We start from the raw sequence: 72,089 nt of genomic DNA, 5'->3' as shown, positions 1-72,089 counted from the left end.
TATGTAATCGGTCTAGTGGAAAAGCTTAAACCTCCAGTTGAGCAAAAACACAAGACTGTCATTTCAAATGTCAATGAGTCTAAACAATGCAAAAAGACTTCAAGGAAGTCTTTCTGTAAGAAAGTTCTTACTGAAGAAGAAGGAAGGGAACTTAGAACTTCCATAGGGGGTAAAATGGACACTCTATTTTGTGCTTAACCATCACTAAAGTGTAATATGTAAGTTCTACAATCTTTTTTACTTGCAAATATTTCGTTGCACCCTGGGACTTCTTTGCCCTTCAAATCCTAACCTAGGGTGGGAATGGGAGGATCTTTCTTAAAGTGGGAACTCAAGTGAGTAGATGAGGTTTGGGGGCAAAAAATAAAGTATACAGTCCCTCGGTTTGTTTGTCTAGGCCTTCAGAGCAAATGCATGAATAACGGCTCCAGGATAGAAATAAATTAAGCAGCAGGACTTGGGTTAGACACTTGACACTAATTAAATAGCAACATCACGAAAGACCTCAGTATTTCCATTTCACAGATGAGGAAACACGCAGGCATATTTACTTTCCTCACAACCAAATTCTAGGATTAGAAATTGCGTCTCGCAGGTTTACACAAAGTCCCCCCTCCCCTGGGACCCCCTACACCTCTTTCTTTCACTACAATTTGCTCTACACTCAGTACAGACAGCAGGTGGGAGACCAAGCGTTCCTAAGCGCTGAGTACAATCTGGGTTGAGAGTTCCGCACTTAACCACGGGAAAGGAGCGCTGAGCACCCCCAAGGGACCCCAAACCAGCGCTGGAGTCTGCACTGCGCCCATTTACCGCGTGTTTCAGTGCAGGGCACATCCCTGCCTCCCCGCGCCTCCCTGTGGCTCACCTAAAGTAGATGGCGCCAAGGACAGCAGCAGGACCGCCAGCTGGACTCTGCCTCGGCAGAAAGCTACAAGGCGTCCCACAGTGCCCAGAAGCTCTGAGATCCAAGAAACCTTCATTTTCTTCACACGGGTCTCAAGCGCTGTAGAACTGCAGAGCAGAGAAGGCAACCCCGCCCAGGGTGCGGGAAATGGCGCTGAGTTCCGGAATAAAGGTTTTGACCACAGCTTCCCCTTGTTGGGCGGGGTCTTGTTTACGACTTGTTCCTGGGATTTCTGTGGAATTTCTCCTGGGAGATCGCTTCAGGGATGCAGGCACAGAACTAAAAACCTAGCAAGTCAGTTCCAGGATGTTCTCTTTGTATGAACTTTGGTTCCAAAGAAAACAAAGCATTATGGGAACGTGGGTTGAATAAAACCCGGCCTTGCCGCACCACCACCCCTCCCCGCCTTTTTTTTCTTTCAGAAATCGAAAGGGTGGAGCCTAATCAAGGGTGGAGCCTAATCAAGGGTGAGCCAGTAGTTGCAGGCCCTGTGTAGTATACAGTAAGAACTTACCTCCTTGTGATGAATTCAGATGTAACGTGCCACAGAAACAAAAATTAAAGCAATGAGCTAACCAAATATAAAATTTATACATATATGAACGCAAAACCCACAATTCTCATCTTAAAGGGAATAAGAGTTTATTCTGGAGTCATTTTGATTGAGCATGTCCCTGGAACAATCATTTAGGTTACCCCCAATTCCATGTCCCAACGTGGAAGCAGTTCCACAAAGTTTTTATGGTTTTACAGAGCAGAGAAAGTCTTAAATCAAGTTTAAAATACATTGGTGAGTACATCATAGAAGGGGGTACATTAATGTGCTTTCCCGTAGGCTCAAGATGCTATCTGACGGCACCCTTATTAGCTTTTGGATTGGTAGAAGATAGTTGCCTGCTAAGTTAATAGATTCTAAAAGATTATTTATTGTTTGCTTGCTTGCTTTGGGTTTTTTGTTTGTTTTGTTTTGTTTAATCTATTGTCGCAAATGTTAGTTCTGACACAGGGGGCAAAGAATGGCTATTTCAGAAGTCCAAAACAAGATAAGGTAATTAACCTCTGGACTTCAACGTTGCAATCCCTCTACAATATTGAAATTACAATTAGCCAATCAGTCTCTGCAAACACAGATACCTTTGAGGAGTTTTCTTTCACAGCCAGATGCAGTTTCTTTTCAGAAGATTTTGTTCACAAATATAATGTCAATGCTATTCAGCCTACATTAAGACTGCAGTAATGAATGGGGGAGATCAGGCCTTGCCATCATCCAAGTGAGATTTGATGACGGGTGAACAATTAATAAGATCCGATCCCAGAAATGGAATAAACAGGGTTTGCACTGGATTTCAGTTCCTTTCTTAATAATGAGGAGGAGGAAAGGAAAGGAAGAAAAAGAAGGAAGGGAGGGAGGGAGGGAGGGAGGGAGGGAGGGAGGGAGGAAGGAAGGAAGGAAGGAAGGAAGGAAGGAAGGAAGCAAGAAATAGCCCCCTAATTAGAGATGGATGGTGGTACTTATTGAAATAACAAATGTAGAAGGCCAAGTTTAGGGAACAGGATTAAGAATTCAAAGATTACAAGATAGAGCATGTGAACAAAAATGTCCACATTCTGTTTCCAGAACCTGTGGTACTTTGTATGGCAGAAAGACTTTGCTGATTAAATTAAACCAAGAATGTTGAAATGGGGAGGTAATCCTGACTATCAAGATGGGTTTGACAATCCCAAGGATCCTTATAAGAAGAGGTGCTAGATCAGAGATGGAGAATAGTGAGAACAGAGATCAGAGTTTTTAGCTGTGTGGTCGCTACACGAGTATGTGGGTTCACAGGGATCCGTGGAATGAAGACACAGAGGCATCTTAAGAATGAATCTAGCCTATTATGGCTGCAGGGGGGTCCAGCCTCGAAGGACTGAAGCACTAACCCTTTGCCTTGGGCATATTTATTTACTCCATTTTACAGTTTAGATAGTTAATCTCTGTACCTTCAAAGCAACCCAAAAGGAGTTTCCAGAGACCAAATGCCAGGTGCAAATTACTTGATTTCTCAGGTACCTCGGTTTTCCGGGTTTCCTGGACCAAGTTTTGCATAGGCCTTTGATCCTTGGGGGACTCTCTGATCCTTGACTCTCAAACAAGATTCACATAGGGTGACAAGAGAAACAAAAGGCAAGAGAAACAAAAGATGTGGCTAAACAAAGGAAGGATTAGGGCTAGGTGCTGCTCACTGGAGCCAAGCCAGGAGCTCAGCAGGAATGCCACTACAGATGCCCCTTTTATTTAAAACAATAAAAAAATAAAAAAAATTAACTATCTTGAAGGTTATGTAGCCTTACAGTAAATATAGCCTTCTTTTTATCTATTTGTCTTATAATCTTACACAAGTATACCAAAACACATTTTAAAGCCAATAAGGTTACTATCGCTAAAACAAGGGCAACACTTGTCAGGATAAGAAATCTATTAAAGTGATTCGTAGGATTGAATGAGGCTATAGTATCTGTTAGATTTTCCATAATATCCATTTCTGTTGTATTAGGTAACTTTTTTGTAAATCAAAAACCAATTTGAGAAGAATTAGGGTGAGCCAACAAATGTATTTTAAGCTTTTTAAATCATATTTGTTCTCATTAAATCTTTTTTTTTTTTTTTTCCCGGTTTTTCGAGACAGGGTTTCTCTGTGTAGCTTTGCGCCTTTCCTGGATCTTGCTCCGTAGACCAGGCTGGCCTCGAACTCACAAAGATCCGCCTGCCCCTGCCTCCCGAGTGCTGGGATTAAAGGCGTGCGCCACCACCACCCCGCGCTCATTAAATCTTAAGGATGTGATACAATAACAAGAAACATTCCAATCACATTTTAATTTTAACTGTTCCTTTAAAATCTCTAACTGATCACCTAACAATACAATAGCTTGTCTTAGTTTAGCTAACTCATTTACTATCTCACTATCAATTTTATTTCGTTCAGTCCAAAGTTCTTCTGAATGTCTATGTCAGTCTCTAATGAATTCAGCGGTTTGGATTTCTTTATGAAGCACTACTCCAGCCGTCGCTGCCGTAGCTGTCAATGCAATGATTCCCATAACTGTAACCACCAGTCCAGCCATACGACGTTTTTTTTTTTTTTTTAATATTCTTTTAACGAGCTTCTGTACCAGGATCATCACAGGAAAGTCTTGCCATGGCCTCGACAACTTTACCGGTATCTAGATTGCTGGCCTTGTTCTAAGAATATATAAACTTTCAAAGGTCAAATTTAAAAACATACTAGAATTAACACGGGTATGAAGGGTACACCGTTCATAAGTGATGCTGTAATTATTTTGGTGTCATTGTACAGGCCCCTTTAATAGCAAGTAAGGTAATGGTATACATGCCATAATAGGATGGCTTTGATTTAGTCTAAAAACCGGTGTATTTATTATCCTTAATGTATAATTTTTTCCCCATGCCTTAAGAGGGTGGAAGCTAATTTCTACAAGTTAGTCTGAATTGAATCGCCAAATTGTAGGAAAGGATTTGCCATTCCAACTCCATGTCATCGAATAGGTTTATTAATAGAAGCACTGATTTCCACAGTTCCATTTATATTATACTATTTCCATCTTAACTCTGAGTGAGAATATTTTTCTTGAGGTGAGCCATAAGGGCTCCAATTAATGACGTCTCCATTGGAGATATTAATTAGCATTCAAGGTTTTTTACTCTTTCACTGTTGCCAATGTACCCAGTCAGATTCCTTGTTGGTAACCCTTATCTCATAGAACAGTAGATTTATGGAACTAGTAGCATTAATCTCTTGTCCTTTAAAACCTGACATATGAAGACTATAAAACTTATTATGATAATCTTGGGTAATATTGACTATGGATAGCCATACTTGAGAGCTAATTTTTAGGCATTGAATTCCATTTCTCAATCAAATAGGAATTCCTTGTGTTCTAACAGTGTAATTGTCAATCATTTTACCCTCCTCCATTGGCTGAGCAGGACCTCAGTTGTCATAAGGACCAGGTAGCCAAGAAGATTTATTAACCATTACAGGGATATTCTTATCTCCCCAACTTACTGTTATGTTAATTGGAGAATTGGGGATTTAAGCCCATAATCATGATCCATCCCTTTTACCTGTACCATTACCACAGAAAGCATGGCAAGAAATAAGTTTGTAGCATTTAGCGGTTTGTATTTGTGATTTATGTGAAGTATCATCTCTCCTTTGTCACATAAACTCTTAAACTGTCCCCAGGTGGAAGGATTAGTTGTTGTAAAGGTCTCCTGTGGAAACATAAGCATAACCTTGACCCTAATTTAACACTTTCCCTGGACTATTTAGATGTTAAAATATTTATAATGCATGGACTGACTCAATTCAGCAACTCTTTTTATAACTCAATTTTGTTCCTGTTTCATTAGTGTTTAAAAAATTTTTAAATTAGTAGGTTATTATTCGGTCTGTCTGGGGGGGGGGGCTCCTATCCCCCTTCTGTTTAACAAGCATCTCTTTATAAGGTCTAATCTATCCATATAAGTATTTTGTAATTTATGTTCTACCAAGAATAATTATTTTTTAGCCTCAGCTGTAAACTGTCTTGGATTGTTTAAATCTGAGTCACCTTGTAGAATTTGAAACAATTAATTAATTTTTGAGTAGACAATCCTATTGTAGGCTGCAACCAGTTAATATCATCCAATAATTTTTGAAAACCATTAAGAGCAAGCAGTTTGTCTCTCCCAATCTATACTTTCCAAAGCTGAATTGTCAGTTTACTTAATTTATAGTCTAAATAGCTAAGAGAATCTCCTCTTTGTATTTTTTCAGGAGATATTTGTAATCTGCAACAGGATAATTTTTTTCTGTACTATATTAAACATTTTCTAAGATATTTGTATCAGAAGCAGCCAATGAAATATCATTCATATAATGACAAATAATAGATTGAGGAAATTATTTATGTATAATTTTTAGTGGCTGATTTAGAAAATATTGACATAATGTTGGGCTACTGGCAGTGTCCCCTACTCTAAATTTGGATAGCCAAATTTTATTTTACCTTGTCTTTGTATAACCTTTATTTATCCTTGTAATTTTTTTCAATGCTCTCTCCAGGAATATATCCCAATTTAAACATCAATTTACGAGCTATTTTTGAAATTGTAAGAATATTAATTTGAGGTCTCCATTGTTGTAACAAATCTCTTTTTTATAAATTTATGGCTATATCAGCCATATAAGGCTTTAACATTTTTATTTGTTCTTAGGCTCTATACATTTAATCCATTCTACATTGATTTATTTGAGATAAGTTTTAAATGTCTACAAATAGAGTGGAGACTTCTTGTAGAGGCCAGTTGAGATCCCAGGATTCTTGTGAAATTATAGATACACCCAGCACCAGAATCTAACAATCCTTCAATGTCAATCTTATTTAATTTTACCTTAATTTAGGCCATTTATCATTGATAACTGTTTGTCAAAACATCTTTTTTTCTTGTACTTTTAAAGCCTTCAGTTCTACATATAGGCACCATTTTGTGTTTAAGATGTCACTAGCTTCTATTTTCATGGTCTTTTTTACATATGTCATCTATAAAGGCATTAAATACAATCTCTATAGGATTTGAAGAAGTAATTTCAGGTAATTACTCTTTAGGTAAATATAGAGTATTTTTATAAAATCTTAAAAAGAGGATCCTTTTTTTGTAGATCCCAAGTAACACATTAATGCAAATCGCCAATTATTAACAATGTGGATCAAAAAATTTATCTGTATTTTATTTACTGGAAAAATAATTTTGTAACCTCTTTATCAGTAAGAGATTATTTTCTATGGGTTTTTCTCCTAGCAATCACATTGTTTAATAAGCTAACAACCCAGTCTGTTTTAGGTGTTATATTTTTATAGAATTAAACCAAGAATTTTTAGAAAGCAACTTAAAGAGCAGAGCCAATTTTTCAGTAATGATCAACAGACAAGAGCATAACCCAATATATAGTTGAAAATTATGAATCCTGTTCCTTTAGTTTATCTACCATGAAAATCAAACATTCATCCAACATTTATTAGACAACCAAAAGAAGAGAACATCCTCTATACATTGAATGATTAATATCTCTGGAAATTTAAACAACGTTGACCTGGCATTCCATGTCTTGACTGTAACCCTTCTTTACCAGAGGTTGGACCTTTTAAAACTTCCTCTTTCTCCCATGAAGGGACTATACTAATAATGAGTTATTCCCACCATAAGGGAAAAACAGAAAACATTTCCCATGAAGGGATCTTTAATATTGAGTTATTCCCACTCTAAGGGAAAAATAAAGAACATTCAAAACAAAGTTAAGCAAACAGACAACAAAATTTTAAGCTTTGGGCTTGCTTGCTAGTTCAGCCAGGAACAGTGAGGCCCACCTGCTGACTCTTTGTAATTCAGATACTGCCACTCTGTGCTTCCAGGCTGAAAGAGCTCATAGTTTTAGCTACCCTGAAATATTTATATCAGAAAGAGCCTTTTTTTCCTCTATTACTACTGGGAAGAGGCTTTTTTCTTCCCTTTATTTCTCTTTTACGGGGCCTTAAAATCTTTAGGCCTAGTTTCAATATTTTTCCCCTTTTTACTGGGAAAATCCTTTTTTCTTGATTAAAATTTTTTCCCTTTCGACCAGGAAATTTCCTTTCCTTCCTTCTTCTCTGTTGGGAAGATTTCCTTTTTTTATTTCCTTTCTTTCCCTTTTCTCTGTTGAAAAAGGTCTTTTTTATTATTATTATTTCCTGTCTCAGGAGCCATTCTATTTTTATGTTTAAAAATTGTGCAGTTACTGCTTTTTATTTTGACAAGCATTAAGCAACTGTACTTTTTGTTGCTACTGAGATGGGGAGTTTAAATTCCCCATGACCCTGCCAATCCTGGAGTCCTCTTACCTTGAGAGTACTCCCTCCAGTTCCTAAGATGACTGGCTCCTCTGTCCTTCTTCTGTGGATCCTTTTCCTTCTTCACACCCCACATTGGGCACCAAATGTAGCTGTGTGGTTGCTACACGAGTGTCTTCATTCCACGGATCTGCATAAACCCACACACTCGTGTAGCGACCACACAGCTACAAGAGTTACTGCCTCCAGAGAGCAAATGCCAGCAGCCTCTATAAGGTTGAAGAAATAAAAAGATTCTCTTCTGGAGCTTTCAGATGGAACCAGTCCTGGAAGTGCTTTGGATTCTAAGTAAGACTTACTTAGAATTTAAGTTATTCTCAAAAGAGTATGGAAGAAGAAGATATAGTGCAGTTAAATGGATTCAGTTCCTCAACTTCCTTACACCGAATACTATCAGAGTAGGCTCCTCACTCCCACATGGTTTGGGGCTTCCCTCTTAGCACCAGCTTTCTTCCCCCAGTCCTTGATGGGTTTAGCTCCTGGCTGACATTCACTTCCACCAATGCTCCTCTTATGTTAGTCCTCACCGACTTCAAAGGTCATAGAAACGTTTTTGTTTTGTTTTGTTTCTTCACATACTTGGCCTCATAGTTTCTTATCTTTGCCTATGATCTTGTCCTCCACTCTACTATGCCACCAATGCCCATAGAATATCCCGGAGCTGTCACTGTAACTGTATCCTCTCCATAAGCTCAACTATTCCACTTAACCACAAGTCCTACCTTTCTAGTTCACCCCCAGTGTCTTGTCTCTCACAATCTGTATCTCACAGTACCTATAAATCCATAGGCCTGCCACAACTGGTCTCTTGCTAGGTTAGATTTGTGCTCCATTGTAAAAGTCACCATTTTGTATACACCTTCACTTACAGTATTTATTGGACAAAACCAACATAAAATTCAATTCTCTATTATTTTGCCTACATTACTATAAAACTGAATGTGACTAGAAGAAAATAATTGATGATGACTAGTCTTACTTTAATGACAACTCATTTCATTTAAATGTTTGTGTTAGGGTGACAACAAAGGCCCATTAAGGGACAACTCTCTCTGGTCAAGAAAATATAATACCTGGCCTGGATGGACATCTCATATTCCAGTTGGGCAAAGTCAACCACCTTGCCAAGAGACCAGCTCTAGGAACATGGGCTCACCTTAAGCCATGCTAAAGAGATAGGTAGAATAATCACCTTAATGAGATACTTTGCCTTTTCTTCCCCAAATTCCCACCCCCTATTGTAGTCTTTTGCAGCTATGTTGCTTTCTAAGTCACCGACATTTCTGAAACACACAGAAAAGGGTAGCTTCATCTTTCTTCTTCTTCTCCTTTTTCTTTTCTTTCTTTTTTCTTTTGTTTCTACATCTTTCCCTTTTTATTCATTTGCTTTTATGTGTACGGGTGCTTTTTGCCTGTATGCATGTTTTTGTGTGTACTACTTGTGTGCAGTGCCCACAGGGCCAGAGGAGGGATTCAGATCTGCAATTGGAGTTACAGAAAGTTGTTAGCGTCATGTGAGTGCTGGAAATTGAAATCCTCTGGTGCCAAAAGATCCGGCTTTTGGCAGGTTAGAGAAATTAGAAAAGAGATGTGGAGTCATAGAGGGCACACACACACACACACACACACACACACACACACATACACACACACACAGACCTTTTCTGAGGGGCAAAGCTTAATTCTTCCTTTTATTCTGCTACTTGTTACATACTTTATTTTTCTCTTATCCCCTTTATACCATCCAAGACAAAAGCTTCTATGTAAGAAAGAAATCACCTTACAACCACAAGTTACGTATTTTCCAAAAACAATTAAAATCTTTTTTTTTTTAACAATTTTCTTTCTTTTTTTTTTTTTTTTTTTTTTTTTAAAGATTTATTTATTTACTTATACAGCATGTATGACTGCAGGCCAGAAGAGGGCACCAGATCTCATTACAGATGGTAGTGAGCCACTTTATATGAGCCAGGCGGTGGTGGTGCGCGCCTTTAATCCCAGCACTTGGGAGGCAGAGCCAGGCGGATCTCTGTGAGTTCGAGGCCAGCCTGGGCTACAAAGTGAGTTCCAGGAAAGGCGCAAAGCTACACAGAAAAACTGTCTCGAAAAACCAAAACAAACAAACAAAAAATCTTTATGCAAGAAGAAATCACATTAGGATCAAAAGTTACATGTTTTCCTTAGAAGCCCATAAGTACTTAAATATTTTCCTTTGTATTAATTTCCCCACCATAACATCTTCACCCCAAAGCAGTGATTTCTTTCTTACTGATTAATAAATTTTGTGTGTGTGTGTTTTCAAGACAGAATTTCTCTGTGTAACAGCCTTGGCTATTCTAGAACTGGCTGTGCAGAGCAGGCTGGCTTTGAACTTGCAGAGATCCACCAGCTTCTGCCTGCCGAGTACTGGGATTAAATGCTGGTACCATCACAATTAATAAAAGTTTAAGCAAGGCAAGTATATTTCAGTAAGCTCCTTTTGAACTGCAGGCAGCTGTTTGCAGTTTCAGTGTAGCAGATTTCCATCTTATTTCTACTCTACAAAAAGTTTGGACAAGTGGTCAGCTAACCACGTATTTTTCTTTACACATAGTAGGGTAATATAATTTACTTTCACAAATTTGGTTTTTCAAGGTGCATACCAAAATCTGTGGTTAATTCTGTAAGCTACTTGACCAAGGAACTCAGGCCTAACCTTGAGTGCAGGGACGTAATTGCTTTTTTTGATCATCAGCCTGTTTTTCACAGACAGAATCCATGGGACTATAATGCATAAAATTTCCATGTTCTTATTTTTCATCCTCTGCAAATCTCATATCTAACAGAGGGGAAGATGACGTCTAGCCTATTTTATCTTTTTTTTTTTTTTTTTGTATCTCTTATTGGAGCAACTGGCAAGCAACCTAAACCATTTCCCTAATCACCTTTACTGTCTTAACCACTTGTATCTCTTAGACTAACTCAGAAAGTTTAGTTAAATCATTGATTCAAGTAAGCATCATTGCTCTTATAAAAATCATCTTCATTGTGATCTGCAAGTAAATTGCACGTTGAATAGTGGGATTTTTCCATGAAATAATCACACTATACTAGATACAGTGGGATCCTTTCACATAGAAATCACACCATGCCTAAAAAAAAAACAAGAACACGGCAATAACAAGCAGGTGAAGGCACAGCAGAAGAAGGGGCATTCTGGGAACAATGCTCCTGGAACCTTGCCTTTCCAGGATTTACTCATCATAGCTTTGTTATCTGGTGGGTTGTATTCCATAAGTTCCATTGCTGACTGCAGTTCTTCTGACATGGACACCAGTACTCTGGAAGAAACAGTCAGTACTTCCCCCAGTAAGCCATCTTGAAGCTCTAGCCCACTGGCACATGGCACTGGCAGGCCTTGCCCTTCTCTCCCATTCCCTCTGCCTTGCTAAAAACTGCTAGGTTACATTCCTAAAGCTAGTCACCTAGGACTATTCTCTTATTTGGCCACTTCCTCCTCCTGAGGCTGACTACCAAAGTCCAGCAATCAACAGCACCCTGTAGTTCACCTAAAGAACATGCCCAGTTAAAATTAAACACCTCATCCTAACACAGAGTATCCCATTTTATCTTTATAAACCAACATTTTTCTATGTGCCACATCTGTCTCCCCTGTATTCAGAGGCAGTCCTTTGTCCCTGCAGGACAAATATCCCTGTCACCTTTCCCTTGTTTCTTTCCCTTCTTCCCTTGTCCCCTATCTCCTTTACCACCTCATCCTAGCCCATTCTAACACAGACCTCCCCATTTTCTCCTCTTAAAAATTATTCCTGTAAGGTCATTTGCTGCTGTTTTTCTGCCTGAGTCAGCAAGCATCCACTTTAACTTTTCTTTCCTGCTTAATAAAGGATCTCTCTGTGACAACAAGTGTTTGGGTGTGGTTTGTGCCTAATCTGGGATCTGGGAGGGAGCCCCTGCTGTTCAGGAGTCCCCATCACATCTCTCCAGCCCTCTTTCCACCTCTTTTTTAAGCATACTTCCCCTAAACCTTCAGGCTTCCCAAACACTGTGATTTACTCTTTTCCTAGAGTCTTCCTTCCCACCATGTGACTGCCTGCCACCACATGGCTGACCTCCATGCTGCTTTAACTCCAGTGGCATGGACTTTTTTCTTCTCTTCTCCAATTTCCTTCCCTGAGCAACTGCTGAGGTTTACAGCTCAGAAGCCCTGGTGTTTTGCTGTGGGATGTTCTGTATGTCAAATATGTTGCTCTGATTGGTTAATAAATAAAACACCGATTGGCCAGTAGCCAGGCAGGAAGTATAGGTGGGACAAGCAAGAAGAGAATTCGGGAAAGTGGAAGGCTGAGTCAAGAGACACTGCCAGCCATCGCCATGGCAAGAAAGATGTAAAGTACCGGTAAGCCACAAGCCACGTGGCAAAGTATAGATTAATAGAAATGGGTTAATTTAAGATATAAGAACAGTTAACAAGAAGCTTGAGCCATTAGGCCAAACAGTTTAAATAATATAAGCGTCTGTGTGTTTATTTTATAAGTGGGCTGTCAGACTGCCGGGGCTTGGTGGGACTTGGCGAGGAAACTCCAGCTACAGTGTTTTTTTTGTGAAAGTCTAGTAAAATTGTCATTGTGCTTCTGTTTTATTCCATTCTTAAATTATTTTTTAAGTGTAGGGGACCATCCCCAACTTTTACAACCAGGGTACTTTTTAGCAGGGGGAAGTGAGGAATGTTTAGATAGAAGAGATTCCTAGACAGAAACACAGGATAGCTTTGGGAGGCCGTGGTCAAAACCCACTAGCTCAGAACTTTATTTAAAGGGCTTTTTATAACAATGCCAAGGGGAGGGGAAAAAGACCTCCCCCTTGCTAGATACAGCCAAATGCAGACCCTTCCAAATACCTGATATCCAGGCCTGTGGCCCATCATCCTCTTATGCAGTCCTGCTAGGTAAAGCCACTAGGAAACCTAGGTTGGCTCCAATAATTAATGAAACTAAGAACTCAAAGAGGAAACCTCAGTTTCCCCAGTATTATTTGGTGATCACTGTTATGTTTATCTAAGCTGTTCTATTACCGATAAAGACTCAGGAGTCAGATATTAGGGTGAAAACCTGATAGATCAAAAAAATGGTGGAGCAGTGATCATTTGACCATCTCTCCACACTTCCCTGATTGAAGAGACAGTGAAATCACTAAATCCCTCTCTATTCCTTCCTGTACATCTTCTCTATCCATATTTCTGGCTTCTCTATGGCTAATTCTGGTCAACTAGTCACTGACTCTGTTTCCTGATTCAAATTTAACTCTGTTAACACAGTCTTGGGGTGTCACAGAGTGACAAATATCCCATGATATTTTTCCCTTTTTGTCTAAATAAAAAGGAAAGGTTATAACCCTAACACAGTAAAACTATACACAGTAAGAACAATTATCAGGTAAGAATTACATTCACTATGTTCAGTCCATTTGTATTTGTCAAATTTGGAGAAAATACTCTATATCTATCTTATCTTGGTGAGTTCAAAGTTTTATTCCTAAACCTCTTTCTGTCAGAACTTGTATTACCAACCTAAAAATATCTTTTTAGATGTTAAAACATTTTCTTAGATAAACATTAGCTTTTATGTCTCTCAACCTTTATAAACTTTACTTCACTCTTGTAAGTTTCTTTTCTGAATTTGGTAACAAAGAAAATGATATAACTATCTAGTCTTCAGCCCATATCAGAGGCCCAAGAAAGATAAACTATTACCTGAGTAAACAGGAAGTGCAGAGCAAACAACTTCCAAAACTATATAAATGACAGAGACATCTGGCTGCCTGGACAGTAACCTAAGGTTCCTCTGCAACAATTGGGCCTCCATCTTAAGGCTATGGGCGTAGAATATCTGACAGACTTTTCTGTAAAGTAGGCAGTTTGTTCTACCTTGTCTTGGCAAAGTTCAGCAGTCACCTTTTGTGTCCTGCTTGTCCAATTTGGACAGCATACAGTCAACAGTCAAGGCAAGGGCAGTTTCTTGCCCAGTGGCTAACTTTGTCACAGTGAAATTAAACTCCATATGAAGGTTCTTCCATTCCCATCATCTTCTCTGGAGTAGAGTGGTGCTGCCAGGAGCAGATATGTCTCAATGTTATGAAAAGCCTTATGTTATTAATACATCTTAAGTGTCATATTCTGTGGTTCTCTGAACTGTTTGAAAACCACCTATTTATCTACAATATATATTTGACCTTGAAAGCATACCTTACTACAAGTTTGATTGTTATAGATGTCTATTAACCTGCATTTAATTATTCTAAATAGTTTGTAATAATAGCTTTCAAGGACTAGAACTTCACATTTTTAAAGGAGCTGCATAGGTATAATACTTTATATTTGTACCAATATACAAAAATATCTTAAACAAGAGTAGAAACATATGTATAGTATGTTATAACAAAATAACCTTAAATTTGTGTCAAAATACAAAAATGTATACCAATGTCAGATATTTGAGATTAGTAGTTGCTTTTTAGTTTAGATTTAATAATGTACCTTTTATCCTATCATTCTTATATCCCCCCTTTTTCTTTTCAGAAAGAGATCCCTGAATCTAACCTCCTTTGCTTAGTTTTTCCCATGACCATGTCCAATAATAATTTGCAACCAAACCCCCTAAATGATGACAAACACCTATAACCCACTAAATGAACAAAACCCACACACCCCACCCACCTTTTGGGAATGTGGATGTCATCTTCTTAAAATTACTTCCTGTTTTCTGAGAGTGATGACATCTTTAAGGGACCCTAAGAAATTTGAGCTAATGGTTTATTCCTGGGAAAGGTAGCTGTTGTCTGGTCTCATTGTGATAGGAAAATGGAGAGCTTATCTGAAATCCTGGCTGGAGTAGTCTATGAGGCTGGACTATCTTAGCTAACTGCTTTTATGTTGTCCTGAGCAGTTTGCAGCCCAAAGTGTTTGTCAATTTAATGGCGTTATCACAGTCCAGTTGGATTGGTCATTGCAGGGCCCCATCATCTTCTTGAAGACCTCAAATGTCACTGGCAGGTATTGTCATAGTTCACTGGAGAAAGCTTAAACATTTCCAATGTCATATGCAGCAGGTATCTAAGAAGTTAAAGGACCACAATCTGTTGAATACATCTCGGGCACACAAACTTAATTCCTAGTTACCTGCTTCAGACTCAAACCCAAAAACATGTACAGGAAGCTAGATGAAGCTTACTTCTGGAATTAATTAGTACTCTATATGATCACCAATATCATAACAGAAAGTTTATGTATATAGTGAAGTTATGAATTTTTGAGATAATACTTATATGACCCGTCCAGCAGGTCAGGTTATTTGAGGGTCTCGAGGAGGGAACCACCTGAAAGCCAATGGGGACGAGAGAAGAAGGAGACCAGGCACATAAAGAAAGACAGAGTCAGTCTGAGTCGCATCAAGGTCTCCTTTATTGGCAGGATGTTGCAGCTTATAAGCAGGATTTCAGGCAGGGAAGGGGAGCAGGGAGAGTGGAAAATTTTTCTTGAGAAGAAGTCAGGGTGGTCAGGGTAGAGTGTTTCTTTGGTCCCAGGCTTCTGCAGCTGGCTAATTACAGTTTATGCCAAGTGGTTTATCTAAACGTACATTTGGTGGTTAGGCCAAGGACGCCCTGTTTTTGCAAGACTCCACGAAGCAGAAAACTCAAGACACAACAGTCCTGGGTCAAACAGTCCTGGGTCAGTCTCCAACACTTATACCTTAAGAAAAGTTTTTGTTTTTGTTTTAAATTTTTTTTCAAGTCAGGGTTTCTCTGTGTTGTTTTGGTGCCTGTCTTGGATCTCGCTCTGTAGGCCAGGCTGGCATAAAAGTCACAGAGAATCACCCAGCTCTGTTTCCCGAGTGCTGGGATTAAAGTCGTGTACCACCACCACCTGGGTCTTAAAAAAGTTTTAAAGAATCAAATGGAAAGCAAAGGATTATGAAATTAGTGGCAACAGACTATTCCCTTAATTTTGGTTTTTCTTCTGTCCCATACAAGATAGCTCTTCTGACATGAGACACGGATTTTAGATTTTTTTTTTTTTTTATGGTGCATGGGTTTAGAGAAAGAGAAAGCCATGATCAAAGCCAGCTTTAACTTTTAATTGAGTTGGGACCATAAAAAGACCATTTGCCTCATATGTCTGTAGAGAATAGCAGAAACAAACATTTGGGAAGATTTATGAAGATCTACCCTATTGGAGATGTGTTATACAATTAGGCCAATTTACTCTTTTTCTTGGGATATTTTCTTTTGATGATTGTAGCTAGAGTTTTCCTGCCTGGCCCACAGTCAGGGCAAATCTCTCTCACCCACCAGTCCCACAGCTTCTCAGACCCGACCAAGTAAACACAGAGACTTATATTGGTTACAAACTGTATGGCCATGGCAGGCTTCTTGCTAACTGTTCTTATATCTTAAATTAATCCATTTCCATTAATCTACATCTTGCCACATGGCTTATGGCTTACCGGTACTTTACATCTTCCTTGTCCTGATGGCGGCTGGCAGTGTCTCTCTCACTCAGCCTTCCACTTCCCAGAATTCTTCTCTTTGTCCGGCCTATACTTCCTGCCTAGCCAATGGCCAATCAATGATTTATTTACTGACCAATCAGCAACACACTTGACATACAGACCATCCCACAGCAGATGATTTGTCCTCTTCTTCTGATGTCTCATTTTTCAGTGGTCTTCAGATTCCTTAGTTGGATGCTTTTATTCACCTGGAAAGACAAAACAAAACCCTGCCCCAACCCTAACTTTGGGGAGTTCCTTTTTTGGCAGATTATATATTTCTTAAGGCAAAATAGTTTTATGGCAACATAAAAAGTATTATCATACACACACACACACACACACACACACACACACACACACACACACACACACACACATATATATATATATATATATATATATATATATATATATATATATATATATATATATATATATGATACCTGTCAACTGAAAGGCATTTGTTAGTCTTATAAGTTAGTTTGGATAGTATGACCACACTGTTTGATAACTATCCCCCCCCAATCAAGAGATCTCTCCTGTTCAAATCTAATCTTTATCAATCTTGATGACATCCATAGCTTTTCTTCTCTTGTGGAAATAAAAGCAAAACCTATTCCCCAATGTAACACATATCCTGATTTCCATTCTGAGGTCAACACATCTTTAAATTATACAGGCTGATTTAATTCAATAGTTTTTTTTTTCTACTGTCTAATGTCTTTACGCAGCTGTCGTTCCTTTCTCATTAGCATTTAAAAATTTAAAGTTAATAAAGCACTGTGTAACCTATTTCTGGGGGGTCTTTATTACCTCTTTCTGTTTATTAAGCCCATCTTTTAAAGTGCTCTTTGGTCTTTCTAAGGCTACTTGTTCTAGAAGATTGTATGTTATACCTCTGATATGCTTTATGTTGTAATATGTAAAAAACTGTTCCATTTTACTAGAGACATATGTTGGAGCATTTTCAGTCTTAATTTGTACAGGTATACTCATGATGGCCATAACTTCTAATACATGTGTAATTACAAAATCAGTCTTTTCAGAACTTAAATCAGTTGCCCATTGAAATTCTGAATATGTATCTATGGTATGGTGCACATATTTTAATTTTCCAAAATCTGCAAAATGAAACACATCCATTGCAAAATTTCATTACTTTCAGTATACTTTGGGCTACTTACTGCTGGTAATGGAGTTTGATTATACAGAGAACAAGTAGGATATTTCCTTATAACTTCTTTGGCTTGTTGCCAAGTGATAGAAAAATCTTTCTTAAAACCTTTGCTATTAATATGGTGTTTCTTAGAAATTTTGAAACTTCTAGCACGTTTCCTAGCAACAGCTGATTAATTTCATCATTGCCTTGTGCTAGAGGGCCTGTAGATATGTATTGGATCTGATATGTGTTATATACAATGGATGGTTTTTATTTCTCACTACTTGTTGTAGCTGAATAAATAACAAAGTTAATTCTGAATCATCTGGAATAATTTCAGTGGTGTCAGTATGTAAAACAACTGTTTTTGCATATTGAGAATCAGTAACTATATTAAGAGGCTCTGAAATATCTCATAGTTATTCTGATTTTTGAAGTGAATCATAAGGGCTTTGAGCCACTTTATTATTTTTCCTGACTTATAACCCTGATTTTTTTTTTTTATTTATTTGCATCAGTATAGAATGTAGGGGCTCCAGAAATTGACATTCCCTTTTTTATATGAAGGAGAATCCAATAAGTTCTTTTATAAACAGAAGTCTCTTCCTTTGGGCATATTTATTGCTAATCTCTTCCAAAAAAATTACTGCAAACTCTTTGCATTATTATTATCATTCTCTGCCCACAATGATGCAATTTCAGCATTAGTAAAAGGCACCACAATTTCTACAATTTCTGTTTGATCTATTCCTGCCAATTGCTGAAATCTGTTTTTCTTTCAGAATCAATCCAGAAACCTTTTCTACATAGGTCTTTAATTTTTAACTCTGTTTGTGTGGTAAAAATATCCATTCTAAGAATCTATCTTTTCTCTGCATAAGAATTCCTATAGGGGAATGAGTGGTTTGATTAGGATACAATCAAGCTATGGATCCAAGTGATCCACATGTGCATCCTGAAATTTCTGTTCTACGAAAGCCAATTCTCTCTCAGCCTCAGATGATAATTTTCTTGTACTATTTAAGTCCTTATCACCTTGTAAGATTTGAAATAATATTGCCCAGAAAATTTTGAAAATCACTAAGGGTTGGTAATTGATCTCTCCTGTTTTGTACTTTATGTGGTTGAATTTTCTGTAAACTTATCTTGTAGCCTAGGTAATTAATAGCATCTCTTCTTTATATTTTTTCAGGAGCAATTTATAGTCCCAAACATGGGAAAATTCTCTTTACTTCATCAAACATTTTTCTAAGGTATCTGTATCTGAATCAGCTAGTAACTGCAATCCATATTACTATAAATTATAGATTGTGTTAACTGTTTACAAATGACTTCTAATGACTGTTGTACAAAATATTGACACAAGGTGGGGCTGTTTAATATACCTTATGGCAAGACCCTCCACTTCTATTTTCTAACAGGTTGAGAACTATTGTAAGTGGGCACCTTTTTTCATAAGAAGGCAATTTTTTTATCCTGTTCTTGTAAAGGTATAGTAAAAAATCAGTATTTGAAGTTAATCACTATACTAGACCATCCATTTGGTAATAAGGAAGGCAAGGGAATTCCAGGCTCTAAAGAGCCCATTGGCTGGATCACCTTTTTTATAGCTTTCAGGTATGTTACCATTCTCCACTTTTCAGTTTTTTTTAATGACAAATATAGGAGAATTCTTATATTGAAGAATGACCTATAGGTCAATTATTCAATATGTTGAACATTTAGCTTCTCCTGTACCAGCTATTCTAAGACCTATAATTTTTCTGATGTCAAAGGCCACTTTCCACCCACACAGGTTTGTCAGTTAACCATTTTAAAGGTAGGGCTGTTGGTACCTTTGAAAGACCAACAACTGTTTTGTCATACTTATGTACAACCTGAACGGTTGGTTATTGTTTTTGATAATACCTTTTAATATTTCTCTAAGAAACATTCTTTATTTTATGGTTTGTTCTGAGATTGCAGAAATATTAATCTGTATTTTCCATTCCTGCAACAAATCACATCCCCATAAATTCATTGCTATGTTAGCCACATATGGCTTTAATTTTCCTATCTGTCCTTCTGATCCTATACACTGGATCCACCTTGCACTTTGCTTTACATGAGATAAATTTCCAATCCCTAGAAGCTGAATATTTAATTCTGGAAGAGGCCAATCTGGATGCCAAGATTTTGGGGAAATTATTGTTTCATCTGTGCTCATGTCTAACAATCTTCAATTACAATGCCATTTATTTGTATCTTTAGCTTTGATATTTAATCATTTATAGAAGTCTGCCAAAATATTTGTGTTATGGTCTCTCTTGAATTTTTTTGTTTTATCTACTGGAGCTGTTCTGTCCTTGATCACTTCCAAAGCAGTATGGTTTTTAACAACAGGCATTAAGTCTTTTAATTGTTCTATGAATGAATTTCTCCAATGCTGATGAAATTATTGAACCAAATTTGATATTGGGGCCTGGGGAAGGCCACCTAAGGCATTTCTCGATGGCAAAGGGTTACCTTGCCTGTCCCTTGTTGACCTGTACTCATTAGTCCAATTCTGGACTTTGCCATACCTTCGGCATACTCCAGAAATCTGGGGCCTTCTATTTAGATTATCCCTAGAAAAAACATTGTTTCTAGGAATGTTTTGCCTACAATTCCTTTTCAGATGATCTTGTTTATCACAATTAGAATATCTGACATTTTTATTTTTCTTAAAATTTTCAGAAATCACTTCTCCTATCAAAGTAGCATCATAGGTATAAGATCCAATATCAGCTGTATTTCTAGTCCAGACATGTATTGGTGCTGATCTTCCCTTTAAAGGCCTAATCCTCCATTTGCTAAGTTAGCATTTTCAAAAGCTAAAGATTCAATTAATATTTGTCTGACTTCTGGATCTAATACTATTCTATTTACAGCTAAAGTCAATCTTTGCAAAAAAAATCAGTGAAGGTTCCTTTTTGGCCTTGTATAATTTTAGTAAATGACTCAGACCTCTTTCCTGATTCTTCAACCTTGTCATATGCATTCAAAGCTACTAGATGACATAGGGCCAAGGTGTGATCATCAAATCCAAACTGTCTTTGCAAATCAGCATATTGGTCTTCACCAAGACACTGTTCTTGGGAAATATCAATACATCTAGTCCTATTTTGTTGTTCTATAGCCCTAGCTTCCTCTTTCCACCAAGTTTTCCATTGTAACTGAGGACTGGCTTCCGATATTGCTGAAACTAAGTCTTACCAGTTTGGGGGATAAATCTGTTGTGAGTTGCCCATGAATTTAACATCTGCTTCACATAGGATGAATGCATATCATATGAAAAGACTACTCCCTTAAATCTCCCCAAATCTAACATTTCTATAGGATTCCATTTAACTTCTGCATAACCTTGATGTTGCTTATTGTCTGCTTGTCATTCTTGTATAGTATCTTGATAAATTAAGGTTGGTTTTCTAATAATCTTGGTTTGCTCCTCTTCTATTTCATCATGTAGTGGTGCAGTAGTTTGTGGTCTAAATTCCTCTGACTGTGTCTGAATTTTTTTTTTTTAAATTTTCATTAGTAGGTCTTTCTAAGGCTTGTATCTTATCAGTCAATTTTTCATATTTGACACCGATATCAAACCCCCTTTAAGGATAAAATATGATATACCAAATTGACAGTAATTATAATTGACATTATGTCAATCCCAGCTAAGTCAGTTATCCCTTCATTTATTTATTTTTTTTATTTTCCAGCCATCTATTGTGGCACTATACAGAGTCCTAATTCCAAGCATGGTGATATCACCCATTCTTAATATGGGAAAGATTTTTCTTTGGACTTCCCAGGTGTCTTACCAAATCTGTTGATTTTTCAGGTTGTTCATAGCAGCAGTGGCTGCCAGGCAGCCTGGACACTGCAGAGTATGGGCAGCAGGGGCATGGTAGGAGGCAAGGGTATGGTGGATGCTGACATGAGGGTACTTGGATGACAAAGCAGGAAATGGCTGGCTAAGTTGTGGTATCTCATGTGCATATGTGGAGCAGCAGAAGCCTGAGTGGGCATTGTAGCAGGAATGGGTGTCATGTGGTGTTGGCTCTAGGAAGAGACACAGGAGAGCTGTGAAGGACAAAACCCCTAATCTGTGGTGAAGGTTTGGGGGTCAGTGGTGGGAGAAGTAAGCAGAGGATTGGCTGTGGTTGTGGGAAGAACTAGCAACTTTAGAAGCTACCATGTGACCTTGTGCCACACACTAGACATTGGTTATTGTGTTTAGCTAAGTTGCTCTATTATCAATAAAGACTCAGGAGTCAGATAATGGGGTGAAAACCAGATAGACCAAAGAAACAGAGGAGTAACTGGCTGACCTTCTCTTCACACATCCCAGATAGGAAAGACTGCAAAATCTCTAAGTCCCTCCCTACTCCTTCCTGTGCATCTTCTCTATCCATATTCCTGGCTTCTCTATGGCTAATTCTGGTCAGCTAGTCACTGGCTCTGCCCCCTGATTCAAGGTTAACTTAATTAATACAGTCTCAGAGTGTCAGAGTGCGGTCAAATATCCTGCAACAGATCACAAAGGGAGTTCCCTCATTTTTGGTAACATTTGTAATTTTGCTTGATGTCCCCTTTGTTCTTTAATCAATTTACTATTTCTTTATAAATGACTTAAATGTGAATTGTATTACATTTAGCTGCAGCTTTAGCCCCTACCCACTAGTTAACAGGAGTATTTTCCTCCTCCAGTTTTAACCACCATAATGACTCTAGAAACCCCACTCCATCAAAAACTGAGGTAGATCATTCCTATCCCAAACCCCAAAGCTGGGAAGACAATGAAGGTTTTTACCATCCGCTCATTTCTCTGCTCTGTTGCCTCTGGTTTATTTGCATGCATGTTATACTATGGAGATAAACCAGAACTATTAAATGGACTTTTTAAAGGAGTTATTGACCACAGCAGCAATATGTACTTGCTGTGGATATCGCTATATGTAAATAAACTCTGATTGGCCAATAGCCAGACAGGAAGTATAGGCGGGACTAACAGAGAAAAGAATTGAGGGAACAGGAAGGGAAGAGGGAGACTGCCTGGAGCCACCGCCAGGACAAGGAAGATGTAAGGTACCAGTAAGCCATGAGCCATGTGGCAAAGTAAAGATTAATAGAAATGGGCTAAATATAAGAGTAAGAGCTAGACAATGACAGGCCTGAGCTAATGGCCAAGCAGTTTAAATAATGTAAGAGTCTGTGTGTTTATTTTATAAGTGGGCTCTGAGACTGGCGGGACTTGGTGGCGGGAGCTGGAGAGAAATTCTCCAGCTACATGTACTGAAATGCTGAAGTTGTAGGTTTGGCCTTGTCAGCAAATATTTTGTCAGTGTTTAGAGAGTATTTTCCAGAGAGTGAAGCCAGCAAGGGAAAAGAGAATAGGAGTTAGGACAGATTCCTCAGGAAATAATCTTAGTCTTCAGGTCCTGTAAGTTTTTTTCTTTTTAATTACTTTATTTCCTGTGCCTGGCTATTTTGCATTCACAAATGTCTGTGTACATTGTGTGTGCCTAGTGCCCATAGTCTCCAGAAAAGGCTGTCTAATTCCCTGGAACTGGAGTTATAGACAATGTGAGCTTCCATGTTGGTGCTAGGAATCATAGCCAGGTCCTCTGGAAGAGCCGCAAGTGTTCTTAATTGCTGAGCCATCTTTCCAGCCCTACATGTGATTTTTAAAGCCACAGTCATAACTGCCCCCTACACACACACATACACACACACACACACACACACACACACACACACACGATGGTAAATATCACATCTTCTTTAGGTGAAGATGAAATAGAAACCTGGTCATTGATAGGAAGCTTTTTTTCTCAATAGTCTAGAGGGTAGATCTAATGTATAATGGGAGAACTGAGGGAACTTGTTCCCTGAATAGTATGTACATATTGGGGATGAGGAAGCTAAATTTATGGATTGAGACATTGGCTAAAACAACCAAACTGTGTGTTCTGTAATTAATTACTTTTAAATTATAAACTCTTAAGACCCTAGAGTTGTGTATATTATTTAGGAAATCATTGACTTCAGAAAGACAAAGTCATGTAAGTTTTTTTAATACAGTTTATTTGATTGGTGAATATATTACACTAAATGGCATTTTATAAAAAAGCTGAAGCTTATGAGAAATATGCTAAAGAAATGACCCAAGCTTGAATTAAAAATCAGCTTATATAGTTCCTAAATCTCTTACAAATTAGAATTACAGATTGATTGTGGATAGGCTAAGAATACATAGTATTATGAGAAAAATATTAACCCAAGTGAGTATGCTTAGCCAAATCAGAGAAAGTAATTTCTATTAAAGTCAGTGTTTCCAGGTAGGTGTGCTCATCACAACTGCAGGAAATATTTCAGATACAGGAGCATTGAACTTTTTGGTTTTTCAAACATGCATTGTCATCTAAAACATTTACACGAGAACTATACAGCCAAATTACAGAATAAAAGTAACAAAAGGAAATCTCATGATATTTTAAGTAAGATTTGATTTTGTGTTGGACTATATTCATAGCTTTCCTGGGCTTCATGTGGCCCACAGGCAGTTTGGACACCCCTGGTAGATGTTAAAAGCTCCATTGTAATCCAAAGCATATGGTAACAGTGTGTAGGCCACTTTCATAAAGATGGGGCTACATATAAGAATGAGTTTTCTTTATGAAGTTTATACTTGCAGTATCATCTACATTTCCATACCCACAGCCTGCCTTCAGTCAGATCACAAATAAAGCTTCATAGAGGAGGTCTCACTAAACGATGTCTGTGACACCATCTTTAATATCAAACAAACCTCTGTTCTGCTTGAGAGCAAATTGCATATAAAAAATTACAGTTTATGAAATTAGTTCACTGATACTACAACCTCTCAGAGATGTACTGATATTCAAGTGCTTTCTTTCTTATCAATGTTTAATGCAATTCAAAGCCAGGAGACACCGAAACAGATAATTTCTGAGTAGGTGACAATGTGAATAATGTAACTCAAGTTTAAGTAACATGACTAGAGCATCAACATTCTATTTGACAATTACAACCATTAAACAATTAGATGATATCATTCTATTAGGAAGTACTTCAGATAATATGAACTGGAACACACAACTATATTTTATGCTGATAAATACAAATAAAATAAAAATCAATGTCTATCTAACAAATACAATAACTTTTCTTTGGCTCCCTTACTTTGAGTGTGGGATCTCTCTGATACAATGTTCCTTTTCTCTTATGTTCCTTTGCTAAGACTCCCTGGGAGCAAGTATGCTGTGGATACAGCTCTGTATGCTGTGAATGTGTTGCTCTGATTTGGTTGATAAATAAAACGCTGATTGGCCAGTAGCCAGGCAGGAAGTATAGTATAGATGGGATAAATAGAGAGGAGAATTCTGGGAAGTGGAAGGCTGAGTCAGGAGACACTGCCAGCCACCACCACAATGAGAAGTAAGATGTAAAGTACTAGTAAGCCACAAGCCATGTGGCAACTTATAGATTAATAGAAATGGGTTAATTTAAGATATAAAAACTAGATAGCAAGAAGCCTGCCATGGCCATACAGTTTATAAGTAATATAAGTCTCTGTGTGTTTACTGGGGTCTGAGTGGCTACAGGCTCTGGCTGGACTGGAGAAATCTCCAGCTACATAAGTAAAATTTTTCTCTTCAAATACTACAATAGTTTCTTCGTACACTTATTCTTACTCTATTATATGTATGTCTTTTTGTCCTAATAAAGTGAGTCCAAGAATGTAAAGTATCTGTCAATTATATAGGAATCAGTTTAAAGCCACAACTGAACCTAAATTCTCTTTTAAAGAATTTATGCATATGAATGTGTGCCTCACTGTATGCATGAACACTACATGTTTGCAAAAGTTCACAGAAATCAGTAGAAGGCATCAGATATTCTGGAACTGTAGTCACAACTGATTATGAGCCACCATGAAGGTTTTGGAAATTAAACCTGGGTCCTCTGCAAATGGAGTAAGTGCTCTTAACCTCTGAATCATTCATTTTTCCAGACCCTGATTCTGAATTCTTAGGCCAAGAGAATATTTTAGCTTTAGTTTTTCTATCTGGACTATTACTTCAGCTTACTATCATCTTTTCCCTTTATTCTACAAGAAGAAGTCTTGTCAATTTCATCAACAAATTTTGTGCTGCTAAGTCTAATGGTCAATTTTCATTTCCTGTCATTTTTGAGCTATCAATAGCTATCTTTCAAAATGGTAGAGAAGTCTTTCTGAGTGAGATACGGCATCAAAGAGTCTCAGCAAAGTATACCTTCCAGTGTTCACTCCCATTTTTCTGGTATCTTAGGTAGATTATAAATAGTGCTTGCTCACCCCTCTGTACTTTTCATCATTCAATCTTCTACGTACATCTAACTTCAATATTTCCTCCTTTCTCTTAATTTCTAGAATCTTCCCCAGTCTTATTCTCATCAAATCAGTTAGCTTCCTAATCATTGCAAGCTACACCATTAAAGGAGAATGGTTGTGCATTCGCCATCATATCATATGGGAGCATCTTCCTTGTGTTTCTATTTCGTGGCTGAACCTTTATTCCCATCTGAGGAACTCCTCCACTAAAATTCTGGCCCAGAAATTCTTTATTACTTCTTTGTTTTTATTTTTTTTCTCTTTCTACTAGATTGTCTCCATCAGCTTATAGGAACTGTGGTATAGATACATCTATTAATTATTCAAAAGTCATTCCTTTATTTTTGCTGTGATTATCTGACCCATTATAGAAAAACTCCTAGAGATAGCACAGCTATCTATAGTTGGTACTTCATTTTCTGTTCTTTCATTTTCTCTTAAGGTTAATCCAACTTCTTTCTCCTTTATTTCTACTAAAATTATTTTTGTTAAGTTCATCAACAAATTTTGTGCTGCTAAATCCAATGGTCAATTTTCATTGCTTATAATTTTTAAGCTGTCAACAGCAATTTCATAGTTGTCCTTTCTCTCTTCCCTAAACTCTCTGTACCACTGCACACCACACTTGGGTATCCCTTGCATCACAGGCTGCCTCTTTTGCTAGTCTTCCTTCTTTTACAGCTCCTCACATTAGAAGCCATAAGGCTCGATACTTGGGCTTTTTCTCTTCTGTGGCCTCTTGATGATCTGATTCAGTATCTTTATTATGTATGTATTTGTATGTTCAGTATCATCTGTGATGCTTGGAATGTGAATTTGTCAGCTGCCTTCTGGATACTTTTACTTGATTATTTATTAGATATCTCACACTTAGCATCCCCAAAGCAGAACTGACTTCTCCCTAGTCTACTTATCACATTCTGAATCATCTTAATAGCAACGTTATCATTCCAGTGTCTAAGGTCCCAAATCCCTGGCATCATTATTGGTACCTTTCAGATCCTTTAAATCCAGATACAAACCATTATCTAGCCCTCTTGTTATTATCTTAAAAATGCATGCAGAATATGGCCTCTTCTTGCCAGGCTGTTGTTTCTTGCCGGGATTATTTTATCAGCCTCCTTGTTGATTTCCTTCTTCCACCCTTAACTTTCTATAGCCTCTTCTTAACCCAGCAGTTAAGATGATTATGTTATTCTTCTGCTTAAAACTCAGGTGGTGCTTCCCATCTCAAAATAATAACTTATTAGAATGACCTAGCCCACCCTATCTAGTCATCCAGCTCCTTCCCAAGTACCTCTCTGAGTATGTTTTCCCTATTTGATCAATCTACTCTAGGCCACACAAACCACCTTGTTATGTCAACACAGCAAGACCTTAGTCTTTGAACTTGCTCTTGTTTGTATATACCTCGAATGCTTTTCTTCTATGTAGCTGCTTGGCTGGCTCCCTACTTTTCTCCAGTCTTTGCATAAATGCCATTTTCTTAGTGAATACTTTCTATGTATTCACTTTCTTCTCTCTATCCTCTTTCCCTGTTTATTTGTCTTTAATGATATTTTATTCTTATCTCCCACCCCCTTTTGAGACAGGGACTCATCCACGCAACCCTGCCCTCAAAATTCACTATGTAGCTGAGGCCGGCATTTAATTCCCGATCTTTCTTCTACTTCCCAAGTGCTATAATTATTAATACATGCCATAATGTCTGAATTTATTTCATTCTTAATCATTTAAAATTATTCTTAATAATCTTGTTACTCACATTTGTTACATATTTACTGAATAGACAAGTTTTTAGAACTAAGACCTTCAGTTGGCAATATGAATTGGGTAAGTTAATAATATTATACATGGCTATTAAAGACTGATATCAAACAATATTTACTTAAGATAATGCTTAAGAAACACTATGAGAAAATATTAAAGAAAATTTTGACATATATATTAATAATGAATTTCAGTTTCACTATATACCATCTTGTCATGTTATCAGCTTGCTGGGTTGTATGGATCAACCGAATATACTTCTCGTGTTTCTAAATGAAAATCTCCTTCTTTAGGCCTTGTTTTTGTATAATAGTTGCTAAAAGAGAGACATAAGAAAAATAGTCAAATCTTTACTCACTAACTGTGATTATGGTGAGAATTGATTAGCTGTCTGCTTTCTACCATCCCAGCAAAATTGTATTTTCACATGTGATTTCATCTCTTTCTCTTAAATATTAAACACCACAGGCCCCAATTTTAAGGGTACATAAAAATAAATAACTTACAGGTTTGGTAATTGTTCAAGTTAGAAGCTGACCCTCAATAACTTATTATTTTAATTTACATAACAATAAAAGCTTAACTGTATTTCAATTAGTAGAAAATAAATTTAAGTAAATTTAGAATATAGAATTGAAATAAGTGTTATGAACTTTTTAAAACATACTTGTTTTGTTAATATCAATTGAAACTAAAGAACATAGTACCCTATGATATAACATGCTAATAAGTGATCACAAGCAGACAGGAACATTATAAATTATTTTAGGATATTCCATTTTTTCAAGCTTCCCTGTACATGTAATGTTCTGATAGTAAATGTAGAAACCACATTTTCTATTTATTTAAAAATTTAATTACTTTTGGTTAAATTATCTCTTTTCTGTGAGGAAAGCCATGTAAATGATAGCCCAATGTTTGTCTTTTAGATGCTTTTCTTTCTTTTGAATTCCCTAAATATTATTCTCCTAGCTTTGCTCCTTCTCTGATTATGTTTTTTTCTTCCACTCCTTAATATTATCTCTTTGATGTCTGTTCTCATTCCTACTTTTACCTTTTTTGTTCTTTGTAATCTCCAGACTTCCACTGTCTGTTACCTACCTGAGTCCAGATCCCTTTAAATTCTACATCACAGGTACCTCAGAGTACTGTGTGTTCTCAGAGCCTGCCCTCTTCCCTCAGTGAATCCCTTTCCCTGGAGTCTTTCTATGTGATTTTTCTTTCCACATCTAGTGTGAATCACTAAGTTCAGGAAATTTATTTTCTTCATAGCAAAGGTTTTTACCAGTGCTCTAGCTCCCTTGTCCCTGATCTTGCTCTGGAAACGCAAATCTGAACCTTATTTCTTTGCAATGATCTTACAGGACACACGGTTCCTTGTCATGGCAACAAGGCTCCTTGATGATTCAACTCCTTATGACCTTGCTAGACTTTCCTCAATGCCTGCTGAGTGGAACATTTTTAGTTCTATGGATTGAAAAAAAAATGTTTTTTAAAAAACGTACTATAGTCTAACTCATTTGGAAAACTCAAATAAAAATCAAAATAGGCTCCTTTATTGCCATATTTTATTCTTGTAAGTATTCTGAACCTACATAAAAAAATTGGAGTTTGTAGTATTTCTCAGTCCTATTGTGGTGCTGAACTCTGAATTCCTTCTCAAATCTGAGGTTGTATGATACCCATCCTGGTAATTACTAGTGCATGCCAGTTATAGAACATGACTAAACCTGTCTTATGTAGGTTCAATAATACCATCATCATGTGATGGTAGTGTAACCCCATCATGTCTCATGCCTGGAGTAAACATGAAACTGTGGGCATTGGTGTCATATGGCACTGGTGTCATGGGAAATTGACAATTACAAGTGGCTTAGTATGCTAAAGTATTTTTTTCTGGAAATAATTTGTTGTATTTTTGGTGTGTGTGTGTGTGTGTGTGTGTGTGTGTGTGTGTGTGTGTGTGTGATATTTGGGCTAGCATGACTTGGGCTTCCCCAGCTCAAAATTATCTGATACTTGGCAAATCTTCATCTTCATATCTTTCCAGGTTGATACCTATTTTATGTGGTTTTTGAAAGATATCCTTTGCATATACCAATTTTCTGTAGTTTCCACAAGACTCAAGTGTCAGAGGGCTTTTATGTCACATCTGTACCTAAACCTATCCCATCTCCATTGTCACATATACTATTTCCAGTCATATCCAATTATATGTGTGGTTCTCAAAGTTCATGATGGGAAGCCAAGCCTCTGGTCCATTGTCAAACTCTTCATTCTACCTAAAACACATTCTCTCTTTGTTTTCACTATCTATGGGTTCATCTGAAACAGTTTTTTCACTATTCAAATAAAACGATCAAATATTAACCATTGCTTTGTGTCCCCACCAAATAGCATATAATTAACTATGGCAACATCATGGTACTTGTTGAATTGCAAGCTTGTCCTCTTTTACCAGACTGTGACCTTCTTCATGTCAAAGTTTATGTCTTGATAGTCTAGTGTGGTGCTAATATAAAAGGCAATCAACAGTTACTGTATCACCAATGAACAGACATGATCATCATCTTTTCATATGCCTCCTATTTCTCTATCATCACTTGCAAAATTTTTACAAAATCATGTGTATATATGCTAGACAGAGCAATACAAGATGCATTTTCAGAAAATCCCTGACATTCTTTAACATTGGGCTTTAAAGACATCAGTAGTAGTGCAGAAGAATAAATGGTGTATTTTCTATATAAATCATTTAACTTTAGAACCAAATATTTACTTTTATATTTCAGAAAGATAATAATTATGAAAAAGCTTTATATAAACTAAAGGAAATTAGACAAAAGGCTATATGAAAGTTTACAAAACAACAAAAAAAGAAAGAATACAGGAGAACCATGAAACAATATTTCAAAATATCTTCAGATGTTATCATTGGATGTTTGTTTGTTTGGTTTTTTTGTGCTATTTCCTAGATATTTTTAAATCTGATTTTTACAAATTAAGATGTGTATTGGGTATCTTTTAAGTTCCTATTGAGAAGTCTGCCCTCTATACCGCAAAGCACTTTAGTGATCACATTGTAGTTTCAGTTCATATAAGTCATGTTTTTGTTAGTTGGAGACAAACTAAATATGTAGTACATATTGGTCAAGCATTCATTTGAACTTACCGTTCTCTCTGTTTTAACATCATACAGAAGACGACAACAACCAAAATGATAACTACTGAGCCTGCAGAAACACCTGAAGGGGAAAAAAATGAATGTTTAATGTCAGAAAAAAATGACACGTATGACTAGGAACTGATTGTAGGGCTTGCTCCTAATGGTACAGAAGTTGCTAATGTGATTTTCTAATACATTTTCTTAACCATAAACACTGAATTACTGAGTAATCATAATTGAGCTTTAAGTTTTTCTAGTTGTATCTAGTCCATGTTTTGTCTGCAGCACCAGGCATATGGACCAGTTAGCTCCAGTCAACTTTCCATCAAGTTTTTTTCTATTCTTTTCAGTTTCACTGGCAAATAATCTTGTCTCTAGGGTGTAATTAGGAACATAGGAAGGACACCAGAATCCCATAATTTTGCATAATAACATTTGACCCTTAGTTGTGAAGTATACTTTGCTATAGCAGAATAAGATTACTTATTTCAATTGTACCAAATACGAAGAACAAATGAAATGAGACTTTCAATTTAAAAACCTTGAATACATTTTCAACTCTAACCTAGATGGACATTTTATAATGCACCAAGAACATTAAAATACTTTTAAAACATGAAAAAACATCAGACCCAATGAATTAAAATGAAACATATTAATGTGTAGAATGTAAAACATCTAATTATATATATTTACAAAAAAATTTAAGAACTCTTCTCCAAGTATTTAAGAGAACTCACCACAAATAAGAGGAATAGTTGACCCTAAAAAGAATTTAAAAAAGTCATGAAACATCAGTCTAGTTGTAGAAGTCAATGTTTTCTAGATACCATTACATTTCGCAATGTCCCAGAAGTTGACACTTAGCTCCCATTTAGTCTACTTATGATATAGGTATTGGTTCCCCAAGTTATATCTGCTCTTTTATTATGTCAAAATTCAATGGATATCTTCCCACTTTAATTAGTTAAGTTGTGGGAGTTGATCAATACATTCAGCTTTATAGTTAGTGACTTTTGAGATCAAATAAAAATATGAACTGCTGTAACAGTTTAGTTGACGTGTTTTCGGAACACCTCTCAAGTTGGTAAGCACTTAAAAATCAGCCAGGAGAGAAGTCTGACAGAAGTTTCTTTCAAAATAGAAGGCTGTGAGTTTTACATTTTGGCTCCTTTTAGACTATTGTGCCCCTCTTTATGTGATGTGCCCATCTTCAAGAATATTTTTCTTTATAGTGATTGCTGCCTTTCAGTTAATCTGCTGTCACATCACTGTTCACTATGTCAAAGCCCTGGGACTCTCCTACACTGATAAACACCCCATTTCCTTCCTACACAGGCCACATGCAAATAGCAATGAGGCACTTGCACTTACTGTATTTGCAGATAGCCAGGGGAGGGTTCCACTGGTGGTCATCCTGGCACTGGCTCTGAGGACTGCCCTCTAAGGTATACCCGTCTTCACATTCCAAAGTCACAGTAGCTCCATATCGATACATTTTCCCAAGCTGGAGTCCCTTCTGGATTCCATTTGTATCCTCAGGGAAGCTACAGTTTACCTCTGCAATTAAAGAAATCTTACTAATACATAGTCATGATTTGTCCTATTACCAGCTAAGTAGAAGCTGACCTTATTAGAAAGATTGTAAAATCAACTTATTTCATTATCAGTAAGCAAAGTTTCATTGGATAGCATAATAAGGCAATACTCTGTGCAGTCTTTATTGTCTATTTTTCAACAACCTACTTAGGAACTTAAGCTGGGTTGTTTTCTGTTTGTGTGTCTGTGCTAACAGTGTTTAAATAATTCTAATGGCTTCTTAGAGAAACACTAAAGGCTAAACATATAATATTAATTTGTTCCAAATTACTGTTCCTTCTTGGTTTCTAATCTTATTCTCTAATTCTTCATACATGAATATGCATTCTCATTTCTTCTTTAATATTTTGAGCATGTGAGCCAATAGTGTTCAGCTTGGAGCCTGCAGGCCACAGGTGGCCACATTCAGCCTAGGATAGCTATGAATGTGACCCAAAATCTTAAACATATTTAGAATATTATGATTTTTTGTGATATTTTTGGCAACTTATTTGTACATTTCTTTTTTTAGGATTTCTTTCTCTCTCTCTCTCTCTCTCTCTCTCTCTCTCTCTCTCTCTCTCTCTCTCTCTGTGTGTGTGTGTGTGTGTGTGTGCGTGCACGCACGCACGTGCATGAATACAGAATATGTGTGCAGGTGCCTTCAGAAGCCAGAAAAATCCTCTTTTTCTGCATTGGATTCTCTGGATCTGGTTATAGGTGGCTGTAAGTCATCCTGTGTAGGTGGAACTAAACTTGGTTCCTGTAGAAGAGTAGCTTGCACTCTTAACTACTGAGTTGTCTTTTGCCCCAATTGCACGGGTCTTGAACATGAATTTTGTAAATTGTAACATCATTTCACAATATGAAAATTAGAAACATGCCTGATAAGACCTTGGACTTTAATCCTCACTGCTAGTTGTATGAATCTGAGTAAGTCACAAATCTCTCTGAGACATTGGAACCTTATCTACAAAGCAGGAATAACAATGGTACAACTCTCTTAGGGGTTTTGTGAACATTAAATGAGATAAGGATAGAAGCAATGCACAGCATCTGGCATATAGTAGAATCCTCAGCAATATTATAAACTGATTTATTATTCTTGTTTCATACACATTGTTGGTAATAATTACTGTATAAAATGTGTAAAAAAATTATAAAAAAAATTATATTGTGGGAGAGCTGGCTCCACCCCTCACCTGCCAGCACACAATGGTGGTGGGTGCAGGAGAGCTGTCCTTGCACCATAGGCTGTAGAGTGAGCATTGGAGAGCTGGCCCCTCCCTTCTCAGGCCAACACACAGCTCTCCTCAGTTGATGGTTTCTGGTGCTGGATGCAGGTGGAGAAAGAGTTATCCTCACTTGAGTGGCTGGCCACTAGGAATTTGACTATGTTCCAGTGAGTATATGAACAACACAAAATGGATTTTTTTTCTTTTGTGGAGGGAGAGGTCACAGTGGAGGGGTGTGAACATGAGGAGATTGGGAGGTGAGTGCAATCAAGGTGCATGATGTGAGATTCCCAAATAATCAATAGAAAAAATTGCCCATCAACTCACTACCAAGTAAGGAAACAGAATCAAAAGAACATTGTGATTTTTATCGATGTTTTGTCAAATGCACTCTTACCTAAACTTTAACAATAGAGTGATTATAACCTTTGCTTAATTGCTTAGATTACAAAAATCACTTCAACTTTCTACATATAAATAACTAAATAATTATTAGCCATATAGTTATGCTATTTTTATTTTAAGATTTGGGATTAATATATTATCCCAAATTAATATAATTTATGAAATGTACTCAATTAAATTATAGAATTGATCTCTAACAATTTCAAGCTGAAATGCTTAACTGAACATATATATTTGGGTCAAATTACTTTGCTAGAAAGAACAACAACAAAGCAGACAAAATACCTTTGCAATAAGGAGCAGGTTGGCTCCAGGTACCCTCATGAGTACAGAGAAGAAGTGCCTCTCCATCTAGAAGGTAACCTGGGTAACAGCCGTACATGACTGACATTCCAGGGGAAAATCGAATTATATTTCCACCAGTATGATTCCCATTGGGGATTGTGGATGGAGAAGGACACCCTAAGAAAGCTTGGAGATCAACAAGGAAAAGACTTTTAATTAAGCACAGAATAACACTTAGAAAACACAATCCCAGGGTAATAGCAACATAGAAAAGCAATGAGAAACAAGCCAATTAGTTAATTCTCAAGTTTGGACAAATGTGTGCTTTTACTCTCTATACCATATATGATTGGAAGAAAAGAGTTGAACATATGATGCTATGATGCTATAATAGATGTAGCTGTGGTCTACAAATATAATTTATTAGCCTATGGTATTCTATTATATTCCCTCAGTTGGTCCAAGAGTAATAGTGTTTACAACTAATTGATCTATTATCTTCCTTCTATGTTGAAAACAGGCTATAATCTAAGCACCACACATACAGAAGCCCAGGAACAAGGAAGTGAAACCACACCTCTGTGGAACTTAATTTAACAAGGCTGCACCTGGCAGTCTCTGATTAGGACAATCACTAGCAGGAACAAGCTGTTAAGTAACAGCTAAAATTATGAGATAATTTAGTGGGTTTGAAGGTCAGGTTCATTCTTCAGAACATCCATCATCCTCCTTCTGGATGGCACAATAGCCTTAAATATAAAAATTTCAAACAGCATTTTTGTCAAGTATTTGCCAAAAAGTGTGTCCACTTTTCCAACTAAATTCATGAGAATGAATAAATTAGAGATTGATTGATATATAAATTAATCATAATTTCAGGTGCTCTTACTCTGTATAAAGGAAAGAGAAAAAAGAATCAAGTGAGGAGATAGGAAAAGGCAGTTCATCTTATAAAACACTAAATGCTTTAGCTTTTAGATGATTTCCTTTAGGTAGAATACATACTCAAAAGCCTTCTTTACTTTGTAAAACATTTCACGTTTTATCCATGAAAATGGCTTACCTTTTCTGATACAAGTTGGTACACCTGGCACCCATGTGTTATTGGTATGACACCTTATCAAGTGGCTGCCATTCATGATGAAGCCAGGATTGCAGGCAACATGTACTGTGTCATTATGGGAATATGCAGAATGAGTTTTGTTGAGTTTGTATCCATGCTTAACTTCTGGATCAGGGCAATGATTTGGAGGAGAAGATTTTGAGCACTTTGGTGGAGGTCCACTCCAAGATCCATGTCCTTTAGGATCATTTCTGCACTGCAGACTTTTCTCTCCCTGAAGATCGAACCCTGGATCACATTCATAAAAGACTTCATTTCCATACAGGAAGTGCTTTGCTGTCATGCCTGTGTGCTTCCCATTTTTGACCGTTGGTAGAGGCTGACAGAGAATAACTGCAGAAGAGATTTAGAGAATTTGAGTCTTCATCCTAATATAAACGACACAATACAAGTGCATTATAATTTATATGAATAGAAAATTAATTAAAATTTGGAAATTAGAACATGCTTTATCAATTTATGTACAGATTCATTCCAAAAAATTCAGAAAATAAAATAAAGTATAAAGAAATACAGCTGTGTTCCTATATCCCAGAAATATCCCACATATTTTTCTATTTAGTAAAATTAGAATATATATACATATTTATATTCATATACATATGGTAAATACTCATTCCTACTTGGCAAATTGTTTCTCAGTGCCAGTGTTGATCAAAACTAAAAGATTTTCCATATCTTATGCATAGCAAGGAGAAGTATAAGCTATTAAAGAAGTTGTAAACTTATTCTCCACTAATTGATTATCCTTTTCTAACTCCCTAATCCACAGTTGTCTTCCCCCATGTCCATAATTTACCTTTGCAAACTGCAATCTTTTGGAACCAAGTCCCATTCTCAGCATTTTGACACTTCTCATAAGTATGTCCAGTCAACTGGTACCTAGAAAAAGATGTTATACTACATTTATTCTCAATATTTCACCTCTGCAACAAAGATTGTACAACTATACAGGTACTTCTAAATGACAGCTTTGGCTCAAAGAAACTTATACTCTTGGTCCTCCAAATCAGAAAACTATTTCTACATAAGAAACTCTCAGCAAAGCCCTTCCCATGTCAGAAAAGCAGACAGGACCTACTTGTGGTGACATATTATACACCCCAATAAACTTATTTGGGGATCAGAGGACAGAGTCAGCCACTAGATTAGAGACATAGAGGCCAGATAGTGATGGCACACACCCCTAATCCTATCTCTTGGGAGAGAGATCGTCTGGATCTCTGTGAGTTCAAGGCCACACTGGGAACAGAGCCAGGTATGGTGGCACACACCTTTAATCCCAACACTTGAGATCTCATGTCTTTGCTTGGGAAACACATATGCCTTTAATCCCAGGAAGTAAGATGGCAGGGCAGAAAAAGGTATACAAGGCATGAGGAAACAGGAACTCACTCTCTCTCACTCTCTTTAGATGGAGGATTTCGTAGAAGTAAGAACTTGTGGCTGGCTGTTCTGTTTCTCTGATCTTTCAGCTTTCATCCCAATATTTGGCTCTGAGTTTTTTTATTATAAGACCTTTCAAGATTTGTGTTACACCTACTAGTTAGACCATTGTGGGTAGGAGCATGAGGAATCCCCGAAGGGTTTTACCAAGACAAGCTGTGGGTAGAGTTAATACAAAATACAAGGTGGGCATTCTTTTTTAGAATGAACAACTTAATACTCACCCATGTTCACAGGCAGTATTCACTAGTTTTACATGAGAATCATCTGGAAGGTCATGAAGGTCTCTCACAGGCTCACATCCTTCTGGGGAGACAAAGTTGAGATTGCTTTTAGGTTCCTCATAGTAAAAAGAAAGATAACTCAGGAATCAAAAGAATCTTGACATTATAGGCAAGACTCTATTGTCCTGAAGGCAGTGGGTGGATTTGTTTCCCATAACTCGTAGTAAGGGTCACAAGCATGTTCACATTATCGCAGAGACAGAGGAGCATATTTCTACATGTCTACCAACCACAGTGGTGCCCTAGAGAGTAGTGGCCTGGAGAGTGAGCTTCCCACACAAACACCAACAGCAGCATTCTACTCCAGAACTGTAAGAAAAACAATAGCTGGTGCCCATCTGAAACTTTGAAGGCCTGGTTCTGGAAGTTCTCATCCATCATAGAATGTTTTCTGTTTTGTGGCTATACTTGTGATCCTGGATTCATGCTGTATGAAACAATTCTATCCACTGTCTGTCTTCAGGACTGTGAAGACCTGACTGTGATGTGTGTGAATGTTCCTTTAGTTGCTAAGTTGTCTTTCTTTTTGTTTTGAGGCTTTTTTAAAAGCTCTTCTCATCATATACCTTGAATATGTTACAAATCCAAGGGTATACTCATGCAAAGATCACAATACAACAATGTATAGCTTTCTGTGTTATGGAGGAAATATGAAGGAAATCTGTGTCTCTTTTGCCTTTTTTTTAAATAAAAAATGAAAGACTTGTTTTGAGTAGGAAATAATAAGTAAGACTAAACTATAGAGGCTGTAGCTATAGCTTGTACTTGCCTAGTTGTGCAAGGCCCTGAGTTTCATCTCCAGTCCTTCAATTAAAAAACAGAAAAGAAAAATGTAAATAAGTAAATACCATTTAAAATTTCTATTGGGTCTGGCTTCTTACCTTTTTCACAAAGTGGTATTTCAGGATCCCAGGTGTTATTGGCTTTACAACGAATCTGGCTACTTCCATTCAAAATGTATCCATTATTACACTTGAATGTCACACTATCATTGTAGAAATATGGGGCACTAGTGACAGTGAGCTTATGTCCATTTGCCACATGGACATCTGAGCACTGAATAGCAGGGAGAGAAAGTTTACAGAGAGGAGCAGGGCCACTCCAGGATCCTCTTCCTCTGTTGTCACTTGTACAGTGGATACTGCGTTCCCCAATGAGGTTGAATTGCACTCCTTCCTCTGGCCCGGGATAACACGTATAGGTGACCACAGTTCCATATGGGACATCTTCTGAGGGACTCCCTGTATGTGTCCCATTGTGGATAACAGGAGGTGGTGGACAGGTGATTTCTGGAGACATAAAAAGATACTGTAGACATCTGACCCAGGGTTAGAAGTGCAGCGGTTCTGACCATGTTTCTCTGGAAGGTGTGGATGCTCATGCTGTGAGTTATATCAAACGTTATTGTGTATATAAAATTTGATTTAAATGGATTTCACTGAAAATAAGATTGATATTGAAAATGAACATATTATGACATAATAAGACCCAATATTCACTTGTTAATTAAATTAATAATTATTTATCACAGTTAATATGAGAATAAAAAGTACAAGTGATAGAATCATACTTTTGGAGTATATCCTATTACAATAGCTATATGGCTGACTAAGGACAGGTATTATTGATTGAGCACCTACTTTACAATAGGAAGTTTCATCATCCAGAAGGTAGGTACAGTACTATTTTATTCTAATAATGGAAACCTGCAATTTGGTGATACTTTTACAGATGAGACTAGAGTTTCTGCAAGTCATATATGTTGCCAAAGGTCATACATGTATTAGACAGAAGGAACAGAATCTGAGTTCATATTTGACACCAATCTCCTAATCTGTTCACTAAACCTTGGTGTAACCCAAATTATGGATAGTGGCTTAGATAGTTATAACTTGCTATATTCTGATAATCCTAACCCACAACATAAACTTGGTAACTAAGTACATGGAATTTGATTGATTAAAGTAGAAAGAGGTGACAGAAGCAAGATGGCAAAATAGCCATAAAACTTGACAAAATAATGTGCTAATTCCCATAACATAGTCTAAAATAGGACACTCATCCATCTTATACCACTTTAAGTCCTCTGTCAATTTTGTTACTCACCTTTACAAAGACGAATCTCTATAAACCAAGGAATTGTACCTTGACACAGCTGGTAAGCACTCTCACTTAACTGGGACCTGGAGACAAAGAGTCATATCAGTTGGCCATGTGATTACCAATAAGCTAAGCAAGCACTCTGGGCTCCAGAGATAGACTGACAAATTTTAGGACAAATGCAACAGGAAAAAAAATACAGCCAACTTCAGTACATCCATCTATTTTGTAGTTCCCATGCATGGAAAAACATTGTGATAAACAATCCATGAGCACAGGACAAGGGAAGACCTTTAAGATGAACTCTTATATACAGTTTTCAGTGGGTGCTGATAAGACAGACCTCATTCAGGATGAGACATGCTTAACTCACCCTTCATCACAAGAAGAATTAACAGCTGTCCTAATAAACTGATTCTGAGGCCTCTTAAAGAGATGTGGTCCTACTGGCTTACACTCTGCAACTAAGAAAAAAGATAAGGATGAGTAACAACATAAGACAATCTAAGGCAAAATATCTGCAGTTATAGTGTAGTACCTTTGCACTGGGGGGCAGTGGGTGTCCACTTCCCCTCAGGAGTACAGTGTATAGTGTCCTCTCCCACCAGTAAATAGCCAGGGTCACAGCTGTATCTTATGGATGTTCCAGGGTCAAAGTTGAGGAACTGCCTGTCTTCTTTTTGCCCATTGATGATTTTAGGAGGAGCTTGACATTCTAAAGGAAAAATGGATATGATGAAACATTTTTAGAGTACAAAATAGAAACTGAGCCAAAGAAGTCAAAATTAATATGATAATCCCATTATTATGGCAGCTATCTGGAACAGAGGGTATTTTGCAGTCCTTAGATAATTTCAGGTTATCGTTTCTCAATCATATTTTCTTTTCTGTACTCAGGCTGCCACTGATCTATTTGGCTTCTGCTTGCTATAACTCACCTCCTGTCCCTCATCCCCACTCTCTCTTTTTCTTCCTTTTACTTTTTTTTTAAAGATAGGATTTTACTATGTACCCCAGGCTAATCTCAAATTCACAACCTTCTCAGTTACAGTATTTTTTGGCATGTGCCATTATACCAGCTTTTCCCTTCTGAAGGAATTATCTTAGAAGACTTTATGGAAGATTTTATTATACCCCCATGTGAAAGCTTTGGTGACTTTCCTTTAAAAAATCACTGTTAAGACAAATAAGTATTTTTGCTCTCATATTTCCTAAAAAAATGGACAACTTAGAAACTCCAGTGTATTTTCCATAGTGGTTGAGGGAGTGCTAAGAAAGCCTTCTTTATAATTTATATCCACTATCATATGACTGTAGGCATAGGTACTACAAAGGGCCCTGTGTAAAGTCCATAGGCCCTTCCTCTAAATTTTTGAAATGATTCATCTTCTGATTATTAAGCACCCACCCTTTTCACACACTGGTACCGATGGCTCCCATGTGCCCTGAGCATTGCATCGAATTCTGCTGCTGCCCTTCAAGTTGAAGTCAGATTCACAAGACAATGTCACAGTGTCATTATAGGAATATCTATCTTTCAAAATAGACATTTGTCCTCTGTCTATCTGGGGTTGCAGACATTGAACTTCAGAAGTCGAAAGTTCACAATGTGGAGCAGGGCCACTCCAGACCCCACTCTTATTACTGTTGCTGGTACAATTGATAGTCTTCTCTCCAACAAGAATGAAGTTCACTCCTTTCTCTGGGCTTGGGTCACAGGTGTAGGTAACTGTGCTTCCATATGGTACATTTGCTGAAAAGCTGCCTGTATGTCTTCCATTAAGAACAGGTGGAGGTGGTGGACAGACAATTTCTAGAAAAGGTAAAGGACAGTGATTTCTGAATCTACAATTAGTCATTCAGTCAGGTAATGCAATATTATTACAAATGTGATTTTAAAACTTTATTTTTGAGTATGTCTCCTTTGATGATTTATTAGTTCTCGTTACCAAATACACAATCTTCTTTATGTACATAACTCAAATTCCCTCACCAAGAGCCTGTGTCTTTGAGAAAAAGAAAGCTGCTTGCTTCATTTGACTTAAGGAAATAGTGTAAAAAGGCAATTGAAGGACGTTGCAGTGCAGACCAGACTCATAAGATTTCTAGTTTGTTTTTTGGTTTTTGCTGTGACCACACACACACACACACACACACACACACACACACACACACACACACACACAAATGTATGCTTATAGGAAAAAGGACATGCTTATAGGAAAGCCAAGGATGCAGCGTGTGTGGACCCCTGTATTTCCTTACAAACCACCATTATCTTACCTACCTTTACATACTGGCTTCTTGGTCCAAATGGCTTTCTGTTCAACAATTACACACTGACTAGAAGGTTGTCCTTGTAATCGGTACCTGGAGACCGGGGTTGGAATTTAGTACTATTAAGCAGTTTGTGCTGGAAAAACGGGTAAGCTTGATTTCAAATCTAGAAGTCCACTTAATCTCTACAGCTACTCTTTTATTAGTATTCCCTTTCACTACCTCATTCCATATAATTCCTGAATAACATCCAGAATCATCAATGTTCTTCCTTCTATAGGCTTTATAGTTCACAGCAGATACATATAATCCAAGTGCTTTAAATTTTAAAGACCCTCCTGACACTCACCCTTCATTACAGGAATAGTACACAGTTTTGCCAACCTGAAGACTCAGAGGCTCTTTTATCTGCCCATTGAGAAACTGTCCTGGAGGTTCACACTTGGCCTCTAGGAAAAAATGACAAGAATAAGAAATAAATTGTGGAAAGTATCAGGCCAGCCCCAGTAGATAGTAAATTTAAGGTACCTTTGCATGTGGGGATGACACCATCCCAGTCTCCTGAAGATAAGCACTTAATTGTCTTTTGTCCAATAAGCAAATAACCAGGATCACAACTGTATGTCACAGACAACCCTGCAACAAACTGGCCAACATGCTGTCCTGTGTGGTGTCCATTGTGGATCATGGGAAGTGATGGGCACTCTAGAGGGAAATCTTTATACATACACATAGGGGAAAAAGCCATCAGATGATATATCCTTATGAATCTAGATGCCAGCTTAGGACACAGATCTAAATAAATAGCATGCAGTCTGTGGAAACCAGTCATCATTAACTTTCAATTCATTCCCAACCAGATATGGCTTAGTTGTTCCTTTTTATGCAAAAACTATTACAATTTTTGGGAGGACATGGTCTCAATATGAAACCCTGGTAGGCCTGGAACTCTCTACATAAATCAAGATACTTTTGAACACACAGGATCTATCTGCCTCTGCCTCCCAAGTGTAGTTAAAAGTATGTACCACCACACCCAGCTTTATTGTGTTATTTTCACCTTTAATTATATTATATGAATTACTTTTACCTTGAGAGAAATTTCAGTTGCTAGAAAGGTTCAGTTTTATTCATCTTTAAGCCTATCATTCAGAGGATTATCCTAATAGACATTACTAATACAGTTTATTGGTATATAATATATAACATGTATATAAATATGTACATTATGTATAACACATAACATGCTAATTTCTTTTTATTCCATGGCACAATATATATTTGATGTTTTTTCATTTGAATATGTATATGTAACACAAATCTTAAAAGGTCTTATTAAAAAAAACCTGAGGCAGGTATTGGGGTGAAACCTGAAAGATCAGAGAGCAAGCCAGCCACATCTTACCTCTAGGAAATCCTTAGCCAAAGAGAGATCTACTTCCTGTATACTCCCACCTATAGACCTGTCGGTGCCCTGCCATCTTCCTTCCTCTCTCTGCCCAGCTACATCACTTCCTCTTTCCGCCCAGCTCTATCACTTCCTTAGCCAAAGAGAGATCTACTTCCTGTATACTCACACCTATAGACCTGTCGGTGCCCTGCCATCTTCCTTCCTCTCTCTGCCCAGCTACATCACTTCCTCTTTCCGCCCAGCTCTATCACTTCCTGTCTGTCTGTATAGATCTCTATGGTTAATTAGTGCTGGGATTAAAGGTGTGTGCTACCACTGCCTGACCTCTATGTTTAATATAGTGGCTGTTTTTTTCCTTTGATCCCCAGATAAGCTTTATTGGGGTGCACAAATAAAATATCACCATATTTCCCCTTTTTTGTTTAAAATAAAAAAAAACGGACGATATTTTAGAGATGGCAAAAATCTCCCTTGTCAGAAAAAGCAGAAGCTTCATTTTCAATCTGCACACAAACCACACAGACCCTGAAAATAGAGACGGACTAAAGCCCCTACTTTCAGTAGCAGGGAAAGCTGCCACTGTAGTGTTGGAAATATTTCTGGGGCAGAGGGAATAAACTGAGACCAAACTGGGAACTGTGGGGGAAACTCACTGAAGAAGAAACGGAGAAGGGACAAATTCCTCCCCAGAAAATGAAAGCTGCTAAGTTTGAGACAGATTTGTGGGGGGAAAGCCCTTACCTCCAGAGGCAGCTAGCAGAGGAACAGAGCCGAGCCTGAAATATCTAAAGCTCTGCATCTGGGATGGGGGTATGGGGGTGGGGGATAGGCAAAGTGAGATAAAGATCTATCAGTGGGAGAAAATCTCTCTGAAGGAGCTGTGGAAAAGCTCTGTTGCAAATGCTTTTGTTTTTCATTGACTGGCTAAGAAAAAACACAAGCCCCAAGAGAAGTTGCTATCAGAAATGCCCACCTCAATGCATGCTAACAAGGCAGGTGCAGTTCTGATTCAGGGTGGTGTCTGATGAAGGAGAGACACCTGTTAAGGCCAGCTCAGAACAGAAATCTCCCTTATGTCCTGTGGTTGAAAACTTAAAACGCTTAGTTCAAATCTCCTGTTGCAAAAATAAAAACTTTGAAAGCAAGGCCAGTAAAACAGTAGAAATCTCCCAATCTCCTGTAATTGAAAAATGCAAAAAGTTTGGTTCAAACCTCCCAGGCAAGAACTTTGAAAGCAAGTGCTGTGGGATGTATGGCAAATGTGTTGCTAATTAATCAATAAAACACTGATTGGCCGTTGGCTAGGCAGGAAGTGTAGGCGGGGCAAGGAGGAGAATAAAGCTGGGAAGTGGAAGGCTGAGTCAGAGAGACACTGCCAGCCACCACGATGAGAAACAGCTTGTGAAGATGCCGGTAAGCCACGAGCCATGTGGCAAGGTATAGATTAAAGGAAATGGATTAATTTAAGCTATAAGAACAGTTAGCAAGAAGCCTGCCACGGGCATACAGTTTGAAAGCAACATAAGTCTCTGTGTTTACTTGGTCGGGTCTGAGTGGCTGGGGGACTGGCAGGTGAAAGAGATTTGTCCTGACTGTGGGCCAGGCAGGAAAACTCTAGCTACAAGCAAGCCCAGTAAAAAAGAACTAAAGTTGACTTTCAGACCTGAAAAGAACTATGGGAAATGAAGTCCAAAAGCTAGCTTGTAACAGTGAGCTGATGAAGAGAAATGCATTCTGGGAAGGGTAGTTTTTCCGCAAAAAATGGCGAAATGCCCTGAAAGACTTTTGTCAGCTCAAAAATACGTTCATAGTAAACTTAAAATACAGCTTTTTAAAAGAATAAGGAAGAGGGAGGAAAATCATCTAGAGTTTCTTGAATGTTAGTTCCAAGGAAAGACTGTAAGAATACGAAACTCAGAACTATGCCACTTTTTGGCTTTACCAGCAACTCGAGAAAATGACTTATTTACCCTAATAGCTGTGCAAAGTTTTTACAGTAGTTGGATGACAAAAAGCTACCTATAAGAGCAAACAAGCCACTTAAAAACCCTTTAAAAAAAAGCAAGAGAAAGCAGTTTATACACTGAACATTGTTTTAGATATGAAGAAACGTATGTGAAAATAAAAAAGTTCTTTGCCTTTTGAACAAACAGCGTGCAATGAATGATTCCTTGGCAAATCTAATAAGGGGATAAGAAAACAGGCCTTCAAAAAGAAATGACTGCTTTATTGATGGGAAACAAACTTCAGAAAATCTAGCTGTCTTACAAAATAGAGTTGCTTCACCTGAAAGTCCCTTATAAAAAAATAAATGCTAAATATCACAACTTCTAACAATAACAACATCAGGGTTAAAGCTAATGAAGTGAAATGATGAAAATGCTTTTTCTCAGTGTAAACTAATGAAGGATATGTTTCATGAAAGAACATCTATGTTCTTGACTCCTTTGAATAGTAGTTTTGGTGAAAATTTTGGGCTGATAAAAATCTATCAGAAACACCAGCATTGTTAAAGAACTCATGGCAAATACAGCTTTAAAAAATTAAGATGGGGGAAGATTGTATCACAGTTTGAGTATGAAAAGCAGCTAATTCAATGCTCTTAATATTAAGGTTCCATCTTGCAGTCTAGGGATAGGAGTATAAAGAGACCTCCAGACTGCTGAAGAATTTAAAATGTTTCAGCAATGTTTTCAGATCTGCTGAAAGCTGCAGGTCTTGGAACCCCACTCTAATTTAGACAACTATCTTCTGTTGGGAAATTGACTGTTATGGAATGACAGCTAAGCAATCAGAAACAGAATATTCCTCACAAGTTTTTTCTTTTTCCTTTCTTTTTGGGTTTGCTGTAAATGGAGACAGCTCTTAATAGAGTTGTTATAAACAATCTGAAATGTTTATCAACAGAACTCAAGAAATCACAGAGTTAAGAAAGCCATTAAAGAAAGACTCTTGTTTCAAAAGAACTCTCAGAAATATCAAAGCTGTCTATAAGCTCTGAACTTTAGAAATGATGTGTGCACTTCCTGTCTAGTTAAGAGAATCTTTCTAATAGAGATAGTGATAATAATTAAGAGTATGAAGTAGAAAATTATTCTGTCTTGTTAGAAAATGTTAAATCTCTTTAAGTGTTAAGAAATCTTTAGGGCCGGGCAGTGGTGGCGCACGCCTTTAATCCCAGCACTCGGAGGCAGAGGCAGGCGGATCTCTGTGAGTTCGAGGCCAGCCTGGACTACCAAGTGAGTTCCAGGAAAGGCGTAAAGCTACACAGAGAAACCCTGTCTCGAAAAAACCAAAAAAAAAAAAAAAAAAAAAAAAAAAAAAGAAATCTTTAGGTGTTTGCTAAGTTAGATATATGCTAATGGAAGCCCTGTAGAGTTTGCTTAATAGTTCTTATAAATATAAGTTTGTAAAATAGATCTATAGAATTTAAGTATATAGCCGGGTGGTGGTGGCGCACACCTTTAATCCCAGCACTCGGGAGGCAGAGGCAGGCGGATCTCTGTGAGTTCGAGGCCAGCCTGGGCTACCAAGTGAGTTCCAGGAAAGGCACAAAGCTACACAGAGAAACCCTGTCTCGAAAAACCAAAAAAAAAAAAAAAAAGAATTTAAGAATATAAGCTTGCAAGAAGTATCTAAGGTAGTCCTAAGACATGTAGTAATAAGCTTGTAAGAAGTAAAGATGCTAGTTGTAAATGTAAGTTTAAATAAGAATATAAGAAATAAATAGGAAGTATATTTGCTAAAGTAGTCTTATAGTTTCCTTAAGAAGTAAAAATAAGTATATGTTATATGTGAGTTTGTAAAAAAGTGTAAATGTTGAGTGTGAGTTTATGCTTAAGCATATGTTATATGTGAGTTTGTAAAGTATAAATGTTGAGTGTGAGTCTATGCTTAATGTTTATGGTGAAGGAACCTGAGACACAGAAGTTAGTGTCCGAGTAGACTGCAAAGCAGGCAGTCTGAGTGGTTTCAAAAGTTCCAGAAGCCACTAAGAAGCTAAGAATGGCAGATGCCATAACAACCACAAACAAGGCATCTGCAGCTGAGATCCATGAAAAATCAATGCAACACAGAAAAACCTGAGCTAACAGCAAAAACGGTGCAGTTTAAAATATTACTATAGCTAAAAATGTCTCCAGCTTGAGAATGAAAGTTACAGAGACGCTTGTTTGAACTAAAATTGTTAACTGCAAAAAGTTTTGGTTGTAAAACGCTTCTTCATATTTAGAAGTCAAAATCTGATACCAGAATTTACTTTTTTTGAACTTTTTGAACTTAAAAAAAATGAGATAAAACTACAAAAAGGATTTTGGTTATGGATTTCTTCATATTTGGAAGGCTAGTACCAGAATTTATTATTTGAATTTTGGGACTTAAGAAGTGAAATGAACAATAGTGATTTCATTGCAATGGGATAATTTTGAATTTACTTAGTAAATGACTTAGTAATTTTTATTACTAGTAATTACTAGTAATTACTTTACTAGTAATGACTTAGGAACTGTTTTCTGGAATTATTTGTGTTAAAAATGGAACTGTTTAAATGAAGAAATTTGTTTCTACCTAGACTCAAGATGCAGTTTTGTGTATGCATATATACTTTATTATTTGGTGATTCATAAATTGTTCTGTGTTAAAAATGGAATTGTTTTATGGAACTGTTTATGTAAAATGGAATTACCTATGGAACTGGTTTTGTGTTACAAATGGAACTGTTCACATGGAAAACTTTGGGTTTTCTAACTAGGCTTGAGATTTTGTTTAAAAAGAATTATAAATGAAAGAGAGAAGTAATATTCCTTAGTCTATTTAATTTAAAAATATTTTCTTGTTATTTGAGTGGATTAATGTTATGTTTTGTTAGTAAGAAATGCAAATGGTTATACTAAGAGATTACTTTAAAGTGTAAAGAGTTTTATTAAGAAACTGCTTTTGGATGTTTTGCTAAAAGTTTTCAAAGTGTTAATGGTTAGATTGAGAATATTGCTTTTCAATATGGGTTTATAGGAATTGTCTAAGTTTGGATTTTCCTAGCTAGGTTTGAGATTTTGTTTAAAAAAATTATAAAGAAAAGGAGGAGTTATGAGTGAATTAAGGTTGAATGTATGTTTGCAGAAATTATGTTTAACCTATTGATATTAATGCACCCTGATTTGAAGTTAAGGAATTATTTGTTTGATGTGAATACATCAGAAATTTTCCCTATGTTCTTTAGCAAGAAAATTCAAATGATTCTATTAAGAGTTAAAGTTGTAAGACTGAGAAAATTGTAACTATATATAGCACCATATATGCTAATTCAAATGGTTCTGTTAAGTGTTTGCTTTAAGTTTTAAGATTGAGAGAATTGTAACTATGCCTATCAATATTTATGTTAACCTGTTACTGGTAATGATGAAATAAGGGATTCTTTAAGTTTGAAATTTACATTAAGAGTTTTTGGTTTAGAAAGGGCTGGATGCAGCTAAAGACTGCTGTAGTCACTTTGGACCCAATCCAAAAAAGAAATGCCATCTTTATCTTCCTCTACTGCCATACTGGGAGGTGTAACAGCTATGGAGATTGCTGTGAGCTCTTAATATTGAGGGTTTTTTTTTTTTTTTTTTTTGTTTTTTATTTTTGGTTTTTCGAGACAGGGTTTCTCTGTGTATTTTTGCATATTTCCTGGAACTTGCTTTGAAGACCAGGCTGGCCTCGAACTCACAGAGTTATTTTTTTATATATTAAGAAAGGGGGACATGTGGGAGCCGGTTTTCAGGTTCCTCGTGGCCTTACCCAGCAGGTCTGAATAGAGAGGATAACCACGGGCCTGAGTGCAGGTGTCTGAGATGGTCTGCACTTGGCTGTGCTGGGGGGGAGGTCTTTTGCTCCACCCCTTGGCATTTCTAGAAATACCTTAGAGCAGAGACAGTCAGGGACCGTTGGAATAGGTTCCAGGCCCTATCCAGGTTATCTTGTATTTTCTGTTTATCTCCACAATCTAAATCCTTCTATCTAATATTTCCTGCTGCTCAAACTCAAGAAAACTCTGTGGAACTATGGGGTTGGTAGATAAATGGCCCGCATTTAGGATATAAAATAGGTCTACAAAAAATTAGACCCCAAAAGGTGCAAATTAGGAGAGATCGATTACTGACTCTTAATGACTTTCAAAGATTATTCAGAGACATTTCCTATCTATGGACTGATGTTGGGGTAAAAAATGACAAACTGAGTAATTTGTTCAAAACCTCAGAGAATGACAAGGACTTAAATAGTCCAAGAGAACTATCAGCTGAAGCTGAGAGAGAATTGGCTTTGGTGGAAAAGAAAATACAGGATGAACATGTGTATCATGTGGATCAAAAGCTTGATTGCATTTTGGTTATTTTACTCTCTAAGCATTCTCCTACAGTAATTTTAATGCAGAGGGAAGATACTATATTGGAATAGATATTTCTACCAGATAAACAGAGTAAAAAATTAAAAACTTATGTGGAAAAGATGTGAGTTGATTTTAAAAGGAAAATTGAGACTTCATCAATTAGCAGGAATAGACCCAGCAGAAATTGTAGTACCTTTAACTAAGGATGAAATTGACAAATTATGAGCAGAAAGTGAACCTTGGCAAAGAGCTTGCAGTAATTTTTTGGGAGAGATTAACAGCAAATGTCCCCAAAACAATAGAATTAAAATTACAAAGAGAGCTAACTAGATCCTGCCTCGAATTGTATGGGAAAGATGCATATCTGGAGTTCATACATTTTGTACAGGTGCAAACAAACAAGGAAAGGCAGGTCACAAATCAGAAAATGTAAGTAAAATGGTTCAAAGTCCTTATAATTTGGTTCAAAAATTGGAATTATCTGATATTCTGATGGTATTAATGGATTTTTCAGAGCCTCTCAACATAGTTACAGACTCTCAGTATGCTGAAAGAGTGGTCTTACATATTGAGACTGCAGAATTTATCCCTGATCAGTCAATTAACTTTGTTATTTATTCAGTTACAAGAAATCAGGAATAGGAGTCATCTCTTACATATAACTCACATCTGATCGCATGGGTCTACCAGGCCCTCTAGCACAAGGTAATGATGAGATTGATAAACTATTGATAGGAAATGTGCTGGAGGCCTCAGAATTTCATAAAAAACAAAAAAGGATTTTTCCATAACCTGGCAACAAGACAAGAAAATGTCCTACTTGTTCTTTTTACAATCAAACTCCACTACCAGCAGGATGTAACACAAAGGGTACTCAGAGGAATGAAATCTGGCAGATGGATGTGTTTCATTTTGTAGAATTTGGAAAACTGAAATATGTACACCACACCATTGATACTTATTCAGGATTTCAATGGGCAAATGCTCTGAGTTCTGGAAAGGCTGATTCTGTAATCACGAATTTACTAGAAGTTATGACCATCATAGGTATACCTGTACAAATTAAAACTGACAATGTTCCAGCATATGTATCTGTTAAAAATGAAACAATTTTTTGCTTATTACAATATAAAGCATATTATAGGTATACCACATAATCCTACAGGTCAAGTAGTCATAGAAAGATCAAATTGAACTCTAAAGGATATGCTAAATAAACAGAAAGCAGTAACAAAAACTCCCAGAAATAGATTCTATAATGCTCTACTAACTTTGAATTTTCTCAATGCTAATGAGAAAGGAACAACAGCTGCAGAGAGACATTGGATAATAGAAAAAAACTACTGAATTAAATCAGCCTATATACTTTAAAGATGTGCTGACCTCAGCATAGAAACCAGGATATGTACTATGTTGGGGACGAGGTTTTTGCTTTTGTTTCTACAGGAGAGGGAAAGTTATGATACCATCAAAATTGATAAAGGTTAGATCTGAACAAGAGAGACCTCTTAATTAGAAGAGGTGATAGTTCATCAACCAGCATGACCATTCAAATTAAACTAACTTATACCACTAATAAATGCTTTTCATTTAATCATATATATCTTGCCAAAAGGGAACCTCCCCAAAGTTAGGGTTGGGGGATGGTTTTTGTTTTACTATTTCAGGAGAATGAAGGCTAAGGGATCTGAAGAACACTGAACAAATAAGACATCTGAAGAAAATGGACAGATCATCCAGAAAAAAATGTCCCAAGTAAAAGAGTAAATTGACCTATTGGTATATCACATATAAAATTTCCTAAGTCTTCCTAAATGTTTGTTTCTGCTGTTTACTACAAACTCATAACACAAACAGTCTTTATGTAGTCTCAGTTCAATTAAAAATTAAAGCTGGCTTTGAAGTTGGAGGATGGCTCTTTCCTTCTCTAAACCCAAGCATGCTTGTTAAAAAGACAGTCCAAAAATCTCTGTATCATGTTGGAAGAGCCATGTGTTGTGGGATGAAGAAAAAACAAAATTAAGGGACTATTCTATTGCCACTAATCTCATAATTCTTTGGTTTTATTTTGACTCTTTAAAACATTTCTTAAGGTATGAATTTTATATCAAAATTTATAAGATTATATATATGCATATATATTTCAACTTTTGTCATGATATTAGTGGTCATATAGAGTACTAACTAATCCTAGAAAAAAAGCTTCATCTAGCTTCCTGTACATGATTTCTGGTTTGAGTTTCTATCAGTTTTCTGCAGGGAACCATGACCATGCCTAACAGCGACTTTGAAGTCTCCAAAAAGATGATGGGGCCCCACAACAACAATTCCATTAGGATGATGATAATACCACTAAGGTGACAAACCCTACCGGAAGATTGACTTTGGACTACTAACTGCTCAGGACAATTTTGAGATGACTAGCTGAGATGATTCAGCCTCACAGACTTCTCAAGCAAGGACTTGAGGCAAGCCCTTCATTTTCACATTATGCAGAGATTGGACAACAAATGATACAGCTACCTCTCCCAGGACTTGACAATTAACCCAAAATTTTTCTTTTCAGGGTCCCCTAAAGACACTTTTGCCCCCAGACAGCAGGAAGTAATTTTAAGAACACAATGCCCACATTCCCAAGAAGTGGAGTGGGTGATTTTTAGTCTTTCAATGGGTTTCGAATAATTGTCATTGTTTAGGATGGTTGGTTACAAGTTGTTAATGGTCAGAAAAAAAATGCTAAACAAAGAAGATTAGATTTAAGATTCTTGTTTAAAAAAAATAAAAAAGGGGATATAGGTAAGAGGTAGATTATTGAATCTACTCTGAAAGAAAAAAGAGGATATATAGATACGATATAGATAAAAAGGTAGATTATTGAATCACATTTCGAAGGCACCAACTAATTTTAAATATTTTGCATATGACTGGATTTTTGTATATTGTATACAAATTACATATATTCATACAAATTTGAGATTGATTTTGTTAGAAAATACTGTACATATATTTCTAATCTTGTTCATGGCATTGTACCTATACAGTTCATTTAACAATGTAATACAATTTGCTAGTCCTTGAAAGTTATTATTACCAACTAATTAGGATAATAAAGAAATGCAGGTTAGTAGTTAGTTATTACAATCAAACTTGTAGTCATATTAGGTATGTTTTCAAGGTCAAGCAGAAATATATTTTAGATAGACAAGTCATCTTCAAACACTTCAGAGATCTGCAGAATATGGCATTTAAGATGTTTTAATAACAGATTTTTTTCTTTTTTTATGACAATGAGACATGTCTGCTCCTGGCAGCACCAATCTACTTCAGAGAAGATGATGGGCATTGAAGAAACTCCATATGGAGTTTACTTTATTTGTGGCAAAAGTTAGCCACTGGGCAAGAAAATGCCCTTGCATTGACTGTTGACAGTATGCTGTCCAAAATGAACAAGCAGGACACAAAAGAAAAGACTGATGATTCTTGCCAAGACAAGGTAGGAAAGCTCTTTAGCAATCCTGCTTCGCAGGGGGGTCTGTCAGATATACTAAGCCTGTGGGCTGAAGATGGATGCCCCAATGTTACAGAGGAACCTTGGATGACTGTCCAGCCAGTTTCTGTCATAACTCATATTTTTTTGGAGGTCGCTTGTTTGCAATTCCTGTTTAACTATGTAATACGATTTATTTCTCGAGTGTCTGAGGGAGTTGAAGATTAGATAGTTATAGTTTTCCTTGTTAACAATTTCAGAAAAGACACTCACTAAAGAGGTGTAAAGTGTATAAATTTGAAAGACATCAAAAGATAGTTTGGTAATGAAAATTAGGATAGAAGGTAAATTAGATACAATCCTTTGGATTCACAAAAATAGGATAGATAATGGAATACTCTCTCTGAATATGTTAAATGCAAATGGACTAGACATTGTTGATGTATTTATTGCCTGTATATATTGTATATAGTTATTGTACTTATTGTATATAGTTTTTCTTATATTAGTTATAACTTTTTTATTTTAAACAAAGGGGAAATATGGTGATATTTTATTTGTGTACCCCAATAAAGCTTATCTGGGGATCAGAGGACAAACCCAGCCATTATATAAAACATAGAGGTCAGGCAGTGGTAGCATACCCCTTTAATCCCAGCACTAGTTAACCATAGAGGTCTGGAGGTCTATACAGACAGACAGGAAGTGATAGAACTGGGCAGAGAGAGGAAGGAAGATGGCAGAGTACAGAAAGTCAGATAGGCATAAGTGTACAGGAAGTAGCTCTCTCTTTGGCTGAGGATTTCCTAGAGGTAAGATGTGGCTGGCTTGCTCTCTGATCATTCAGCTTTCACCCCAATACCTGGCTCCGGGTTTTATAATAAGACTGTTCAGCAATTCATGTTACATGTATAGGTTCACCTAAATCTTTAAGGTTTGTTTTCCATAGACAGTCTCATTTTGAGATTACTGGTTAATCAACCTACTGATATATAAATGAAATAAATATAATTTGTGGTACTTGGGATTGAACTAGGCAAGCACTCTGTCACTGAGTTACATTCATAATCCCTCTTGTTACTTTTTATTTTGAGACAAGATCTGGCTAAGTTGCCCAGGCTGGCTTTAAAATCACAATGTGGCCCAGGCAGCCCTTGAGCTTGGAATCTCTTACTTCAGCCTCTTGTGAAGCTGAGATTGCAACTCTGTGCTCCCAGGCCAGAGTGAATCATATTTATAAACAATATATCACTTCCTAAGTTCTATAATCTATTTAGAATTTATTAATATTGTTCTTTATTAAAATTTTTACAGTAATTTTATCAAATACTGACAATTTCTTACTTACAGAATTAAACCTTGGATTTATATTTATTAGCAATATAAACCAGATGAAAGAAAGTAAAACTTTCACAGTAGTCTCTATTTTTAAAGTTAGTTGATTTGAAATGCTACAGCCCAGGTAGTAGTTTGAGTAAAGAGTAGATCACTTGTGAACATGTTTGCATAGGCAACCCAGCATGGGGAATGGGTTCCCAAAGCCATCTCAAGCTCCAGGGACAATACCTACACAATTCTTCCTTTGGGAGCATGCAGCAAATGATCTTCCCATAAATGGAAGATCATAGTCTTTAGTGGAGTTCTACTTCCATACTCAGCACTCTCATAGGTTGGCAGGTCCCAGCTCTTGATGGAGCTTTGCTTCTATCCTCAATGCTCTCACAAGCTGGAAGACCCCAAGGCCCTTGACTAGGTTTTATTTCCACACTTACCGCTCTCACAGATTGGTAGTGGTGTTGGTCCCCACTTTTGATTTGCTTGGCACCAGACTGTTTTGCTTCCTTTCATGGTGAAGTTGGCTTTACAAGTAAATGTCACAGAATTACCATGTCTGAATGGTGGTCTAGATCTTCTATCTTTGAATCCTCCTGGTACTCTGGGCTCTGAGCATTCAGAGATTCTATTCCATTTTTCACATACAGGAGGAGCTTTATCCCAAGTGCCATTCGCTTGATCTTTACTTATACAAAAAATAGTCTTTTCTCCAATGAGGCGGAAGCCAGGTAAACAGGTGTACAGCACAACAGTTTGAAGGGGTATGGGAACAGTATAATGGGGTTTCCGAGCATTTTCGACTTTAGGAGGATGGTCACAAGAAATCTCTGAAAAGTAGAAAAGAGACCAGGTCAGCATATTGATCATTTAAAACTAAATAAATAAAAGTTCCAAGTATAGATCAAATCACTCTCCCAGAAATATACTTAGAAATTGAATGCTTTGTTATGATTTTACTTATAGTTTGTTCATTTCCAAATGTGTAAGTTCTTACCCCTTTCTTGATCCTTGTCAAAGAAATCAATATAAATCACCTTAATCAGACAACAAGGAAATAGAATTGGCCTCCAAATCTATCTAATCTGTACTTTCAGGGATGATTTCTATAATCTTTTACTCTAAACACTTTTAATAAATAAAAAGGCAGACAAAATATGTTAATGACATGCTAATTGTAGGGAGTCAATGTGGACTGATTTGGGCTCAATAGTCTTGGTTTCAAATCCTCTCTGTTGTTCAATAGCTGTATGACGTTAGGCAAGTTGTGTACCCTCCCCTAGCCTCAGTTTCCCAGTCTATAGTTCAGGCTATATAAGGTATGATGAAAATAAAGTGAGACAAAAGCATGTGAAATAGGCATATCCAGTATCCAAAACACACTAGTCATTGAGTGCCTGTTTAAAACACAAAGCCAGGTTGCGGGTAGCATAGCCACATTTGATACTGTTACCAAAGCCACTGCAGCTCATTACAAGTCATTTGTGACCCCTTAATGCCAGATTCCTTTGAGAAAACTATTTGAATATTGATTTCATATTCTTTATATATCCTGGCCACATGAAGGATATTAGTTGTTAACAGTTACTATGACATATACATATCTTTAGTTGTCATTGTATTTCCAGTAATGTCCATTTGGCCCTAGGTAGAGCTCTTCAGTACAAGAAATGACGTATGGAGGCACAACCAGAGTTTTAGTACACTAGAAAGGGCTATGCTTGGTTTTGTCACAGGTAACATTCCAGAGCCTTTATTACTTTATTTATAAAATCACAACTTAATATGTTAACAAGTGAACAAATTTAATACTTTTTCCCTGCATTTTAAACAGAGAAAAGTAGCAAATGTTTCTTTAAAGTACATAATTGGGTGACATATTTTATTTAATAACTGCATGGTATGGGAAAACAGAATAAAGAGACAGATCCATATTTGATTATTCTTATTTTCTACTCACGTTCACAGACAGGAAACTCATTATTCCAGATTACTGTCTCTCCTTCTGGGACACACTGACTAGAAGGTTTGCCATTTAACTGGAACCTTAAACAATAAGGAGCACCAAATCATCACTAGAACAAACCACTTTTCAATTTTACAAAGTGAATCACTTCTCTCAAGTATTTTTTTTTTTTTTTTGGTTCTTCGAGACAAGTTTCTCTGTGTAGCTTTGTGCCTCTCCTGGAACTCACTTGGTAGCCCAGGCTGGCCTCGAATTCACAGAGATCCGCCTGGCTCTGCCTCCCGAGTGCTGGGATTAAAGGCGTGCGCCACCACCGCCCGGCTTTCTCTCAAGTATTTATAGAATGGTATGGATTTAAAAAACATTTCTGGCTTAAGAAAAAGCCCACAGTTACTTGTGAATCTGCTCCACTAAACAATAAATCAATAAATAATGGATTAAAACATACTAAAAATACATCTTTTTTTTTTTAAGAATTCTCCCTGTCCTGTTTGACATCCAAATATCAAGATTATCTTGATCATCTTGAGGAAAACAGTCTCGATTCCTATAAAGAAAATAGCAAAGACCTTGTTTCCCAAGCTTATTCTAATGAGTCTCACTAAATCCAAATTTTATATTCATTCTCCATAACAGAAGTCTTAATTTGTGAACCAAAACTTTGCGTTTCCAGATGATGAAATGACATTTCCCACTTTTGCTAGTCAAGCACAAAATATACACACTTGAAGAAAATAAAAAGGAATTGATTAATGACAGAGTTTTTAGTGAAAAAAGATCAAGAAAAGGAAAGAAAACAAGACTAAAAACTTAACTATCTTCAGAACTCACACTTTGAAATCCTTATGGGAAACAGTCAGTGGAGGACCTGTTGTTTCACACTCACCCTTGATCACAAACAAAGGAAACCTCTGCCCAAAGCTGGAGATTAGGAGGAAGAAACACCTGGCCATTAAGAAGTTGGTTTGGAATGGCATCACATGATTTCACTAGGAAAGAAGAGAGAAGGCTTGCACATGAAGAGTCAGGAAACAGTTGTGTTTCCTCTGAATAGAGCAGAAGCTCTAGGCACCTTCACATGTTGGGGCTGCATGGCTCCAGGTTCCCGAGGATGTACACTGCACAAGGTTAGTTCCAATGAGAGTATAGCCAAGTTCACAGCTATATAACACTTCCTGGCCAACAGAAAAGAATTCCTTATCTTTTTTGTTATAATCACCATGGTGGATATTTTGAGGTGGTAGACATCCTGAGGAAAGAACAGGACCAGAAAGTCCTTTTATTTCTGCAATAAGAACTTTATTCTTTATAACTTAGAGCTATGTTGGGTTTAGTTGGATGGGATAAAGATGTTCATGGCAACTCTCCCACACTGAGGCAGAGAGTCATAGAGTGAAGTTAATGTGCTTTCTCCGCCCATATGTGGAAAGCCATATGTCTATCTGCTTTCTCTTTTTTGATCCATGCCAGGAAATAATACTCTTACTCGTTTTTCACTTTATTCTACTAAAAAATTTGAGATATCCTTCCACCAATAGGTTAGACAAGGGCCAAATAACACCAATTTCTCCCACCCAAATCTGCTACATCCTTTTTACTCCAAAAACAAGGTTCATGAGGCTTCCAAGTTTTGTCATCAGGCTTTTAGAAAGGCAGACAATTCACATTAGGAGGAGAAGGAGAGAATGGGGGCCACAGGCTCATGAAAACTAACTACCAGCTTTTTTTCCACAAAATTACATTTTCAGTATCAAGACAGATGTCTGCAAAATTTTGAATCAAATTCTTATCTTAGTCAATTCCATATTTCAATATGGCCTATACGGAGTTTATTTTATCCTTATTTGAATAAAATACAATCATTAAAAACTCTAATGATGAACTTTGTACTGGGTTTTTTAATTACTGGGTTTTAAAATTCTTTCAAAGACATAATTGTACATATTTGTGAGATACCATGTGATATTCAGATAAGTATACTATGTAATATGAAAATAAGGGCAAATATATCTGTCTTCTAAAACTTATCATTCCTTTGCAGTGAAAACCTTCAAAATCCTTTGTTCTAGATTTTAAAATATATACAACAAACTATCATAATATACAGTGGGAATTCTCTTTGTAGGGACACCAGAACTTATTTCTCCTATCTAATCTGACTTTTATCTCCATTCTTAACAGCATTTGATATATTGTGTAATGGAGGGGTCTTTATATGTGTAGAAGTGGATTCAGGTCCTCATGCTTGTGTGTGTGTATGTGTATGTTTGTTGGAGTATACATTGACACACAAGCATATAGAGGACATTATCTTGTTTTATGAGACAAGGCTTCTCAGTGGGAACTGCGGCTCACCAACTAAGCTAGACTGGCTGGTCAACAAGCCTCAGGGATCTGTCTGTCTCTGCCTCCCAAATTCTGAGATTATAAGCATGTGCCACCACATGATGCTTTTTTATATAGGTTCTGTGTTAAGCTCAAACCTTCACGCTTATACAATTAACACTTTATACACTGAGCCATCTCTCCAGTTCTATATTTTTTTGAGGAGTCATTTTAACTGAAAAGTAGTCATATATCATTGTTGTTTATTTTGCATTTCCCTGATGGTTAGTAATGTTAAATACTTTGCCATATGTTTGTTGTCCATTTTATTTGAGAACTGTCTAATGTCCACTTTGAAGTTAGATTTCTTTTGTTCTATTGAGTGGTTTCAGTTCCTTATATATTCTGTGGACTAATTCCTTATCAGATGTAGAGTTTGGAAATATTTTCTCTCATTCTGTATGATTTCTCTTCACTCTATTGTTTTACTTATCATAGAGAAACCTTTTATTCTGTACCATTAGTCTATTTTCACCATTGTGTTCTATGCTTTTCATAGTCTTATCCAAAGCATGTTGACTATTCCAATGATCTTAAATATATACCTATCTTCTTCAAAGTGTTTCATGTCTCATAATTCTACTTGAAAACATTCCAATGACTTTTTAAGGGTATGTTATACTTTCCCTTACAATTATAGCACTGTTCTAGAATATAATAAAATCCTCATTTCTTTAACAGAGATCTCCAATGATGATGGATTGGTAAAGTTAATAAATATTACTTCCAAATTTTACTTTCAAATTCTTTATCCTGTAAATCCAGTCACATATTCCTCCTACACTTTTTATAGGTACCATGTATCTATTCTGCAAAACCTCTGGTTTTATTTACAGATACCCAACATTTTAGCTCAACTTACCCTTGAAGCATGTTGGCAGTGGAGGGCTCCATTTTCTGTTTGGCTGGCACCACACTATATTGCTGCCTTTCATAGTAAAGCCAGACTTGCACTTAAGCATTACTGTATCATTTAAGAAGAAGGAGTGTTTAAATCCAGACTCCACATCTCCATTTTCAATTTCTGGCACTGGACACTTAACTATACCAATACACTGAGGGGGTGGACTGTTCCAGATGCCAACTTGATTGTCTTTGCTGGTGCAATATATTGACTTTTCACCCACCAGGTCAAACAGTTTTTCCCTATTCTTTCCAACATGGCAATGATAAGTTACTACCATTCCATAGAAAAAGCTGTCTGTACTGCTGCTGTAGAAGTCCCCATTGGCGATGGCTGGAGGTGACTCACAAGGAATAGCTTTTGGAAGGAAGTATTTAAGAAAAGAGAGAAGGCATTGAAATATTATATTTTCTGAAAATTTAGTCTTCATTTTCATAAACTAAACTTAAACTTTACATACAATTTATTTATAATATTGAAATTCTATATTATGATCTAAATAAAAATAAGCCAGAAAGGAAAATGCATGAAACTGGCTGATAAAAAGTCAAAAAGCTTTGAGCACAGATAGAGTACAGAGACTCTGTTACTAGAGACTTTTTGGGGTGATCTACTTTTGCATGGTTGCATTTGGCAGTGTATAATCTCATGCATATTATAATATAAGAATCTATTCACTATTAAATAACATCATAAAAGAACATTAATGGAAAAGTATGATAGAATTAGAGATCATGGAAGAATACCAGTCAGAGTTGTGTTCACAACCCAAACCTAGTGAAACTTCGCAGGCACTCATATTTATGTGCAAATGCCCAGTTTCATTTTAGAAAGGGATAAGAGAAATTTAGTAGGATGCCATAAAGAGATCATTTTACTCACATTCACAATAAGGCATGTCATTATCCCAAATTAAACGATTGTCTGAGACAATGCATGTAGCAGATGATTCACCAATGAGTCGATATCTGGAGGCAAAGAGGTGATGGATCACATCCAGTTTACTTAACACTTTAGAAAAGCCTAATTTTTTCCCACTTAAACAATGAGAAAAGGTAGAATATCATGCACGATACAGTGAAATAGTAGTAAAAAGGACTTCTATAATAGGCTCAACAGTCTATAGCCAGATGAGGTCTGACTTCCTCGTTAATAGCACTGTAGACTTAAAATTGAAGAAGGAGAGCTCCATCTTTGTTCTTTCTAAGGATCCTCTTAACTGAGCAACACTGAAATGCCATTTCTGAAGCAGGTCAAGGAGACCATGCTTTTGTTTGTATTCATTCATATTAAAGGGTTTCTGGTTAGAAATATTATTTCAGTATCTACACATCCTACAGAGGCTTCCTGCCTACTCACCCTTTATTACAAGAATACGTAATTGTTGACCCAAACTTGATACCCGTGTTTATATGCACAGAGCCATGGAGGAGTTCTTTAGGATTTGTACATGATTTACCTACAAGGGAAACAAAATAGGATTTGGGGCTGGGATGAAGAAGACTTTGTGTGATTTCTATTAAATTCCCTGACTGGACTTGCTGATGGACCTGCATTATGTTTACTCAAAGCAATTTTTGAAATATGTAAAATGTGTACTTTCTCAAGGATCAGACAGTTTTGGAACACTGTTCAAACCCTATTGTCTATATTTCTGTGTATAGAAGAAAACTTTATTTGTAGTCAATTCTAACTTAAAAACCTCTGTTTTCTCTTTATTAAAATCTATCAGCTAATGGCATCATCTACCAAGTCTCCTGTATTAAAAACCTACAGTCATCATTTTCTTTCTGTAACTCATCCTCTAATCCTTCATTTAATTCAATTAGCTACAAAATATTAGTGCCTGGATTCCAGAATATCTCCCCAAATCCCTTATTTTATAGTTTTACTGGATTGTTGAGTGGCAAAATTTACCTTTCTAATGCCTGCCTTGGTCTAGCACTTCCTGCATAGCATGGCATGAGTTTCTTTTTTATATTATAAATATGGTCATATCATACTTCCCACTTAAAAATTATGATGCCTTACCATTATTCACAGGAAAAAGTATACAATCTTGGAGTTTATATGTGTTCAAATCATATTGATCTTTTTCCATTTTTCCAAAGATATCATTTCCTCCATACTTTTGTCCAGAAGGCCTCAATATCCCTAATTCTCTTAGACAGCATATATTTTTCTATGGTTTAATAGCAGCTTACCTCCCTTATTAAATGGCATCATAAAGTCTGGAGATATATCTCAATGATAGAGAACTTGCCTAGCCTGTGCAATGCCTTGTGTTGAATCTCAATTATACATTACATATGTGTAATATCTATTGTCCTTTACAAGATCCATTTCCTATTGCTTCACACATGTTAGTTAATAAAAATATTTCTTGAATTGAATGTAGTAAGAATGAGATGAAACTAATATTCTTTTGTATATTAACATCTAATCTCTAACACAATATAGAAGTCATAGAATGATGTCATGAAGATGATAGGTTAAACCATGATGATAACTTAAACCCTAGTACCCAGAAAATTTAGAAGTTAAAGGAAATGAAGAGGCTTGGATCATCCTTTCCTTTCCATGACATACTAGTTCATTTGTCTTTTATCTGGAAAATGACATACTATCCTATATAGACAAAATGATAGACCAAACATGGCTTGTAGGAGTACTCACGTTTACAGAACTGCTGAGCATCTGACCACTTGGAGGTATCTAAGCAGGTGATAAAGAATGGCTTCCCAGTATACCCAGGGAGGCATTTGTATTCCCAAGTTGTTTCAACAGCAAACTCAGACTTATCACTCATAATATTAGGCTTAGCAAAATGATACTTTGGCAGCGACTTACACTGACCTAGAAATAAGGACCACAGAAATATCAAATCTGAGAAAGGCTAAAGCTTCTCTGCTTCTCTCCTGCCACCAAGTATTCTAAAAAATTTTATCTTTAGAAGTAATATTTTCTGTAGCAATATTATCTAAGAAAATCATTCCAGTATGGATGGACACAGATAAATACAGAGATTCAAACAATTTTAAAAACAGACTTCAGAGAAATATCTGGAGAACTTCTTTCTTATCCTCTTACCATTTTATAATTTAAAACTGTGGGTGAATTGTTTGTTTTGTTTTTTTGCATAGTGAAGTCAGGAAAAATAAGAAAAGCATATAGAACTTCAAAAATGAATATACAGAACTTAATACAAGACACAAAACTCTGAAAGTAATAGAGAAAATGAAGGAAGAATGCTGCAAGACATCAGCTTAGGAAAGCACTGTTTAAAACAAGACTCCAGTTGCTCAGGAAATAGTGCCAACAAGTGACAAATAAGAATTCATGGAAGTACAAAGGTAAAGAGATGGTCTACAGAATGGGAGAAAATCTTTGCTAACTAGATATCTGATTAATATCTAGAATATATAAAGAACATAAACACAAAAACCTCATAGTAAATGAGCTAATGGAGTGAAAATACAGTTCTTAAATCAAGTACAAATGTTCAATAAATATGAAAAAATATTCAACTTCACTCGTTATCAGAGAAATGAAAATAGAAACTACATTAAAGTTCCATTTTGCACTAGTAGAATGGCAGTCATAAAGAAAACCTTACAAATGCTGGTAAGGTTGTATACAAAAGGGAACATTTTTACATTGCTGATGAGAATGTAAACTAGTCCAGTCATTGTGAAAATCAGTCTGGAGATTTCTCAACAAAATAATAGTAAATAATATTTAATAATAATAAAATAGATCTACCACAAGATCCAGAACTTTTGTTAATATTTACCCAGAAGATTCCAAGTCAGTATGTCACAGATGTACCTGCACATCAATGCTTATTGAAGTACTATTCACAATGGCTAAGCTATGGAACCAATGTAGATGCCCAGCAACAGAATAGATTAAGAAAATGTGGTATATATACACAATGGAACTTTTTCAGTTATAGAGAAGAATGAAGTTATGTTGTTTTTAAGAAGATGGATGCAACTGGAGATAATATAAAGTGAATTAAGTCAGGTTCAGAAAAACAGGTATCTTTTTTTCTCTCATATATATTTGAAAGTAGAGACAAACAGTCTGGGAGAACAAAAGGTACTAATGGGAGGGGAGAAGATTAAGAAGGAGATGGTAGTAGGATGTACTCAAAGTACATTATATAGCTGCATGAGAGTGGCCTTATATAACTTTATGTAATAATAATAAAATAATGAGTCTACACACTTTTTTGGTGGGGTGGAAGGGAAGTTATGTGAACTATTTGTACCAGTTATTTTTCTGGTCATTGTGACCAAATACTTGACAGAAACAACTTAAGGGAGATGAGATTAGATGGCTCATAGTCCAGGGGATATCATCCATCATGGTGAGGAAGGCATATGACTGGAGCAGCTTGTTCCGTGGGGAAGGGAAGTGCATCAGTTGCTGGTTACATGACACCAACCAGGAAGCAGAAAGCTTAGCTGGAAGTGGGGAGGAGATATAACCTCTAAGATCCACAATCCAGATAGATTTCTGGCCTCCTAAAGGTTCTACGAGTCAGCTGTAGATCAACTGTTCAAATATGTGAGCTTGTGGTAGACATATTATATCCAAACAATAATGAGTACAACAAACATCCTCTGGTTTCATAATAAAAACCAGGAATATACAAGTAAAAATCTCTTTAAAAAATTCTTTGAGGATTTTATTTTTTATTTCACGTCTAAGAGTGTTTTGCCTATACGTATGTATGTGCACTATATGTGCTTAGAGCCTGCAAAGTCTTGAAGGTAATAGATCCCCTAGAACTGGAGTTATAGGTGATAATGAGGCACCAAGTGGGTTCTGGGAACCGAACCCTTGTCCTCTGCAAGAGCAGCAAGTGCTCTAACTACTGAGCAATCTCTCCAGCCTTACAAGTAAAAAATCTTATAAATAAAAACTTTTAACATTGGAAATTATGTTACTACAGAGATCTTATAAAATCAAAATTACATTAATTGATTTATAGGATTATCTTAATCACTAAACTTTTAGAGTATAGAGAAAATTTATTCTTTATTGAATTTGTTTATTTATTATTTGTATTTTTATAAGATAGAGTCTTACTGTATAACCCAGGCTGACCTTGAACTTGGAATCCTTCTGTCTCAACCTCTTAGTACTCCACTTTTCATGATATTTATTTCCTTATTTTAACCAATTAGAGTAATTAAACCCAAAAATATGTAGTAAAACGTTCTTATATACCAGAGAAAAGAGCTAGTCATTAACAATGAAATAAATTCCACCCTATGAGATGGCTAAGATCCTGCAACATCTATACACTTGAGTATGTCCCTAGAAAAGTAATTTTTCTATATTTTAATGAAGACTCACATTTTACCTTCTTAAATTTATTTGCAGAGATCTAGAAGTTCACTCTTATTCAGATCAGAGGTAATTTAGGCAAAAATGCCATTTGTGAAACCCTCCAAGAGTAGAAGTATAGCTGCAAATTTACAAATTTTCATTTTTTTTTCCATAGAAGTGTGAGGCTGGCACAGGTAAAAGTTAAACAGAGAATGTCTGCTGACTCAGACATCCCTGAGCACCCATGGCCACAGCCAAATGCAGTCTTTCTCTAACCCCATGCTTGTGCTGGGGAATTGAAAAATAGTCACTGCTGTTAGGAGCCAGACATTACTGTAGGTCCCTCTTTTGTTATTCTTTGGTTTCTTCCATTAATACCCACCAATGTCCCTAAATACATACTCTGTGAAAAACAGCAAGAAAGACTTTAAGAAAAATGAAGTTTTAAAAACAGTGAAGATAGACTTCACAATGTGATACTGCTTCTACCAGTTACTCTAATCAGATAACAATCTATGGTTATCAAATGTAAATAAGGACAAAACTGAATTATCTTCCACAATATGGGAAACCATTTAAATTCATAAGATTCAACCAGCAGTAACAATACAGATCAAGAGGAATACAAGATCTGGAAACTACAAAAGAAGAGGGAACTTTATAATGTGACTTTCCATGTTAAAATAAGGCAACAATTATACTTTCTGGGTGAGGATTAATGGAAGTCTCTAGTATGGAGTCCTTGGACTTCTATTGAAACTGCCCACCTCCCAGGCCACAGTACAGAATTTCCAGAGATTTGTTTCTCCTCCAATCATAAAAGGAAAGGAGCAGGTGAGATGTCTCCCTGGCTAAAGGCACTGCTGTCAGACCTGTCTGACCAATTGAGTGTAATCCCTGGAGCCCACATGGTGAAAGGAGAGAGCTAACTCCAGTAAATTGTCACCTAACCTCCAAGCACATGTCATTGAATGTATACCCCCATCCCCCCCACAAATATACAAACAAATAAATACATGTAATAATTTTTCAAAGAAAAAGAAAGGTTAGTCTACAAGATATTGCATGATAGGGTTTTCTTGAAAGTCCCTGTTCCCTCTTTACCTCTTTCTAACACCAGGAGTGAAGATCAGAGTAGTGACTACTTAACACAGAAAATGTTTCTGGAGGACAGGGTGCAATTAACTATCTATATCTAAGGGGCTTTACATGGATGATTTAGAAATCTTTTGGAAGTAGATGGAAGATTTATGTATAGGATAAAAATAAATCTGAAAAGTTGGCCAGAAAGCAGGAAATGGGGGAGATCATTAGTGAAAATTATCATCAAATGCCTGAATACTGGGGTTCCTGGCTATCTAAAGGATGATTTTTTTTAAATGAGTCATGTATGTTAAGGAAAGTATGGTACTAAGCATAAAACATTCATCAGTGAACATGAAACAAGGTCCAGCCATTCCCAGGATTTATTTTCCAGTAGAAGTTGTACCAGAACTAATGCATAATATTCAGACCCTTTAATGCCTAGATCCACCATTAGCTGTTAATTGCTACACTTAGTATCATCAACTGCCCTTGACATAATTTCTCTGGCAGCTCCTGATTTCTCACAGCTCTGTGGAATGGTAGCACAGCTCTTTCTAACTTCATTTCACATATGAGAAACTGAGGGTCGGGGCTCTAACTGACTTTCTAAAATTCATCCAGCTATTGATGTTTGCTTACAGTAAACGCCTTACAAACTATGAATACATTCACTGTGAGAACAAATTATATTGCGACTTGCCAAAATTCACCCAGCTATTGAGGTTTGCTTACAGTGAATGTCTTATAACCTATGCCTTCACTACCAGAGCAAATTATACTACTTTAAAAGCAAGCCAATCGGTGAAACAAAAACAAACAAACAAAAACAAAAACAAAACAATAACAAAAACTCTTACGAAGAACGTTGAAGGAGGACCTATGGAAGCACACACCGTTACAGAAGTCGCAGTTTTGATTCATGTTCAACTTTAAAAGCTAAGTCCAGTTAGATTTTAAATATCGTATCAAAGTTAAAAAAAATCTGAGACCCGTATTGGAGAATCAGGTGTTCTTCAAGAAAAGAAACAGGGACTCAACCACCCTTCCATAGCTGGAGAGGATTTTTGCATGCACAGAGGCACATGTGCTCTGTAATTCTTGAACACAACTGGGACCGTCGGTGGAACTGTTTCAGCACTTGCTGAATTCTCAGGAGGCTGGGAGCTGGAGAGAAGAGAGAACCACCTAACCAAGACAGCAGTCTTTCCAAAGCGCCCATATGTGGCTCAGGCTTCAATGGTGGTGGTCCAGCTCCCAGAAGTGGAGACATTCTGCATCAGAGACTGAGGGAGTCTCAAAAGCTGTCAGGGACATGCAAGTATCCATCAGGGCCCCGACATTCCTGGTTTGGTCTCTAGCCTTTGTGTAAGCACAGAAGTTTTCTAACCCCGCAGGAGTTCCCCTATCTGCATTCCCATGCCCCGCTCACCAAGAACTCCTGGCGTGATGAGAGTGAAGAAAACCCAGAGCGAACCCAAGGCTCCCATGCCACCGCAGCAGCCCATCAGCGGGTTGCTTTCTCAGAGTTGTGAGCCTCCAGCAAGGATAGGAGGACTTGGCTAGCTGCAGGCGGCTGGCTGTAAGCTGTGGGGAACGGACCTTTAAATAGTCTGCTCAGCTCTGGGCACTGAAGATTTGTGGAGCACATCTGCAGGTGGCCAGGGGCGGAAGAGACAGGGAGGGGCGGCCCCAGGGAAGTCTGCTTTTGGCTCAAGCTGGGTCCTGCTCAGCGCCTGGCTTTCCTACTTTTTGTTAACTGTGCAACCGAGTACATTAACCTTTTCCCTTCCTAGATATGAATCATTTCACAAAATAATACTTATTCCTACTAATCTACAATATTCATATGCTATGCTAATGTACAGTATTGTATTTTTAAACTTGTTTTGTATTTTGTTCCAGTGAATTCATTTCCAAACCCAACTAATGTAGTCAACTCTCAGTTTGAAAAAACAACTTAATGTGGAAATTTAGGAATAACACTGCCTGGTATTGCAGTCTTTCACTCCAGTGTAAATATTGAAAATTTTAATTTCTGTGTATCTGTGAAGGGGTTTTCTTTTTTATTTTTTTAAAAGATTTATTTATTTTTATTAAGAATTTTTTTTATTCATTTTACATAGCAATCAGAGTCCCCTTCTTCCCTCTTCCTGTCCCTCCAGCCTCCCACTCCCAACCCACGCCCCATCCCCTCCTATAAGAACATAAGGCCTCCCATGGTGAGGTACATTTAGTAGAGGCAGGTCTAAGCCCCTCCTCCTGCCTCAAGGGTGTGGGAGGTGTCCCACCATAGGTAGTGGGCCCCAAAAAGCCTGCTCATGCACCAGGGGTGGATTCTGATCCTACTGCCAGGGGGGCCCCTTAAGCAGATCAAGCTACACCACTGTCTAGCTATACAGAGGGCCTAGTCCAGTCCCATATGGGCTCCACAGGTGTTGATCTAAATTTCATGAGTTCCCACTAGTTTGGTTTGGTTGTCTCTGTAGGTTTCCCCATCATAATCTTGATGCCCTTGAAGAAGTTTTCTAAAGGTAGACATTTTAGAAATTTTGTCTTTCTGTCGGTATAAAAATATATAAAAGTATATATCTTTGACTATGCAGTTGTGTTATGTAATTGTTACGTTTGATATTTTTAAATAAATTATAGGCATTTATCTCTCCTTTAAATATTTTGATATGTATCTCTAAAAATAAGGACACTTCTCTATAAGTATAGTGCAAGATCAATTACAAGACACTAATGTAGATGTAACCATCTTATTAAATAAGAAAAGCAGAGCCAAATTCAAAGTTAAAAGCCCAAGAGGTCAGAGCAGCAGTTAAGAGCTAGAAAATCCTTTCTTATGCTTCACTGCCGCTGCTGTCCTACCTCTCCGCAAGAGAGCTACTTCCTGTCTGTTTGTCCTTTTTATTGACTTTCTATTCTGCCTTCTCATTGGTTGTAAAGCCAACCACATGACCTTCTCATCACTGCCTGTCTGTATAGACCTCCAGGTCTTCTATAGTTGGTATTGAGATTAAAGGCATGTGTCTCCATGCTGGTGGTATCCTTGAACACACAGAGATCTACCTGTCATGTGATCAGGATTAAGGGCGTGTGCTACCACTGCCAGACTTCTGCTATGGCTTGCTATTAGCTCTGACCCCCAGGCAACTTTATTTATTAACATACAAATAAAATCACATTTCAGTATAAATAAAATATCACCATACACTAATATTGGTACAGTGCTATTTTATAATTTTTACTGTATTCAAATTTTGATGATTATCTCAACAGTCTTTGTTATGGCAAAATAAGAACAACAAAACCTCCCACCCTTCAGGATCATATGTTTGATTCTTGGGTCTCTTTTTCTTTAATTTGAAAAAAAACCTCTGGGAGTGGTAGTTTGTGTGTGTGTGTGTGTGTGTGTGTGTGTGTGTGTGTGTGTGTGTATTATATGTGGGTGTACATGTTCATGTACATGTGCATGAAGATATATGTAGAGACTAGAGAAATGTTTTCTTGCCTGCTTTCACTCTCTTATTTGAGGCAAGGTCTCTCTCCAAACCCCAAACTTGCAGATTGTGCTAGGCTGGTCAACAAGTTCCACTTGCCTGTGTCAGTCTCCCTTGTCCTAGGACTATGGTGGTATTTTATTTGTACTGAAATGTGATTTTAATTGTATGTTAATAAATAAAGTTGCCCCGGGGGTCAGAGCTATTAGAGCCATAGCAAAAGCTGGGTGTTTGTGGTGTACGCCTTTAATCCCAGCACTTGGTATGCAGAGCTAGGTAGATCTCTGTGTGTTCAAGGATACAGCCAGCATTGGAGACACATGCCTTTAATCTCAATACCAACCATAGAAGACCTGGAAGTCTCTACAGATAGGCAGTGACGAGGCAGTCATGTGTTTGGGTTTACAACCAATGAGAAGGCAGAACAGAAAGACTATATAAAGACAAACACACAGGAAGTAGCTCTCTTTTGGAGAGGTCTCTTGGCTGAAGAGGCTAGCTGCAGCAGGCAGTAAGGCTCTTAGCTCTGATCTCTTGGCTTCATTCTTTACATTGGTTCTGTGTTTCTTATTTAATAAGACGGTTGGTTACATCTACATAGGACTACAGGTAGACTGGGTGCAGCTTTTTACCTGGATTCTGAAAATCTGAACTCAAGCCCTTGTGCTTGTATGACAAGCATTTTACTGACAGCCCTCTCCAACCTCTGGATCTGGAATTTTGTTGTTTCTTTCACTGTCTTTGATATCTTTGAAGCTTCTAGAATGACACTTAAAATATTTGTCTTTTATACAGTATGGTAACAAATTTCCCTAAGATTAGTAGTGGCTTAAAGTGAGACTAAACAATACTTTTCAGTTTCTGAAGTCATAACTTGGAGGCAATTTAGCTGGACTGGACATCTTCCCTGATATTGTGGTCAAAACGATAGCTGGAACTACAGTTATCTGGTTGACTGGGACAGGAAAAGCCACACAGAAGATGCTCACTCAGTGGCTGTTGGCTGGATATCTCATTTCTTCATCACGTGTTTATGGTCATTGGGCTGTTGAGTTGTAGAGGTTGAAAATTCTCACCTTATGACAGCTAACTTCTTTTAGATCAAGAAGGACAGAAGCCAGAATGTCTTTCATGATTCTCAGCAGTCATAGGGTTTTCAGAACAAAGATCAACCTCTTCTTAGTGCCAGAGAGACACTATGCATGGATGGGAATACTGAGAGTCAGAGATGAGGGAGGACCATCATGGAGGCAGGTTGCTAACATTAGTCAGTTTGGTTTTATATAATGCTTCTTCACAATTAGATTGAAGTTTTGCATTTTGGGGGCAGAGATATCAGAGGATGGATGCTGTATGCTTGTCTAGATGTACATGTCGCCTATTGGTCCTTTTTATTGGTAGTGGTCACTTTAATCATATAAGTAGGTTTCTGTAGTGTTAAGTTACTATTATGCCTTTATTATTAATGAGTATTTTTAGGAATGGATATTTCAAGACTATATAAATACTTCATTTAAAAATCAAAATTTCACCTGCTAATTTTAGCTCATTAATGATTTTTGTCTTACTTAATTACTACTCAGATGACTCCCAAATGATATTCAGCCATTACATTTATATTCATTAATTGATATTCCATTGTAATGAAAAGCTTTCTCATCTATTCATTTATTCATTAATTTTTCTATATGAAATCACCATGGAACCAGTGTCTATATCAATAAGAAATTGTTTATTTAATGAGCCATGATCTGTTACTGAAGTTATTTAATTCCCAAATTGTTCCCGATTTGTCCCGTAGAAGATTTCAAAATAGTTCCTGTTTCCTTTTTGTTCAATTCTTATAAATTTGAGTACTTCCTTATGTTCAGGTAAAACAAAATGCCTGACATTCACTTTGTGATTTTCTAGACCCACAACTGGAATTTGCTCTTTCTCTAAGGAATATTGGTTTTTCTTTATTTTTTGTAAATCAATGTACATGTTTTCATTCTGCTTTTCTCATTGTGGTTTGAATCTAAACTCTGAACACTACATTCATTGCTCATGGAGTACCATTGCCTCTTTACCTTTCAGCAGACGGAACAAGAAAAGTACACGTGAAGAATTCAGTCTAGTTCTATGTCTATGTAAACTTTTCCTTCTTTATATCTGCCATTGATCTATATTATGTCTTCAATTCCAGTCTGTGATTATAGATTTTCCCCATCTTTCCCTCTATCTATATTTGTAACTCTGTTCTCCAAAGGCAAGTTACTTAGTTCAACAATATACTTATGTATTTGTCTTACAGAGAAATAGGTTTTAGGGTTCCTAAACTTATAATGGTAAGAACGAAACCTGGAAAATTTTGAAGTTTTATTTTGTTTGTGCCCTGAAAGCATAGAAACCACTGATCTCCAACTCACATAATTCTCATCCATGCCTGAAAGTATAGGCACCCTAAACTGTTTAGGTTAAGTATCTTCCTCGAGTGTGAATATGTTAATCATTTAGATGGGCTTATTTCCCTTTATATTACATTTTAGTTTATATTCCATCATTTTTACTTAGAAAAACCATAGTTTTAAATATCAAAATTATATAAAAATGTTTGATCAGGGAAATGTCTCTTCTTTTCATTCTATTTTCACTTCCTGCCTATAGGTAATATATTTCATTATTTTCTTGTTTATCTACCTTAT

The 72,089-nt window shown here is 36.9% G+C and overlaps 2 protein-coding genes across 4 annotated transcripts in view; both read right to left on the bottom strand.

Moving 5' to 3' along the window:
- Positions 1-1,276, bottom strand: part of LOC131924997 (complement component receptor 1-like protein) — a 51,854-nt gene extending 50,578 nt beyond the window's left edge. For 2 of the 3 annotated variants that reach the window (XM_059280225.1, XM_059280227.1), the window contains exon 1: positions 869-1,274. In XM_059280225.1, coding sequence (XP_059136208.1) covers positions 869-983 — 115 coding nt within the window. In that variant the 5' untranslated portion in view covers positions 984-1,274. Of the gene's footprint in view, positions 1-868 lie in introns of all 3 variants that reach the window. The other variant, XM_059280226.1, reaches the window with a different exon arrangement.
- A 26,671-nt stretch (positions 1,277-27,947) lies between these two features.
- On the bottom strand, positions 27,948-67,389 carry LOC131924996 (complement receptor type 2-like). Its single transcript, XM_059280223.1, has 25 exons — positions 67,332-67,389; positions 62,153-62,332; positions 60,836-60,935; positions 60,359-60,444; positions 59,435-59,833; positions 57,260-57,436; positions 57,074-57,176; positions 56,182-56,267; positions 54,662-55,051; positions 42,153-42,341; positions 41,974-42,073; positions 41,635-41,717; positions 40,756-41,160; positions 39,886-40,062; positions 39,721-39,811; positions 39,354-39,430; positions 38,129-38,536; positions 37,188-37,269; positions 36,317-36,399; positions 35,458-35,850; positions 34,395-34,580; positions 32,266-32,451; positions 31,632-31,655; positions 30,898-30,970; positions 27,948-28,041 (listed from the first exon to the last, which is right to left on the bottom strand). Exons 1-25 carry the CDS (start codon positions 67,387-67,389, stop codon positions 27,948-27,950), a joined length of 4,230 nt encoding a protein of 1,409 aa, XP_059136206.1.
- Between the last annotated feature and the right edge of the window lie 4,700 nt (positions 67,390-72,089).

This window comes from Peromyscus eremicus, chromosome 15, assembly GCF_949786415.1.
Source record: "Peromyscus eremicus chromosome 15, PerEre_H2_v1, whole genome shotgun sequence".
In the NCBI taxonomy this organism is placed as follows: Eukaryota; Metazoa; Chordata; class Mammalia; order Rodentia; family Cricetidae; genus Peromyscus; species Peromyscus eremicus.
This window is presented reverse-complemented; position numbering and strand designations above follow the sequence as displayed.

Excerpts from the sequence above, each read along its gene's own strand:
- LOC131924996 (XM_059280223.1), bottom strand. The coding sequence starts at position 67,389 with ATGGGAGCCTTGGGTTCGCTCTGGGTTTTCTTCACTCTCATCACGCCA. Across the intron at positions 40,063-40,755 it reads GGTACCAGTGTGTGAAAAGG|AATGTCAAGCTCCTCCTAAA; the intron begins GTGGGTGCTTAA and ends TTTTTCCTTTAG. Across the intron at positions 36,400-37,187 it reads AATACTGCCTGTGAACATGG|GTACCAGTTGACTGGACATA; the intron begins GTGAGTATTAAG and ends ATCTTTTTCTAG.